The sequence below is a fragment of the Ovis aries genome, chromosome 14 (assembly GCF_016772045.2).
Source record: "Ovis aries strain OAR_USU_Benz2616 breed Rambouillet chromosome 14, ARS-UI_Ramb_v3.0, whole genome shotgun sequence".
Lineage (NCBI taxonomy): Eukaryota > Metazoa > Chordata > Mammalia > Artiodactyla > Bovidae > Ovis > Ovis aries.
In genome coordinates this window covers 62,532,764-62,604,852 of record NC_056067.1, presented here as the reverse complement: position 1 = coordinate 62,604,852, position 72,089 = coordinate 62,532,764, and the positions used below count along the sequence as shown (strand labels likewise).

At 44.1% G+C, this 72,089-nt stretch overlaps 2 protein-coding genes and 2 pseudogenes across 2 annotated transcripts; 1 reads left to right on the top strand and 3 right to left on the bottom strand.

Moving 5' to 3' along the window:
• Positions 1–3,581: 3,581 nt before the first annotated feature.
• On the bottom strand, positions 3,582–4,464 carry LOC132657659 (vomeronasal type-1 receptor 2-like; annotated as a pseudogene).
• A 7,005-nt stretch (positions 4,465–11,469) lies between these two features.
• Positions 11,470–16,664, bottom strand: LOC132657704 (vomeronasal type-1 receptor 4-like). The gene is made up of 3 exons (XM_060398172.1): positions 16,480–16,664; positions 15,810–15,874; positions 11,470–13,190 (listed from the first exon to the last, which is right to left on the bottom strand). Exon 3 carries the CDS (start codon positions 13,035–13,037, stop codon positions 12,132–12,134), a length of 906 nt encoding a protein of 301 aa, XP_060254155.1. The 5' UTR covers positions 13,038–13,190; positions 15,810–15,874; positions 16,480–16,664; the 3' UTR covers positions 11,470–12,131.
• A 4,914-nt stretch (positions 16,665–21,578) lies between these two features.
• On the bottom strand, positions 21,579–22,487 carry LOC132657658 (vomeronasal type-1 receptor 4-like; annotated as a pseudogene).
• Positions 22,488–36,993: 14,506 nt separating this feature from the next.
• Positions 36,994–63,723, top strand: NLRP9 (NLR family pyrin domain containing 9). The gene is made up of 10 exons (XM_042231378.2): positions 36,994–37,023; positions 38,255–38,620; positions 41,686–43,249; positions 48,518–48,679; positions 54,182–54,349; positions 55,726–55,896; positions 58,274–58,444; positions 60,853–61,023; positions 61,807–61,977; positions 63,346–63,723. The coding sequence occupies exons 2-10, from the start codon at positions 38,341–38,343 to the stop codon at positions 63,476–63,478; spliced, it is 2,991 nt and encodes a 996-aa protein (XP_042087312.1). The 5' UTR covers positions 36,994–37,023; positions 38,255–38,340; the 3' UTR covers positions 63,479–63,723.
• The last annotated feature ends 8,366 nt before the right edge of the window (positions 63,724–72,089 follow it).

Here is a 72,089-nt window from a genome sequence, read left to right as displayed (position 1 = left end):
CAGCCTTTGGATGGCATGACTCAGGACTGAAATGAACTCCACCAAAACTAGCTTAGGGGCCGAAGTAGAGTGATCTGTTGAATCCAGTTACAAGAAAACACCAGAGAATTTTTAAAAGCTAGGAAACAACTGTATGTTTTTCCTATGGTGGTTTCCAAGCACGTTCTACCTACACCATTCTTTCTACATTTACTCATTAATATTATATGTATCTATGTTTAAATCCTGACTTTTCCATTCTAAATATAACTGAATTATTTTTTTGTACAGCTGAAGCTAACGCAATATTGCATCTTTTTATTTTTCTCAACACCAAAACATTTTGTATTGGGGTAAATCTGATAGTTTCAGGTGAACAGTGAAGGGATTAAGCCATACATATACATGTGTCCATTCTCCCCCAAACTCCCTTCCCATACAGGCTGCCACGTGACATTGAGCAGAGTTCCATGTGCCATCCAATAGGTTCCCACTGGTTATCCACTCTAAACATAGTAGCTAACACGAGACTGTAAATCAACTATACTTGGATAAAAAAATGTGTATGTGTTGGGTGTAGCTAGGTCTATCTGCATGTGTGAGTATGTTCATGAAACCGAATTATGAGCTGTTTGTGCTGAGGCCCCAGAGCAATGACACAGTCTCGGCAGTGTGCAAAGCCAGTAGTGCACCCTGGTGTCTCAAAACTTCCATTAGAAAGAATCTGCATTCTTCGATGAAAACATTAAAAAATAGCAAAAAGCATTTCTGCAGAATTATAATATTTAAAAGTTTTTACACGTTCTTTGAAAGGGTTGAAAGCAGTCGGGTCAGACTGTACTTTGGGAACCCATATACAATGGCTACCACAAGCAACAGAAGGTACTTACACCTTAACACTATCAAAATACATTTTTTGCCTTAGAAAGGTGAGAAAGATTTCTGTATTAAAGTGGAAAGATATCCCTGATAGACTGCTAAGTGAAAAGGAGGCTTCAGAATGATGAGGCCTGCATGCATGTGCGCACAGCCACGACAGTTGTGTCCGACTCTTGGTGGCCCCACAGACTGTGGCCCGCCAGGCTCCTCTGTCCATGGGATTCTCCAGGCAAGAACACTGGAGTGGGCTGCCATTTCCTCTCCCAGGGGATCTTCCCGACCCAGGGACCGAACCTGAGGCTTTTGCCTTACAGGCGAATTCTTGACCGCTGAGCCACTGGTGAAGCCCTGAATATGGTTTAGTTTCCTCTCATTCACTAACTCAATATGAACTCATTTTTATTATTTTTTCTATTCTTTTTCAAATTCTTTTCCCATTTAGGTTTTTACAGAATATTGAGCAGAGTTCCCTGTGCTATACAGTAGGTCCTATTAGTTATTTATTTTAAATACACCTCTAAAATTAGAGACACAGATATAGAGAACAAGTATATGGACACCAAAGAGGGGAAAGGGGGGTGGGATGAACTGGGAGACTGGGGTTGACGTATATCCGCTGTTATGTGTAAAGTAGATAACTACTGAAAACCTACTGTATAGTTCAGGAAACTCTGTCAGTGCTCTGTGGTGACCTAAATGGGAAGAAAATCTAAAAAAGAGGAGATATATGTACAGCTGATTCACTTCTGTGCAGCAGAGACCAACACGACGTCGTAAAGTAACTAAAGACCAGTTCTAGGACACGGAAGCAACCTAGGTGTCCATCAACAGATGAATGGATAAGGTAGTTATGGTACCTATTCACAGTGGAATATTACTCAGCTATAAAGAGGAATGCATTTGAGTCAGTTCTAATGAGGTGGATGAAGCTTACAGAGTGAAGTAAGTCAGAAAGAGAAAGACAGATATCATATATTAATGTATATATATGGAATATTGGAGAAGGAAATGGCAACCCACTCCAGTATTCTTGCCTCAAGAGTCCCATGGACTGTAGCCTGTCAGGCTCCTCTGTCGGGGTCAAAAGAGTTGGACACAACTTAGCGAGAAAACCACCATCACCGAGGAATCTAGAAAGATGGTACTGATGAACCTACTTGCAGGGCAGCAGTGGAGACACAGACACAGAGAAGAGGCTTATGGACACAGTGGAGGAAGGAGACGGTGGGACGATTTGAGAGAGGAGCAGTGAAACATATACATTACCGTATGTAAAACAGCCAGGGGGAGTTTGATGTAAGACGCAGGGAACCCCAAGCTGGTGCTCTGTGACAACCTAGAGGGGTGGGATGGGAGGCAGGTTTGGGGGGGCCTCAGGAGGAGGGGACATATGTATACCTATGGCCGATTCATGTGGATGTATGGCAAAAAAAATCATAATATTGTTAAGTAGTTATCCTCTAATTTTAAAGCTCAGGGCTGGTGCACTGGGATGACCCAGAGGGATGGTAGGAGGGAGGTGGGAGGGGGGTTCAGGATGGGGAACACATGTACACCCGTGGCGGATTCATGTTGATATATGGCAAAGCCAGTACACTATTGTAATTAGCCTCCAATTAACATAAATATATTTAAATTAAAAAAGAAAATGCTGAGTTATTAAAAACATAAAACATTTAAACAATTTTAATGGTATATTAAAAACAACAGTCTGTCACAAAACAAGGGGGGAAGGAAAAACAGAGTGAAAACCTGAGAGAACAGATAGACAACCGAGACTAGATGAAAACTGCACATTTAAGTGACAAATATAAAAGACGGCAGTTTTTACTCCTTTCACATGACTTCATCCATCCAATCAACCAGGTTACTGAGACTCAACCATGTAAAGAACATGCAGCTTTCAAGGTGAAGCAATCCATTGTGGAACACTGATTTTCTGTGTAAGACTTTAGCTGACTGGAGAAACATGAGTTAAACAAAGATTCAAGGTAATACAGAACAACACCTTCTCCTTTTCCCAGTTTTTAAACAATCTTCTTCACTGAAATAAAGTCTCTGCCCATCCTGGAATAATATTTATCTGGACCAACACTGGATTATGTGCCAGTGTATTTCAGGTATTATTCACAGTAACACTGAGATAAAATTTGTGGAAATACTTTAAATATTTCTTTATAAAGGAGATTTATTCCAGACAGTTGGATGGATTGAAGGAGAAATTGGTTTCCTCAAAAATCTGAAGTATCCTTTTCAAGCTGATATAATTTGATGGGTGGACTATCAAATATACCAGTGCAGCACCTTATTAAACTGATCTTCCATGTTCGTTGGATTTTATGTAAAAATTTGGTACTTACTGTAAACATCAAAAAGTACAAATGTTCAGTTGTAAAATAAGTCACAGGGATATAATATACAATATAGTGACTAGAGATAATAATACTGTATTGCATGGTTTTAAATTTGCTAAGAGAGTAAACCTTAAAAGTCCTCATTACAGGAAAAATAATATTTGTGACTGTGTATGGATACAGCAATTTGTTCTTACAAATTTGAGGTGATATTTCACAACATATACAGGTATAGAATCATTATATTGTACAACTAAAACTACTATAACATTTTATGTTAATTATATCAATAAAAATGGCACTGAGTAAAGAGTCACAGAATAGAGTGATCTCAGCTATTGATGAAGCTATCTTCTACACATTTGCACTTCAGCCGTGACTTCTAACAACATGAGACCAGAGTCTAGGAAATCTAGGATCCCTAAGGATAGGCAGAAAGGGGCTTGAAGTAGGGAAACATGAAACCAAAATATGAGCGGTATCAACCACAGATGAATATTTGAGAAGGAAGCGATGTAAAAAGAAAAAATGGAATCCAGTATGTAAACGATGACAAAGGTGACCACCAGCATCAGGATGGTGTGGGCAGATCTGGTCTCCGGGGGGCATCTGTGGTGTCCAGTGAGGGGTGTGAATATACTGCACGCTCTGGCGGTGCCTGTGCAGAAGCACCACGGAGCCACTGGACTGGACCATGAGGCCAAGAACACACAGCATCAGAGATGAACCACAAGTAGACAGAGCCGTCAGCAGGAGCTGAGGATGAGCAAAACCACATTCCTTGGTTATCAGTATAGTTGTGTGTGTTCTGTGGAGCAGCGGTTTTCAGAGGAACAATGACGTACATTAAGAGACTGAGCATCCAGCAGGTGCAGCAGGAAGGACCAGCGACCCTGGGGGCCCTTCCTCTGAGCACCACCCGCTCCGCTCTCCTGGGGGTGAGCGTGAAGGACTGACAGGTGCTCAGGACGCAGGTGGAGCACAGGGCGGTGCTGAGAGCCGCTCTCCACAAGTAATACAGAGTTTACATCCAAGACTAGATAGGGGTTCTCTGACAAAAAGCTGCCATTGTGTGGAGGACGCCAAGCGCGAGAAGAACCAGGAGACTGGCCACGGCCATGTGGGTGAGAATCACGTATGTGGATACCTTCTTGTGGCCAAGCAAGCCTGGAGAGACGCTGTAGAGGAAAAGGATGACATTGACCAGGGCCCCAACCACCGTCTGTAACTGCAAGAGTGTTTTCAGAACCATGTCCCCTGGGATTGTCAGGGCATCTTTGTGAAAAGACATGGAGAGGACGCCAGAGTGTCCTGGAGCAGAAAAGAGGCTGTGCTAATGAAAACATCAGCAGTCTTCTTACAGAACCTACACTGGAAAAGAATTCTCAAAATAAAATAGAATTCTTACTCTTCTTTCTCCCAAGAAAGCAGATACTTTTATACTCTACAAGGAGGGGCTCAACTCGAAGAACAAGCACGTAACAGCTGTGTTATTCACCATTACTGTTTTGTATTTATATTGGTCTCCCATGACTTGGGAATCATGTCTGTCTTGTTCAGCAACATGGTTGATCTCTGACAGACGTTAAATAATACGTACTGAGTATAGGAATATGCGACGGGAGATAGAGTCAAGGATATAGTCTACCACCTACAGAACTCATGATTATCCCGCCTATTGTAAAAATGTATTAATTTAAGAAAATAAAATGCAAAAATATCACTCAGGTTATAAGACTGTCCAACTAATTTTAATATGGCTGCAACTGAATTAGCTGTCAACATTGGAGAACTCATGTATCATCAGAATTACTCTACCCAATATAACTTAAGAAATCAGTCATGGACTTCTGGTTGCTGGTTTTTCATGCATGGAGCTTGAAAGTCACCACTCTGTTCTAACAACAAGAAAAAACACTGAACAGAGGAAAAATTCTTGGATCTGTAAAAGAGGTGAGAAAACCGGGGGCATCACTGCCTCAAAGACTGAAGACTCGGACAGTGAATAGAGGGGATCAAAGCTTATGGGAGCAGAGACTCACGATGGAAAGAAACACCCTGGGAACAAGACGTGGGGCAGGAAAACATGCACTCTGTCCTTGGGTTGATGGGGGCTCAGTGTGTAGAGTCTGAGGGTAGAAACTCTAGGAAGAACAATTGCATTGGGATCTCCAGTTTTGTGGGTTAAAAACTATTACTGATTAGAAAAAATAGAGAGGGGACATTAGAATACTTTAAATTGATCATAGCAACTATCAATTTATAATTGGTTCTTGGGGACCAGTTCCCTCAGCTGGGAAACAGTCCTGAGTCCATCCTTCTGAAGCCCACAGAGCAGAAGTGGTACAGTTAATCGTCCCCACTGGGCTCCTTCTGCAGTGAGTTGATGCACTATGACCAGCGGACTTGTCCACAGTTCAGGTACATGGGTTTGAGGAGAGAAGGCAGGCAGATAAGACGGCCACTGCCTCTTTAAAGTGTTCAACTGTAGTTCCTGTCTGCAGAAAATATGCATGATAATGATTTAATGTGTTGAATGATTATTCATCCTTGGAACCTGCCCCCACATATTTAAACACTTAGAGTTACTGTGACCCTACTGTGTGCCATCCCTAGTACTAGGTAATGAAGATGCAAGCAGAAATAATACTCATGGTCCTGGCTTGAGATATGAAATGCTGGTTACATGAAGGATGTGGTTCACCACCAGACTTCTAGCAGAGCTGGTGAAAGTTTCCAGATCTGGGCTGTCCAGTGTGGAAGCTCCAGTCCCGTGTGGCTACTGAGCTCCTTAAATGGGCTCATCTGAACTAAGAGGGGCTGTAGGTGTAACACACACATTCAATTTCAAGAAAGTATTAAGACAGAGATTTTAAACCATCTTGTCAAGAACTATTCAGAACTGATTACAACTTGAAATGGTAATAGTTATGATATTAAAATAATTGACACCGTAAAATAATTGACACTTACTTTCATGTGGCTACATGTAAATTTATAATCATAATCAACCTCTATGGACCAACGTCTGTTTCCACTGGGTGCTGCTGGTCAGACTCAGATCTTCTACCTCTCAGCTGAGCCCACCTGGCTGTGGCAGAACACCTGGCCCAGGATGAGGGGCTGGATAAGTCAGCAGGGGAAATGCAGCACCTCATGCTGCCTGCGAAACCTTCTTCAACTTTGAAAAATAACGTGACATTGTTTTGTCACATGAACATTTATACTCTTCATGGCATGCCGGGGTCCAGCCCTGGTGGATCCAGGGTAATTCGAAGGGTGGACGGAGTCGGCAAGGATATTTATTTAATTAGAAATATAAGATTAGATTAGGAAAAAATAGTGTAGTAGGGAAATGAGTGGAGAAAAGAGGCTGATTAACTTGGTTTACATGGAAAACCAATAAAGTTCCAGACAAGGAACTTGCACCGTCTACATTGGGCCACAGGCGCCCGCTTGAATATTGGAGGGTGCCTCGCCTTGGGCTCCCTCTCACGTGGGTCTCAGAAGCCCGGGGAAGTAAGTAGACTCGGTGAGTGCCGGGAGCCAGCGTGAGGAACTCCGCCCTTGGCAAAGGTCATGAGGAAGGAGGCTTGGCATACGCAAAGGCAGGATGGAGCCTCAGGAAAGCCCCTGTTCCCGAGCACCTACCCCCCAAACCAGAGTCTGTTTTATGCTCTCACCTACACCTCTGACTTTACGCGGGGCTCTCCCCTATAACCATTTCTCTTGGAGAAGGAGTTAACTTGCAGCTCCAGTTAATAAAAATTCCTGGGGGTGACAAGAGTGTTTCAACTTACAAACTCCTCTGAAGGTTCTCTACCCTGCCTGAGCGGGTTCGTCCGGCCACATGTGATTGTTTACAGCCTCCCAACCGTGAGAGGTATGAGATGCTTTAAACTTTTTATATGCAGACTCTTGAAAAGTTAGAAAATTATTAGTATAGTATAGTGGATTGATTAGGAATTATATTGGTGAAGGGTTTTTCATTTATTGTGCCAATAATTACTGCTAATTCCCTGCCCTAGGTGTGACAAGGGTGTCTCAGGTCAAACCTCTCTGCTGGCAAACTAGCTTGTGTGATAGGATTATCCATACTCCTGCCAAACACATGATTGTTTACTACCTCTCAACCATAAACAGCACAGAGAGTCTAGAGTATTTTGAAAGTCTTAATTAGCATAGGGCTTTTCTCATTGTTGAGTCAATGATCGCTGCCAGGCCTCCATATCCTTAGGCACCTGGGAATATATTAATCAATGTATTTGGAATATAGAAAAGGAAATATAGTAATTTTTGATGTTAGCAATACTAGACTTTTTGAGTTAATGAATTTTCTCTTTTGTTATAGATCACTGTACTTTGTTATAAATCACTGTGTCCTTGCTATGTAAAAATGCAACTTTATCACTATCTCAAGACTAAATAGATCTTAAGGGGAATACTGGTGAAGGGTTTTCATTTGTTGAGCCAACATCTGCTGCTAAATCTCTGTATTCCTTGCCCTTATAATGAATATAACTAGCATATAGGAGAAATAAGTATTAACCTTTAAGATTAATCATGTTAAACCTTAGACTAAGTAAATTCATTTCTTGATTGTAACCCACTACACCCTCACCCTATAGGAATGCAACTTTATTTGGAGGGTGGTACTTGGTTTAAGAAAACATCACCCCTGGAAAAAATAAGTTTTCTGGTTGACTGACCGTTATCAGAAAGGGCCATAAAATGTCAGCAGGCCTCACGGCCAGAAGATGATGTAATACCCCTAAGACCTTTGTATAATTTTATATGAAGCACCTGATTTTGACAAGGGTCAGGTCTGTTGACCCCTGCATGACTCTGTATTCATCCCTGTGTGTAACAAAAAGTATATAAGCAAACCTGGAAAATAAAGAAATGGGATCAGTTTCTTGAAAGACTGATTTTCCCGTGTCGTTCTCTCCCCTTCTGGCTGAATTCCCATCTGGTACATGGGTACTCACCAAGCCTGCTAATTCTGCCTGGGCTTCTAAGATCTGACCGGGGAGGCCTCAGTGTCTCCTCTCCTTCGGGAGAACGGAAAGACGCCTATGGCCTACGTAGGTGGTGATTGGTATTCCACGTAAACCAAGTTATTCAGCCTCTTTTTCTCCACTAATTTTCCTACTACACTATCCGTTTCTAATCTCTCTATATATCTGTAATTAAATAAGTTTTTTCCTAGGACGCCTACTCTGTCTCCCCTTCGAATTACCCTGGATCCACCGGGGCTGGACCCTGGCAGGTGAGCCTCCGCGTTCCAAGGGATCAGCCTGAAAAAGAGAGGGAGGGAGAGGGAGCAAGAGAAAGAATCAACACGGCTGAGGCCAGGCTTGTGCAAAAACCCCTCCAACTTTATTATTCAAAAGGTGTTTATATACCCTAAATTTTACATAATGGAAGATACAGAGCCATGCAGGGGCAGCAGTCCTGACCCTTTCTGTATATCTTTTTGTATACAAAAGGTCTCAGGTGATTTACATTATCTTCTGGCCAAGAGGCTTGTTAACACTTTTTGGCTCTCTTCCTTAATGAATGCTAATCTCGTTTCCCCTGAAGTGTTTTTCTTTAATCTGCATCTCCTTAAAGCACTAAAGTTACATCTCTATAGAACAAAGGTGCAGTGGGTGATAACAAAGAAGGTACTTAACTCAAAGATCTAACTTGTTTTTTCTATATACCAACTATATCAACAAATAAAAGATATGAAAATTTGGCAGCAAGTATTGGCTCAACAATGAAAGCTTCATCAGTTTTATTCTAATGATCTTGACCCCTCGGAAGCCCCTGCATTCCTAGGATGTTTTAAGCTTCCTGTGCCTCTGGCGGTTGGGAGACTGTAAACAATCACATGTGCAGCTGTAAGAGTCCTGTAGGTAGGCTAGAAAGCCATCAAAGGGGTTTTTGGATTGAAACAGTCGTATTATGTCCAGGAGACTTATTAACTTTTCCCAGAAAAAGGTGGTGGGGGGATAGATCCCCTGTTAATGTTAGAAGAGTGGATGAAAAGCATAATGTAGTACGGCAGGCAGACTCTGGTTTTGGGGGTGGATGCTCAGGAAATTTCAGGGGTTCCCCCTGAAGCCTGATCACGCCCTTGCGTTTTGTCAGGCTTCCTTCCTCATGACCTTTGCCATGATGCTGGCTCCCGGCAATGGCAGATCAGCTGTATAACCAAGAGAAACTCTTATACATATTCACCAGAACACATGTGTAAGCAAGCTCATCACAGCATGTCTCACAATGGTAAAAAGCCAGAAAAAATTCAAATACCCATCACCACTAGAATAAGTAATGAATGGAATATTACAAAGCAGTAATAATGAGTGTTCAACATCACTAGTCATCAGGAAAATGCAAGTCAAAACCACAATAAGATATCACCTCACATTTGTCAGAAAAGCTATTATTAAATAGACAACAAATAACAAGCGTTGGTGAGGATGTGGGGAAAAGGCAACTCGTGTGCACCGTTGGTGGGAATTTAAACCGGTGTGGTCACTGTGAAAAGCAGAACAGAGATTCCTCAAAAAATTAGATATGGAACTGCCATACAATCCAGCAATTCCAATCCTGGATATTTTTCCAAAAAACAAAAACACTAATTCAAAAAGATATGGACAAACACCTTAATGTTCATTGAAGCATTATTTACAATAGCTAAGAAATGGAAACAATCTAAGTATCTATCAACAGATGAATGTATAAGGAAGATGTGGTATACAAAGGAATATGACTTGGCCAGAAAAAGAATGAAAATTTGCCATCTGCAACAACATGGATGAACCTAGACCTATTATGCTAAGTGAAATAAGTCAGATAAAGAAAGACAAATATCGTGACTTCACTTACATGGGGCATTTACAAAAGAAAACAAAATAAACAAGATCAGACTCATAGAGGCAGATACTCTGGTGGTTTTCCAGTGTTAGGACCAAACTAGAGCCAGGACAGGCTCTAAGGGGCAGGCGAGGCCTGAGGTTTAGTCTCTAGGAAAGCTGAGGCACTGGGAACTCCCGCAGGCAGTGTAGCTCGACCAATCAGAAAAGATCCCCGTAGCCTACCCCCCCCCCCCCCCCCCCCCCCCGCCAGACCGGAGCCAATCCGGATAGAGATGTGAGGTTTAAAAGTCCCGCGCGTGCCTACGGTTTAGTCAATCAGCTATGCTGTTACAGGAACAAAGAACCGTCTGTATAAAAGTAGATGTAATTCAGTGCTCAGGGCTCTCGTCAAGACTCCACTGTGCTGGATGAGACCTGAGCCCTAGCTCGAGCTAGCAATAAAACCCCTTTGTGCCTTTGCATTGCTGTGGATGTCTCATTCTCTCAGTTTTGGGGACTCGGACTTAGGGCATAACATCAGGAAGGAGGAAGTTGGAGGTTGGATGAAACAGATGAACAGATGAGACAGATCAAGGCACAAACCTCCAGTTATGACATACATAAGTCACTGAGCTGTAACATAAGGAATACAGTCAGCACTGTGCACAGGGAGGAGTGGTAACGGGAGTTGCGGCGATCAACTCATAACGTAAATAAATGTGGAATCAGTATGCTGCACACCAGAAACAAATATAACATTGCATGTCAACTATAATTAAAAAACAAAATAAAAAAGAGAAAAAAAGAAATCCTCTTGATTCATATCCTTTCAACACTTGGTATTACCAGACTTGTTGCATTAGAGACAACTACCTTATCACAGCAAAAATCATAGCATTAACTGTGGGTAATTCTATGTATAGAGAATAAGCATTTATAAAAGCAGTACCATAAAACATTACAAATGTGTGGAACTGTATAGTCTAAGAAATTCCTATGTATTCTGTAAAATGGTCAACAGTGATTCTAAGCAGAATATAACACTTTAGGAACTCATACAATGGCTACAAAAATCAAACCAATAAAAAAGTAGTCATACCATAACACTATATACTTTTCAAATGGAATGCAAAAAACAAAACACTAGACTATCCAAATAAAAGGCCAAAAAAAAGAGGAAAAACAGGAAAAACTGAAAACTAAGACCCAAGTTTCTGATTTTCAATGATGAATAATAAACACTCAAGTGACAAATATAGACAGTTTTCACTCCCTCCTTCATGTTACTTAATCCATTCAATCAACCAAATTTATTGATGGTCAATCACATAAAGAAAATTCAGGCTGAAAGAAGAAGCAACCCATATGAAACAACATTTATTTTCTGTATTAACACTACAACATACTGGAAAACACAAGTGAAATAAAGGTATACGGTAATACAGAAGAACATCTCCATTTTCTGTATTTATTATCTTCATCCAGGAAATAAAAATTTCTATCCACCCTACAGTAATATTTATCTAGACAAACATTAGATTATGTGTCAATGTATATCAGGTATTAGCTGTAACATATGGAAAAAATAATCTGCAAAAACTCCTGAAGAAAGGTTTCTTTTAGCGAGCTGAACTAGCCATCAAGGAAATGATTTCCTCAAAAAGAGTTTGTATTTTTTTAATGATAAATTTCTTTCTTTTAAAAATTATTTATTTATTTATTTTATTTTTGGCGGCACTGGGTCTCTGTTGCTATGCTTGGGTTTTGTGTAGTTGCTGTGATGGAGGCTACTCTCTAGTTGCCGTGCGCAGGTGTCTCATTGTGGTGGCTTCTCTTGTTGCAGAGCACAGGTTTAGGGTGTGCAGGCTTCCTATCAATTAGACACTGTGGTGATCATCTTGCAATACATATAAATACCCATTTATCATGCTGCACAACTGGAACTGACATTATGTTATATACTAATTATACTGGAGAAACATTATTACTGAGGAAATAGTTACAGAACGGAGTCACTCTCATTATCAAAGCTGTCTACTATACACTTCGCACTTTAACAATACATTTTAATAATTCAGGAGCAGAATCTAGGTGCTCTCGGATCCCTAAGGAGCAAGAGGAAGGGAGAAACAGTGGGAAAACATGAAACTAAGACACTAGAGGTCTGCAGCAACCACAGACGAAAATCATGAAAAGCACTAATACAAAAAGCAAAAACAGAATTCAGCACATAAAAGATGACAAAGGTGACCACCAGCATCAGGATCGTGTGGGTAGCTCTGGTCTCTGGGGGGCATCTGTGGTATCCAGTGCGGGTATGAATATACTTCATTTTCTGGTGGTGTCTGTGCAGAAGAAGCACCATGGAGCCACTGGACCAGATCATGAGGCTAATAAATACGGCATCTGAGACAGACCACAAGAAGGTAAAGCCTGATTTATGACCCAAGGACGTGCAGAACCACCTGCCTTGAGTATCAGAATAGTTGTGCGTGTCCTGTGGACCAGTGATGTTCACAGGTATGTAGATATTCACTAAGGCACTGAATAACCAGCAAATCCAGCAGGAAGAATCTGTGACCCTGCGGGCTCTTCTGAGCAATGACCTCCCTTCACTTCTAGGGATGAGAGTGAAGGACTGATAGGTGCTCAGGACACAGGTGGAGCACAGGGTGGCGCTGCGAGCCACTCTGTGTATGTAATATACAAGTTTACACCCAAGACTGGACAGGGGCTTACTTGAAACAAAAGCTGTCATTGTGTGGGGAATCCCAGAGGAGAGAAGAACCAAGAGATTGGCCAGGGCCATGTGGGTGAGAATCGTGTCTGTGGGTCTCTGCTTGTGTCCAAACAAGACTGGAAAGATGTTTTGGAAGAAAAGGATGACATTGACCAGAGACCCAACTCCCATCTGTAAGAGATAGGTGGTGTTCAGAGCTGCCTGGCTTGCAGTTCTTAGGACATCTTTCCGAAAAGACATGGAGAGGATTTCAGAGTGTCCTGGAGCAGAAAGGAAGCTGTGCAGGTGATGACATCAGCAGTCTTCTTACATAACCAACACTAGGAAGGGATTTTCACTCTTTACTTCTCTTGAGAAAAATGACACTCTCATATGCCAGATAATCAGTTTTACCTGGAGAACATACACTCGACATTAGTTATAAGTTTCACCATTATAATTTTTTATTTACTCCTATTTACTTGTATATCCTGTTTTCCACCTGCATGTAAGGTCCATGAACTCAAGAACCATGTCTGTCTTGTTCAACAACATTTGCTGACCCATCATAAGTGTTAAATGATATGTATCAGGTATATGAGCGACAGAAGACAGAGATAAGGATGTACTCTACCACTTTAGGATTCATGATCATCCCACTTATTGCAAGAATGTGTTGAGTGATTTCACCAAGATGGCAACACAGAAGGCTTGCTCCTCCCATGGACACAGTGAATATATTTACACATGGATCAATTCCTTTGAGAGAACTCCAGGAAATCACTGAATGGCTTGTGCACATTAGATGACTTTGCAAACACCCACGTCAAAACAGGTGGGAAAGTCTGGGACACCTGCTCACCATGAACCCCACCTGTAGCACAGTGCATTCCAATCACAATGAAACACTCAACTACTTGGTTCTCTGAGAAGTAAGGACCTGAACCACATATTAGCTCCCTCAAATCACTTAGCTCTAGTAGCCAATGTGGATGGGCCCTGTGGAGCCTCAAAGGGCTAAGAAAATAAAAAAGTAGCTGTGAAATGACCTGCTAGCATCCACCACAGCCACATCCCCAGAGTCAGTGCAGCGTGAATAGGCTTTAACACCCATTACCCTGCCGAAGTTTGACTGTACTCTCTACCAGCTACTGCCTGAAGATCTGGCATTTAAACACTGCATTGAGTGGCTTGACTGGGACGCTCTCAGGAGACTGAAAGAACAAGTGGCCACTGCTTCCACATTCTCCCTCTGGTTTGATTTGAAAAATAAAACCAAGCCTTCAGCTTGTGCCTGGAAGGAACTTGTCCACACACATCTCATGTCCCAACCTCTGTGGCTGCCCCCGAAGGGGTGGACCCTCTAATCACCCACCCCAACAGTGAAGGGTACTCAGCCTACTGGAGTCCCACAGGACCATGTTATGCAGAATTGAAGTTTTCATAGTCACACACTGACCTACAGAGAAGGGATGGAAAAAGATAGTCCATGCAGGTAGAAACCAAAAGGAAGTAGGGGTAACTGTAGCCATCTCAGACAAAAATAGACTAAAGGGCAAAAACTGTAACAACAGACAAAGGAAGTCATTATATAATAATGAAAGTATCCATTCATTAATAAAGTAGAACAACTGTAAATATTTGTAAGCCCAACATAGGAGCACCTCAATATATTAAGGACTTATTTACATAAATCAAGGGGAAAAATATACAACCACACAGTAATAATATGGACATTAATTTCATAGTCTCAGCAATAGATTAATCATATAGAAAATCAATAAGGAATCACTGAACTCAAACTATACATGAGACCACATGAACTTAACAGACACACCATCTATCAGCAACAGAAAATATATCAAGGGCACATGGTCCATTCTCCATGCGTCTTAACATATTTAAGACTGAAATCATTTCAAGCATCTTTTTTCAGCCACAATGATATGAAACTACAAATTATTAAAGCCAATGGGACAATTCATTAATGCGTGAAGATTAAACTACATTGATGAAATGAAAAATCAAAAATAAAACATCTTCAGAAAATGACAATGGAAATACAAGATAACAAAACTTATGGGAAGCAGATTAAGAGCTAAGTTGATAGCGATAAATGTCTATATGAAAGAGGAAGAAAAGTCTCAAACAAAATAGCTTTACACCTCAAGGAACTATAAAAGAAGAACGAATTAAGCCCAAAGGAAAGAAATTGTGAGGGTCACAGCAGAAATACAGACGTAATTCAGAGGAGCTGTGTTTGGTTCCAAACCATAGCAATAAAGTCAATGTCACAATATGGTGGGTCACACAATTTTTTGTTTTCCCAGTGCATATGAATATTATATTTATACTCTGTTGTAGTCTATTAAGACTGCAATAGTCATCATCATGCTGGTGCACAAGATAAGCCTCCTATATAAGCTCTCACTCACCTCAGAGCATCTAAACAATAAAGCAAACATTATCATATCTAAAGCGGGAAACATAATCATAGTGGGGACTGCAATACTCCCACTGTCATCAGACAAAAAATCACCATGAAAATGTTGGAGTTAGCTACATATTAGAACAGTTGAACTTTATGGACATAACCAGATCAACCTATCCAAGAGCAGAAAAATATACATTCTTCTCAAGACCACAGAACACATCACATGTTAGGACTCAAGCAGGTCTTTTTTTTTTTTTTAAGTCTTTATTGAATGTGTTATAATACTGCTTTTTTTTTTTAAAATGTCTTGATTTTGGCCCTGAGACATGTAAAATGTTAGACCCCTGACCAGGGATGGAACTCCTACACCTTGCTTTGGAAGGTGAGGTCCTAATCACTGGAGTGCCAGGGAAGTCCCCCAAACAAGTCTTAACAGATTTAACACTGAAATCACATGAAGTTTCTTTTCCCACAGTAAGTATATGAAATAAGATGCCAATAACAGCATAAAAGCTGGAAAATTCACAGATACGTGGAGATGAACAACCACTCCAGAACAAACTGTAGTCAAAGAAGAAATCCAAATGGAAATAACATACCTTGAGATGCAAGTGTGAGTGGAAACAGCAAACCGAAGGTCACCGGAGTCAGCACAGGCTTTGTTCTAAGAGGGATGGTTTAACAACAAATGAGATTAAGAAAAAAAGGTTCTAATAATCAACATAACTTTATACCACAAAGAACTAAAAAACAAACAAACAAACAAACAAAAATCACATAAAATACCAAAAAAAAAACCCCCACCCCCAAACCAAACAAAACCAAACCACCCACCCAATACTAAGGCAAAGGTTAGCAGATACATGGAAATAAGGGAAAAAACAGTGAAAACAAAAGAAATAAGGACCAGAAAAGAAGGAGAAACTGCCAAGGAAACTATGAGTTGGTGTTTGAAAGATGAACATTCCCCTTGTCACGGAGCACCTGCGGCAACGTGAGGAGGAAACTGACCTCGGGCACCTCAGGCGTTTCTAACCCCACGGCCGCCCTCGCTCCTTTTCCCACCAGAGCCGCGGCATTCCTTCCCCTCAAAGCGGGAAAGCCGTCCTGGCCTCACCTCCCAGCTCCTAGTCGCCCCTCTTCCCGCCACGTCAACGGTCTCGTGCTTCAGGCTCAGCCTCCCGGCTCCACCTGCTCAGAGTCACCTCAGGAGCGCCCCCAGTCACGACTGACCCACTCACTCTCTTCCCCTCAAGATGAGAGTCATACCTCTTTGTTCGTTTCCTCCTCTCCGCTCTCTCTTCCTGATAAATTGAGAGCTCTTGGAAACAAGAAATACTCTCCCGGCAGATACAGAGGCCGCGACGAGCACCGTGGCTCCCGGCGCTCTTGGCCTCTCGCGGCGGCTCCTCGTGCGGGAGCTGCTGTGCGCCGCGGCCGGGACCAGGCACCACCTCTGCTCTCGCGACAGCTGCCAAGACAGGACTTGGACGTTTACCTCTGTTCTCGCGACAGCTCCCGGCCCGGACCTGGATGCTTGTCCTTCCTCTCGCCTTAGCTCCCTGAACGCGCGCCTGGACACGTGTAGCGTTGGTTTCACGATTGCTTTGGGGTGCGGGCCTGGACACGTGCCGCGACCACTGCGCAGAGAGCTACCTCTTGGCGCGTGGAACTGGACAGTGCTTGGACTGCGCGTCCTCCCCCGCGTGAGCACACAGGACTTCTACCTGCTCTGTATCCCCGTCCAGCCTCCTTCAGGCTGCGGTGGCCCATCCTGGGGGTGCCCTGAGCCTGGCCCTCGTTATGGGGCTGCTCCATGAATCCCATTGAACTTTCTCTATTGGCAGAAGCTCGAACGTGAGTCTCATGCACAGTGAATCCTCATAGGATCCTCCCTGAAACCCCCCTCATTTCTCCCTACATCACGGCTCCTAAGTCACATCACAGTGACTCCTAAGTACATGCGGTTCCCCTCATCCTCCTGCATCTCTCCTCCCACACACATGGTCCAGGATCTCCCTTCTATGGGGCTGAGTATTTACTGGGGTGAGTGATGTGGTCATAGCTACTGTTTGCCATTTTGTGGGACACGCAAAGATCAACCCCACAGAGGAGGTGCCTCCCTGACGCCGTCGTGACCCAGAATTGAAGAAGGACACACCTGCCCCCACACAATCCATGACTCCCGACCCCACACAGGCACACATGGGGCACCACCACCGCCAGAGTCAGAAAAGGAACCCGCAGAAGATGCCCGTGTGCTGTGAGAGGAACACACATCCCAGTGCTTGCCGACCCCAGGGAGCCTCTCTGCTCCCACAGGTGTGGGGGGACCAGTGTGAGCAGGTCACTTTCTATGTAACAGGACAAGCTGGAAGTAACCTTTCTTAGAAGAAAACAGAGAACCCATAAAAGCCTTATTTTCCAGCAGCTTTTCTGATGACACAGCTCTGCTTGCACAAAAAACTATTTAAAGGCAGTTCTGTCTCTCCTTTGGTTCTGAGCACTTTCTCCTACAATAGCTTCCTCATAGTGTCTTGGTTTTCTTTTTTTTTTTACTTCTGTGAATAAAAATGCTTACACTACAGTTGAAGCAGCAGGAATTAATTCTGTTGTGTTGACAGAGGAGTGTGTAACTCATCACAGGTGAGCCCTGAGATCAGAGCTGGTGTGTAGCCCAGTGCTGAGGGAGAGCCGACAATGAGCTGCTTAGAGGCATCGTCATGAGCTGTGGGCAACGGGACTAAAGGAGCCTGGAATAAGGTCCTGGGTGGAGATGATCTGAGAAAGGGGGCAGGGGGACTCCTTCCCCTGCAAGCATAGATCTGTGAGGTCTGCTACAATGAGCAGAGTCCTTGTTAGCAACAGGGAGGAGCTCAGTGACTGAGTCATCCAAGGCTTGGCACACATTCCAGAGACCACATCCCTCCTCTCTCATCTTTAGAGACTCCAGGGCACAGGGCTTTGCGGTGGACCACCCGGCTCTGCTCCCGGCCTGAGACACTCCCTGGCTCACAGCCACCCTCCACCCAGCAGAGCATGGATGAGGATGCTCAAGTGAGGCTGTGTTGCCCCTGTCCTGCCCAGTGTGAGTTAAGTCTTAAGTCCCTCTCCTGCTGGAGGCAACGTCTCTCCCAGCCTTTGCCCTGAGATTGAACAGAAGGAAGCACTCACCTGGCTGGTCTTGGCTTCAGAGCTCTGTGCAGGGACGTGTCACTCAGGATGAGCCCCGAGCACCTGAGATCATGGTTATAGGGACGGTGTTTCTAACCTTGGTCTCTCCACAGAGATTCCATTATCACGTCACCTGCTGAGTGGGTGACACTGACCTCATGGGGAGTCTGGGGCGTTTCCAGTGAGGAGCAAATGTTATCCCCAGTGTAAATCATCTTCCTTCTTGGGTGATTAAGGACAGCTTTTGAGAATCAATGAAAAGATCCAAATGGGCAGTCAAATAGCTGGCAAAAACTATACACCAGCACCCTACTACACAGTAGGTCATTATTGGTTATCTATTTTATATATAGAAGTGTGAAAATGAAGCAGATTTGAAATTACCTCAATTATTTAAAAAATAAAACAATTCATAGGCATTTGATTCCTTAGTGTTTAAGAGGAGGTTGTTGCTAAGTATACCTTTATTATTGATCATGTTTTATTAGCTTTTTATATTCTCTAATAGGGAAAACAGTAAGTAAAATTATGATATTTTTAGATAAACACTGAAACAATCACTCATAGTAAAACTAGCTCCTTAATATTAAAGGAAAATTTTCAAACAGAAGGCAAGTTATAACAAAGAAAAAAACACAGAAAAGAACTACAAACGTTGGAAAAGCCAATCATATTGATACATGTATAAACTATACTTTCTCTTCATTTCTTATTTTATATAAGACACAACTAGTTCATGACAGCTACAATCATAGCACTAATTGTCAGAATTACATATATATATATAGTATTGAAGGATCCATACGTGATGGCCAAAATAACACTGAAAAATAGTTATGCCTTAACACATTAAATTTTTAAATTGGAACTTAAAAAAATAACACAACAGAAATGACCAAAAAAAAAAAAAAACAACCCAGAAAATAAGACAAATAGAAACAATCTCAAGCTTGCAAAACGCAATCCTGAACACTATGTATTCAAGTGACAAATGAAAAAGAAGACAGCTTCTAGTCTGTCTTTCAGATTATGTCATCCATCTTATCTATTAAATTTATTGAGGGTCTACCATGTAAACAGTCCAGTTTTAAAGAAGAAACAAGACACTGAATAACATCAATTTTCTGTGTAACACAATAGCATACTGGAGAAATAGGAGTGAACTAAATTTACAAGGTAATATAGAAGAACACAGTCTCTACTTACCTGTGTGTTATCTTTATCTAAGAAATCAAATCTCCACCCACACAAGAGTAATATTTATGGAGACCACTATTGGATTCTGTGCCAATGTGTGTCAGGCATTAGCCACACACAACACACGGAGATAAAGTTTGTGGAAATTCTTGAAATGTTCTGGAAGAAAGGACTTTCCTTTCAGAGTGCTGCACTGGTCAAGGCAGAAATGGTTTCCTCAATAATGGCCTGTACATTTTTCGAGCTCGTAATTTCATGGATTGACTTTCAAAATCTCCTAAGTGAACCTTCTAAGTTCATTGGAAATTCTGTAAAAATTTGGTATTGAGTACAAACTTTAAAAGCTATCAACATCTAGTTATAAAATAAGCAAGTCAAGGGGATATGGTGGTACCACCTGGTGAATATAGTCAATTATATTCATTGTATACTTGAAAAAAAATAATGACTAAAAAAAAAAATAACATCATGGCATCCAGTCCCATCAGTTCAGTTACTCAGTTATGTCCAATTCCAGCGACCCCATGGGCTACACATGCCAGGCTTCCTTGTTTATCACCAACTCCCAGAGCTTGCTCAAACTCATGTTCATTGAGTTAGTGATGCCATCCAACCATCTCATCCTCTGTTGTCCCCTTCTCATCCTGCCTTCAATATTTCCCAGCATCAGAGTCTTCTCCGATGAATCAGTTCTTCCCATCAGGTGGTCAAAGTATTGGAGCTTCAGCTTCGGCATTGGTCCTTCCAGTGAATATTCAGGACTGGTTTGATCTCCTTGCAGTCCAAGGGACTCTCAAGAGTCTTCTCCAACACCACAGTTCAAAAGCATCAATTCTTCTGTGCCCAGTCACATCACTTCATGGCAAATAGAAGGGGAAAAAGTGGAAGCAGTGACAGTTTTTATTTTCTTACACTCAAAAATCACTGCGGACAGTGACTGCAGCCATGAAATTAAAAGACAATTGCCCCTTGGAAAGAAAGCTATAACAAACCTAGATAGCATATTAAAAAGCAGAGACATCACTTTGCCAACAAAGGTCTGTGTAGTCAAAGCTATGTTTTTTCTAGTCGTCATAAATGGATATGATAGTTGGATCATAAAGAAGGCTGAGCATCGAAGAATTTATGCTTTCAAATTGTGGTGCTGGAGAAGACTCTTGAGAGTCTCTCGGACTGCAAGGAGATCAAACCAGGCAATCCTAAAGGAAGTCAACCCGGAATATTCATTGGAAGGACTGATGCTGAAGCCCCCGTAGTTTGGCCACCTGATGTGAAGAGCTGACTCATCGGGAAAGAGCCTGATGCCGGGAAAGATTGAGGGCAGGAGGAAGGGGGCAACAGAGAATGAGATGGTTGGATGGCATCATCCACACAATGGACATGAACTTGAGCAAACTCTGGGAGAGAGTGAAAGACAGGGAAGCCTAGCATCCTGCAGGCTATGGTGTCTCAAAGATTCAGATACAACTGAGCAATTGAACAACAAGAGAGTCAATCTTCAAAGTTCTTATCACAGGGACTTACTGGTGGTTAAGACTTTGAGCTTCCACCAAGGGGGAGCTGGTTCAATTGACAGTCCAGGAACTATTGCCCCATATGCCATGTGTGTGTGAAGTCGCTCAGTCGTGTCCGACTCTTTGCAACCCCATGGACGGTAGCCTACCAGGCTCCTCTGTCCGTGGGATTTTCCAGGCAAGAGTACATACAGCGAAATGATAACAAACACTAATAAATAAATAAACGTGGCAGTTTGTGTCACAAGAAAAAAATTTGTATCTTCTCTGAAGGTGAGAGGATGCAACCAGCTAGACTTATGGTGATCATTTTGCAACATATACAAATGCATATTCGTCATGTTGTGTATCTGGAACTAATACAATGCTATGTGTTAGTTATATCTCAGTAAAAAATGGAAACCGAGGCCTTACACAATAATTACAGTTACTGTTGAAAGTGTCTACTAGATATTTAGCACTTTATTCATACATTCTAATGACTCAAGAGCAGAACCTAGGCGTTCTAGGATCCCTCAGGAGCAGCAGGAAGGGGAAAATAGTGGGGAAACAAGAAACCAAGATATTAGAGACCTGGAGCAACCACAGACGAAAATCTGAAGAGGCACTGATATGGAAAACTAAACTGTAATTCAGCAGGTAGAAGGTGACGAAGGCGACCATGAGCATCAGGATGGTGTGGGCGGCTCTGGTCTCCGGGGGGCATCTGTGGTGCCCAGCGGGGCTGTGAAGATACTACACCCTCTGGTGGTGTCTGTGCAGGAGAAGCACCGTGGAGCCGCTGGAGCAGACCATGAGGGTAATAAACATGGCATCAGAGATGAACCACAAGTAGCCCAAGCCTGTGACAGTACCTGAGATTGAGCAGAACCACTTGCCTTGGGAATCAGTATTGTTGTATCTATCCCAAGGACCAGTGATTTTCACAGGAACGTAGATGTACATTAAGAGACTGAGCATCCAGCAGGTGCAGCAGGAAGGGCCAGTGACCCTGGGGGCCTTTCCTCTGAGCATCACGCACTCCGCCCTCCTGGGGGTGAGCGTGAAGGACTGATAGGTGCTCAGGACGCAGGTGGAGCACAGGGCGGTGCTGCGAGCCACCCTCTGTACGTAATACACAAACTTACACCCGAGGCTGGAGAGGGGGTTTCCCAAAACAAAAGCTGTCATTATATGGGGAATCCCAGAGGACAGAAGAAACAAAAGATTGGCTAGGGATATGTGGGCAAGAATTGTGGGAGTGGGTCTCTGGTTGTGGCCAAGCAAGATCAGAGAGATGTTGTGAAGGAAAAGGATGATATTGGCCATAGACCCAACTCCTGTCTGTATAAGATACGTGGTTTTCAAGGCTGTCTGGCTTGTGGTTCTCAGGGCATCTTTGTGAAGAGACATGGAGAGGATGTCAGAGTGTCCTGGAGCAGAAAGTAGGCTGTGCTGGTGATGCCATCAGCAGACTTCTTACATAATCACCGTTGGACAAAGATTCCCACATTCTATTTCTCCTGAAAAGGAAGACACTGTCATAGTCCAGAGAATTGACTTTACCTGGATAACATACTCCTGACACCAGTTAAATCATTCACTATTACTATTCTGAATTTTTTCTATTTACTTTTATTCTTTAAAAAATTTAAATTGGAGGTTAATTGCTTTAAAATATGGTGTTAGTTTCTGCTGTACAACAATGTGAATCAGATATGAATACACCTATATTTCCTTCCTCGAGAGCCTCCCTCCCATCCCCTCATCCCACCCCTCTAGGTCATGACAGGGCACTGAGCTGAGCTCCCTATGTTATACAACAGCTTTCTATTTACTTGTATAACCTGACCTTCTATCTTCTTGTAAGATCTATAAACTTAGAAAACAGGTCTGCCGTGTTCAGCAACATGTTGGCTCAGTTCAATTATTTTCAATGTTAGTATTCACAGAAACAGAGAAAAAAATTCCCAAATTTGTATACAACCAAAAAATACCCCAAATAGTCAAAGCATCACGTGAAAGATGAACAAAACATCAAACTTCCTCATTTCAAACTATATGTCAAATTTATGGCAACATAAATTTGCATAAAATATGCATAAAACAGACAGACTGATAGGACAGAAAGTGCAGAAATTAACCCATGCACTTCTGGTTAATTAATTTTTGATGAAGGCACTAAGGGTATACAATGGAATAATGATAGTCCCCTCAATAAGTGGTGTTTGAAAACTGGAAATCCACATCTAACGATTAAAAGAGAGAGAGTAAACCCTATAGATTCTGGTCGAATTTAAAAATATAACTACATGTATAACAGATGTAAACTAGACTGTCTGTGATCAACTGGCAATGTTTAGAAATACAATTATTTTGTACCCTTGAAACAGACATAATGTTGTATCAATTATATCCAAATTTAAAATTCCAAAAAAAAAAAAAAATTCTGGACACTATCTTACACCACACACAACAATGTTCTAAACTGGATTAAACTAGGATATAAGATCTGGAACCATCAAACTCCTAGAGGAAAGAAGCTCCTTGAATTGATCTTGGTCATAATGGTTTGGATTAGACAACGAAAGCAAAGCAACAAAAGCAAAAAAGTGAGAGTTTATCGTATAAAAGCCTCTTCAGGGCAAAGGAACTATGCAATAGGAGACAATATTTGCAATCCACATATCCAGGAATGAATGAATATCCAAATGTATAAAATAATTTTGTGCAAAACCCCAAATAATCCAGTTTAAAATGGGCAAAGGATCTGAACAGATTTTTTTTTTTTTCAAAGAAGACATACAAAGAGCCTAAAGGTACATGGACAGGCGCTCAACATCTCTAGTCATCAGGTCAAAATTACAATGAGATAGCATCTCTCGCCTGTTAGGGTGTCTAGTCTCCAAAAGAGAAGAGATAACACATTGGCGAGGATCTTTACAAAAAGGAACACTTCACACGCTGTTGGTGGGAATATTAACGGGTACAGCCTCTGTGGAGAACGTTATGGAAGTTCCTGAGAAGTTAAAACCAGAACTCCCATATGACCCAGCAATTCTGTTTCTAGTATATATACAAGGAGATGAAATCAGATCTCGAAGTAATATCTGTGAAGATGAATATCTGTAAATGGACCCCGGTGTTCATTGCTGCATTGTTGCAACAGCCAAGACATGGACACAGCCCAAGGGTCTACTAATAGCTAAGCCGATTAGGAAGCTGTGGAATATTACACAGTGAAATATTACTCAGGTTAAAAAGGTGGAAATCTTTCCTTTTGCAACAACATGGGTAAAACTCGAGGACACTTTGGTATGTGAAAAATTCATGCACAGACAAACACTGCCTTCTATCACTTATAGGTAAGAGTTTGAAAAAAATCAATTTCCTAGAAAGAGAGTTGGATGGTGGTCACTTGGGAACCGGGATTGGGGGAAAGGGGAGACGAGGGTAAAGGGGTACAATCTCTCAGGTATAAGATGAACAAGGTCTGAGGATTAATGGAGAACCTGGTGACTACAGGTGATGACACCTACTATGTGAGGTGATGGATGCATCAGTTCAGTCGACTGTGGACTCCTTCACAATGTGTACGTATATTAAATCATGATGTACATTTCAGATACACTGCAATTTCAGCAACCAGTTACGGTCCATGGCCTCTTTCCCATAGGGCTGAGCATTTACTGGGGTCAGGGATGTGGTCAGACCTCCTGCCTGGACATTTCCAGGATACAGAGACCAACCCCACAGGGGAGGTGCCTCCTTGACACCAGCGGTCATGACTCAGGTTGCAGGACATATTTGCCCCTACATAACCCCAGCCCCACACAGTCACATACGGGGCACCCCCACAGCCAGAGTCAGAAATGAACCTGGAGCAGGTCCCTTGTGCTGAGACAGGACACACATCCCAGAGCTTGCAGCCCCCCAGGAGCCTCTCTGCACCCACAGGTGTCAGGGCGGGGGTGGGGGGAGTCCAGTGCAGGCAGGTCAGTTTCCATGAGTTTTGACAAGGTAGGAATTCTGTTCACGAATGCCCACCCACTTAATATGAGCGCTTCCAAAGGCTCCATCTTCCAACACCATTATCTTTAAGGTTTAGGTTTTCAACATGTATGCAGATACACACATCAGATGATAGCTGTATTTCCAAGTATAATGTTGAATTACCGTAGGGGAAACTGCTTTACTTCCTACTTCTAATCTTTTCAAAAAACTTTACTTTGCAACCTTTATACTCATTTGACACACTGGAGGTTAACTGGATTCTGTTACGCTGTTGCTGTAAGTCGCTTCAGTCCTGTCCAACTCTGTGCAACCCATAGATGGCAGCCCACCAGGCTCCCCCATCCCTGGGATTCTCCAGGCAAGAACACTGGAGTGGGCTGCCATTTCCTTCTCCAATGCATCAAAGTGAAAAGTGAAATTGAAGTCGCTCAGTCGTGTCTGACTCTTAGCAACCCCATGGACTGTAGCCTACCAGACTCCTCTGTCCATGGGATTTCCAGGCAAGAGTACTGGAGTGGGATGCCATTGCCTTCTCCGAAACTGGATTCTATCTCAGTGCAAATTTTTTTTTTTCTGTTTCCCCTGCTCCTCATGTTAAGGAGGCTGAGCGCATTTTGTCAATCAATTAGAGAGAGAAAAACATGAGCAACATTGATATACGTAATACAGAACACAGAGAGACTCGAGACAGGATACTACGGCAGAAATTACTGAGCCAACTGCATCCCGTGAAGGAAAATGTGAGGATTGTTACAGGGCACCCTTTCTCTTTGTATTTCTGTTTGTGTGTGTATGTGTCTATCACTGGATCTTATTTCAGGACTTTCAGGTTCTAACCCAAACTCTGCACATCATTATTCCACCTTATTCACACCCAACCCTAATCTATTAGGTCTGAGGAGGTTTCTAGATCATTTTTTTTGTGGTTGAATCATCCAGGGCTCTGGCCATACAGGACTTGGCACAGATTCCACAGTGACCCCCTCCCTCTTCCCCTCATTGTCAGGGACCCCAGGACACAGGATTTGCAGTGAACTCCCAGCTCTGGTCCCACTCAGGTACACACCCCAGCACATTCCCCCCTTCCACCTGCCAGCCAGGGCATGGATGGGGCAGCTCAGGACAAGGCAGGGGGCACCTGTCCTGCCCAAGGTGCTGACAACGCAGCTCTGAGCTCCTCTCCTGCTGAGAGCCGGCTCTCCTGTTTCCTGCCCTGAGACTGAACACAAGGGAGCACTCACCTGCCTGCACTCGGCGCCACACTCTGTGCAGGGAAGTGGCAGTTGGGATGGGCCCCAGTTATAGGGACAGGGCCCCTGGGCCTGCTCTCCCCACAGAGGAGCCATTATCATGTCGTCTGGAGGGGAGGTGACACTGTCTGCATGGAGAGTCTGGGGCGTCTCCAGTGAGGGCCAGGTCTTACCCCCAGGGCTCGTCACCCTCACCCACGCCTGGGGACTAGGGACAATCCTGGCAGTTACTGAGAAGGTCCACGCGAGCAGCTGAGCAGAGGGCAGGAGCGTTTTCTGTGTTCCCTGTGGGAGAGCCCAAGTTCACAGTGACAGTCATAGCCGGGGGAGGGACACTCACAGAGCACCCGGGCTCCCTTCACTGCCTCCTGGTGGGCATTTTCCTTCATGGCCTCACTCTTCCAAACTGTTTTCTCACTGATCATCGCATGGGATCTGGAGGCTGGGCTTTCTCCTGAGTTGAAGTTCCATAGCCCTTTCTATTTATGGCCTCAGGTCTGTTTAATCTGGAAAACGCCCCCTTTGAAGCCAGAGTTTCCCTTCTCAGAATCCTCAGGTCTCCCTCACGTCCATGTGGCTCTGCAAGGACCTTGTCATTGGTTCCAAGTCACCCATGGAGCCCCCTCCTTAAGTCTCTCATTGAACCTCCAGCATGTCACCACATTCTGGGCCATTAGTACTGGAAAAAAGTATTCCTGGACATATAGAAAGGGATTTTTAAAAGCATTGAAAAAAAAATTGAAAAAAAAAATAAAAAGCATTGATAGGAAATATAGAGAGATAACATTAGAATGCATGAAATTGATCATTGAAACGATCAACTGAACCTTTAGATCATGAAATTTTTACACCTTGCTTTATGTCCCTGGATATGTTCCAGTGTCTCCTGTTTTGTAATCTATGGGAACTTGACTAGAATTTGTATCCTGCTGTTGTGTGAAAATTGTATAAATCTTACTTATGTTGAATTGGTTTATAGTGCTCTTCAGGCCTACTCTATCTTTCTACCTGTCTGTATGTTCATTCTATTAAGTTTTGACAATTTGATATTGAAACTCCAACTAAAACTCATAATTTATCTACTTAAAAAAATCATAATGTATAGTAGAACTATATGTAACTTGGTTCTGTATTTTCCAAATCTCCTGTAAATGTGTTACCATTCTTTCATAATTCAAAAAACGAAAAGGAAAGAGAGAAAAGAGAGAAATGATCAACTGATAGTTGTGAATATTCTCTGGGAGGTGAACCTGATGTCTCCATCCCGAGAGATCACAGAGCAGAAAGGACATATGTGTGTGTGCTCAGTCGCTGAGTCGTGTCTGACTCTTTGCAACTCCATGGACTGTAGCCCGCCAGGCTCCTCTGTCCTTGGGATTTTTCAGGCAAGAATACTGGAGTGGGTTGCCCTCCTCCAGGGGATCTTCCTGACCCAGGGATCGAACCCATGTCATTTATATCTCCTGCATTGGCAGTTTTTTTTTTTTTTTTTTTTCCTTACCACTAGCGCCAAAAGGACATGTAAACCTCCCCCCAGTGGGCTCCTCCTGCAGTGCACCGATGCTTTCTGGGCAGTGAACAAGTCTACGTTTTATAGGCATGGGCTTGTCAAGAGAAGCCAGGCAAGCAGGACAGCTACTGCTTCTGTGAAGTGTACGACCTTGCCCCCTGTCTGGGGAAAAAGTGTATGAGAATGTTAATAATGTGTTGAAAATGATTCATAGTGAGGTTCTGTCCCCATGAATCCCAACCCATAGAGATACTGCGGACCTAGTTCATTACCATCACTAGTACTAAGTCGCAAAGACACCAACAGAAATACTAACACTCCTGGTTCTGATATTTCAACCTGGGCCTCCCGCTTTACTATCTGAGCCACCAGGGAAGCCCAAGAATACTGGAGTGGGTAGCCTATCTCTTTCTCCAGGGGATCTCCTGACCCAGGAATCAAACTGGGGTCCCCTGCTTTGCAGGCAGATTCTTTGCCAGCTGAGCTACCAGGGAAGCCTGATTTAACATAGAGGGAATGTAAACTACATTGTGAAGATCTTTCCAGAACCGATTATAGCTTGAACAGACAAAGTTTAAGATGTTAAAATAATTGACACAGTTTCTTTTTTACTTTCTTTAGTGTGGCTACAGTAATTATATTGCTACAGCCATGAGACTTGTTCTATTGCTTTTGAAAACATGTTTGCTTATTTATCTTCGGTGGCTTGGGTCTTTGTTGCGGCGTTCTCTTTAGCTGTGGTGCCCAAGATCAGTAGTTGCAGTGCCCCTGCTTAGTCTCCCTGGGGCATGTGGGATCTTTGTTCCTCGACCAGGGAGGGAACCTGTGTCTCTTGCACTGCAAAGTGGATTCTTAACCACTGGACCACCAGGGAAGTCCCCAGAGTTTCAGTCTTGCAAAACAAAACGTTCTAGGCATGGATCATAGCGATGATTACAGTATAAATGCTCTCTAATTCCACTCAATGGTATACTTAAAATGTACCTTAAAATTTCCTTGGTGTGTGTACTTTACTACAATTTAAAATGTTTTAAAAGATGGAATAAAAATTAAAAATGTCTGTGGGGAGGGAAAAGTGTCTGTAGGATAATATCAAGTATTATCAACATCAATGACATACATGTCATTGGAGTCACGGACGGTGTCAAGAGAGGAAAATGGCCAGAAATTAACTGGAGAACTAACAACTGAAAACTTCCAAATTTTGGTTAAAAAATAGTAGAAACTCAACCAACTTTTCTAAGTACAAAAGCAAAGAAGGGCTTCCCTGGTGGTCCAGTGGTTAAGAATCCACCTGGCAATCAAGGGACACAGGTTCGATCCCTGGTCCTGGAAGATCTTCCATGCAGAGCAACTAAGCCCGTTCCCTACAATGACTGACACCCATGTGCCCTAGAGCTCGTGCTCCCCAACAAAAGAGGCCACCACAGCGAGAAGTCCACACACCACAGCTAGAGGGTAGCCAGTGAGGGGCAACGAAGACTCAGCACGGCCAAAACTAACTAAATACTAAAGAAAATCAAAGAGAAGCATTTGTGGACGTTACCATAGTCAAATTAATAAAGGGCATTGGTAAAATAAAATCTTAAAAGTTGCAATAGAAAAGAAACATATTCATAAGTTTTGGTTTTGGGCAAACCCCCACCCCCCACCCCCGCACTCCCCAGCCCTGCCCCAGATTTGACATTCTGGGCAGGAAAGCTTTTTGTTGTGGTTGGCTTTCCTGCACCTTTTATGTTATTTTGGAAATTTTCTGGGCTCCACCCTCTTATTTGCTCTATTCTCTTGTTAACATCCGTAGAGTCTCTCAGTCATGTCCACTCTTTGTAGCCCCATGGACTGTAGCCCACCAGGCTCCTCCATCCATAGGATTCTCCAGGCAAGAATACTGGAGTGGGTTGCCCTTTTCTTCTTCAAGGGATCTTCCTGACGCAGGGATTGAATCTGTGTCTCTTGCGTTGGCAGGGGAGTTCTTTACCACTGAGCCGCTGGGAATCCCTGATGATGCCATTCTGAGTGGTTCCTCATTGTAGTTTTGATCTGCATTTCTCTAATAATGAGCAATGTTGAGCATCTTTCCATGTGCTTGTTGGCTGTCTGTATGTCTTCTTTGGAGAGATGTCTGTTTTAGGTCTCCTGCCCATATTTTTTATTTTCTTTCTTCTTTTTTTTCTATTGTTTGGTGCAGGGCCAGGAGGGCTGACTTAGGGCTGGGCCAGGAGAAGGGCAGGAGATTTCTGGACCTGGTCCCCAGGTGGCTCTAACCATCCTTATTTATGGACATCTACTTGATTTGGGGGCCTTCCTGGTGGCTCAGACAGTAAAGAATCTGCATGCAATGTGGGAGACCTGGGTTTGATCCCTGGGTTGGGAAGATCTCCCTGAGAAGGGAACGGGCAACCCACTCCAGTATTCTGGCCTGGAGAATCCCATGGACAGAGGAGCCAGGCAGGCCACAGTCCATGGGGTCGCAAAGAGTGGGACACGACTGAGCGACTTTCTTCACTTTCACTTTTCACCTGACTTACGGTCTCTGGTCCTCTTACGGAGGTTTGCATTTCCCAGCGGGCGAGTTCTCCAACTCAGGGCTGATGCTCCGTCACTGGCTCCCCCTGGTTTCCAGGTCTCTTGTTGCCAGGCAACCTCCTTCCCATCCATCCAGGTGACTCTCTGTAGGCAAGACCCTCGAGACCCTTCAGAGGTGGGGGGCGGGGCTGCCTTGGCTGGGTCGAGGTCAGTGGGGCCCAGCTCCCCTGGACCTGACAACCTTCTGCCCAGTCAGCAGAGTTCTCCCTGCTTCTACTTCCTGGGCCCCTTGCCCGTGGGAGAGGCTGGTGTGTGTCACCTGGCCTGCACGCCCCCCACCCCAAACTTGGTCCTTGCTCTTCTTGTCCCAGATTTGTCACCATGGGTGAACAGACCCAGAGGACAGTTAAACCTCAGATATTACTCCCGAAGAGGACCAGGCCAGGATCAGAGAGGGCGCTGCCAGGGTCCGGTCCCTGCCCACCGAGGAGCCCTCTCTGGCCAACCTATGTGCCCAGGTGGACCGGTGTCTTGGCCGCTCAGACTGCACTGGAGTCACAGTGACAGCAGCCACATGCCGCACAGGGTGGAACACAGCTGCCCCAGCGAGATCCTGCTGGCCCTCTTCAAGGGCACCACCCAGGGCAAGGTCTGGCCAGGGTGGACCGCCTGCACACCTTCCTGAGGGACAGGTGCTACAAGGTCTGTGGCTCTACGGTCTGGGCTGGGCTGCCAGTGCCGCCACAAAGAGTGCCCCTCTGTTGGAGCCTTGAGGAGCAGCTGGTCTGGAGGGGAGGGCTGGGAGGTGAGGGAGGAGGGCTGGGAGGTGAGGGGGAGGGCTGCTTGGCAGAGGGGCGGGCTGCTGGGGTGGACTGAGGCCTCCACCGACTCCATTGGCTCCTCCTGTGCACCCGTAGGCTCTGGACCCACTTGCTGGACTCTGAGGCAGGGGGGAGCCTGCAGAGATGGGAGGGCATGTTTCCTGAAGACCCTGAGGGCGCTCAGGACAACAAGGGAGCGCTTTCTCCTGCCCTCTTCTGCCGCTGCCTCAGCTGACCCCTCAGCGGAATGCCATGTGCCCTCAGGTGTCACTACCGGCTGCCCCCCAGCCCCACTGCTCCTGCCTGGTTGAGCAGGGCGGGGGCGGGAGCTGGGGGCGCCGCTCAGTAACCACCATCTTGAGTCTTCTCTTGTCTAGGGTGTGGAGCAGGCCAGGCCTGCAGGCCTGGGAAAGACGAGAAAGGGTCTGGAGATCCCCGTGCTGGCCGCTGAGCCGCTGTGTGTGGGACATTCGGTGACAAGGGGAGGGGGCAGCTCCAGGGTGGGGGTGGTCCTGAACTGGTGGTCCCTGGGAGCTAAGGGGTCCGGAAGGGCACCCTGGTGGGATGGCTGTTTGGGGCATAAGCCAATCGCCAGTGTCTTTCACTTTTCACTTTCATGCATTGGAGAAGGAAATGGCAACCCACTCCAGTATTCTTGCCTGGAGAATCCCAGGGATGGGGGAGCCTGGTGGGCTGCCGTCTATGGGGTCGCACAGAGTCGGACACGACTGAAGCGACTTAGCAGCAGCAGTACTTTCACAGTGCTTTCCTAATACACACTAGATTAACTGGTCATCTGTTAAGCACACAGTTGCTCTTTTATAGCTAGGTTTTCATATTCAATAAGCTTATTAACACCTTGCTTGTTCTGTTTTGTTGACTACACGAAGTAGGACTGTGCTGATAAGGAAACAGATATTGAAGAGTCTTTTGGGATTATTTATTCAAGTCCCCCCCTTCTTCATGCAGGTACTACCTTCGTAGCTCATAGTTTCATCAAGTTAGACAAGGCTGTGGTCCATGTGGTCAGTTTGATTAGTTTTCTGTGACTGTGGTTTTCATTCTGTCTGCCCTCTGAAGGATAAGGAAGCCTATGGAAGCTTCCTGATGGGAGAGACTGACTGTGGGGGAAACTGGGTCTTCTTCTGATGGGCTGGGCCATACTCAATAAATCTTTAATCCAATTTTCTGCTTACTCCTTGGAAGGAAAGTTATGACCAATCTAGATAGCATATTGAAAAGCAGAGACAGGACTTTGCCAACAAAGGTCCGTCAAGTCAGCTCAGTTCAGTTCAGTTCTGTCGCTCAGTCGTGTCCGACTCTTTGCAACCCCATGAATTGCAGTACGCCAGGCCTCCCTGTCCATCACCAACTCCCGGAGTTCACTCAGACTCACGTCCATCGAGTCCATGATGCCATCCAGCCATCTCATCCTCGGTCGTCCCCTTCTCCTCCTGCCCTCAATCCCTCCCAGCATCAGAGTCTTTTCCAATGAGTCAATTCTTCGCATGAGGGGGCCAAAGTACTGGAGCTTCAGCTTCAGCATCATTCCTTCCAAAGAAATCCCAGGGTTGATCTCCTTCAGAATGGACTGGTTGGATCTCCTTGCAGTCCAAGGGACTCTCAAGAGTCTTCTCTAACACCACAGTTCAAAAGCATCAATTCTTCGGTGCTCAGCCTTCTTCACAGTCCAACTCTCACATTCATACATGACCACAGGAAAAACCATAGCCTTGACTAGACAGACCTTAGTTGGTAAAGTAATGTCTCTGCTTTTGAATATACCATCTCGGTTGGTCATAACTTTTCTTCCAAGGAGTAAGCGTCTTTTAATTTCATGACTGCAACCACCATCTGCAGTGATTTTGGAACCCCCCAAAATAAAGTCAACTTTTTCACTCTCCTCTTTCACTTTCACCAAGAGGCTTTTTAGCTCCTCTTCACTTTCTGCCATAAGGGTGGTGTCATCTGCATATCTGAGGTTATTGATATTTCTCCTGGCAGTCTTGATTCCAGCTTGTGTTTCTTCCAGTCCAACGTTTCTCTTGATGTACTCTGCATATAAGTTAAATAAGCAGGGTGACAATATACAGCCTTGACATACTCCGTCAAGTCAAGGCTATGGTTTTTCCAGTGGTCATGTATGGATGTTAGAGTTGGACTGTGAAGAAAGCTGAGTGCCGAAGAATTGATGCTTTTGAACTGTGGTGTTGGAGAAGACTCTTGAGAGTCCCTTGGACTGCAAGAAGATCCAACCAGTCCATTCTAAAAGAGATCAGTCCTAGGTGATGCTAAAGCTGCATGGCATCACCGACTCGATGGACATGAGTTTGAGTGAACTTTGGGAGTTGGTGATGGACAGGGAGGCCTGGCGTGCTGCGGTTCATGGGGTTGCAAAGAGTCGGACATGATTGAGCGACTGAATTGAACTGAATTTTCTGTTAATGGGTGGGGCTGTGTTCCCTCCCTGTTGTTTGACCCGAGACAAAACTATGGGCTTCCCTGGTGGCTCAGAGGTTAAAGCATCTGCCTCCAATACAGGAGACCTGGGTTCGATCCCTGGGTCAGGAAGATCCCCTGGAGAAGGAAATGGTAACCCACTACAGTATTCTTGCCTGCAGAATCCCATGGATGGAGAAGCCTGATCGGCTACAGTCCATGGGGTCACAAAGAGTCGGACACGACTGAGCGACTTCACTTTCACTTTCAGTGAAGACAATGGTGACCTCCTTCAAAAGGTCCTATGCACACACGGCCACGCAGAGTGCCCCCAACCCTGCAGCAGGCCACCGCTGACCCATGCCTCTGCCAGAGATTCCTGGACACTCACAGACAAATCTGGGTCAGTCTCTTGTGGGGTTACTGCTCCTTTCTCTTGGGTCCTGGTGCGTGCAAGGTTTTGTTTGTGCAACAGTATGTGAACCATGAACTTCCAGATGTTCAAGCTGGTTTTAGAAAAGGCAGAGGAACCAGAGATCAAATTGCCAACATCTGTTGGATCATTGAAAAAGCAAGAGAATTTCAGAAAAAGATCTGCTTCTGCTTTATTGGCTACACCAAAGCCTTTGACTGTGTGGATCATAACAAACTGGAAAATTCTTCAAGAGGTGGGAATAATACCAGACCATCTTACCTGGCTTACTGAGAAATCTGGATGCAGGTCAAGAAGCAACAGTTAGAACCAGACATGGAACAACAGACTGGTTCCAAATTGGGAAAAGAGTACATCAAGGCTGTATATTGTCACCCTGCTTATTTGACTTATATGCAGAGTACATAATGCAAAATGCCGGGCTGGAAGAAGCACAAGCTGGAATCAAGACTGCTGGGAGAAATATCAATAACCTCAGATATGCAGACGACACCAACTTTATGGCAGAAAGCAAAGAAGAACTAAAGAGCCTTTTGATGAAAGTGAAAGAGGAGAGTGAAAAAGTTGGCTTCAAACTCAACATTCAAAAAACTAAGATCATGGCATCCAGTCCAATCACTTCATGGCAAACAGATAGGGAAATAATGGAAACAGTGAGAGACTTTATTTTCTGGGCTCCAAAATCACTGCAGATGGTGACTGCTGCTGCTGCTGCTGCTGCTAAGTCGCTTCAGTTGTGTCCGACTCTGTGCGACCCCATAGACGGCAGCCCACCAAGCTTCCCCATCCCTGGGATTCTCCAGGCAAGAACTGGACTGGAGTGGGTTGCCATTTCCTTCTCCAATGCATGACAGTGAAAAGTGAAAGTGAAGTCGCTCAGTCGTGTCCAACTCTTACCGACCCCATGGACTGCAGCCTACTAGGCTCCTCCGTCCGTGGATTTTCCAGGCAAGAGCACTGGAGTGGGGTGCCATCACATCGCCTTCTCCCATGGTGACTGCAGCCATGAAATTAGATTCTTGTTCCTTGCAAGAAAACCTATGATCAACCTAGATGGCATATTAAATAGCAGAGACATAACTTTGTCAACAAAGGTCTGTCTAGTCAAAGCTATAGTCTTTCCAGTAGTCATGTATGGATGTGAGAGTTGGACCATAAAGAAAGCTGAGCGCTGAATAATTGGTGCTTTTGAACTGTGGTGTTGGAGAGGACTCTTGAGAGTCCCTTGGACTGCAAGGAGATCCAACCAGTCTATCCTAAAGGAGAGCAGTCCTGAGTGTTCATTCGAAGGGCTGATGCTGAAGCTGAAACTGCAATCCTTTGGCCACCTGATGTGAAGAGCTGACTCACTGGAAAAGACCCTGATGCTGGGAAAGATTGAGGGCAGGAGGAGAAGGGGACGACAGAGGATAAGATGGTTGGATGGCATCACCAACTCAATGGACACGAGTTTGAGCAAGCTTCAGGAGTTGGTGATCGACAGGGAGGCCTGGCATGCTGCAGTCCATGGGGTCGTAAAGAGTCGGACATGACTGAGCGACTGAACTGAACTGAAGCCACACCTGCCCACTGATCCAGCCTCACTCTCTCTAAACTCCCAGTGGGATTGATGTTGCCTGGGAGGCTGCTCAGAAGAAAGGTTAAAATTAAGGCTAACCAAGTAGGGATGTTCTAAACTCTGGCCTCCACCTGATGGCCTCACATATCTTTGAAAAGCGGAGAGGGTGTAAATGATACCACCTGCTTCAGAGGGCTGAAGATGATCAGATCTTGCCGGAAATGCTCTTACCTGGAGGGCTTTTGCATTATTAGCATCCGGTGAATGTTAAATCTGGTGGAGACTCGTTGTCAATGGCGGGTGATGGTGATAAGAGTGATGCTGGGGCAAAGTCCCCACAAGTCTCAATGATGACTGTAATGGGGTATCAAGAGACACCTGTGGTGGAACCGTCACCTTTGAAAAAGAAGGAAATTCTGCCATATGGGCCTGGAAGATGTGGTGCTTAGGGAAATAAACCAGCCACAGAAGGAAAAATACTGCATGATTCCACTCCTATGAAGTATCTAAAATAGTCAGACTCATAGAACCAGTATAGCATGGGCATTTCCAAGGGCTGGGGCAGAGGGAGGAGGAAGTTGGGGGTAAATGTTCAGTGGGTATAAACTCTTGGTTATGTGAGATGAGTTCCAGTGTTCTGCTATTCAAAACATGCCTATAGTTAACCATACTGTGTCAGACACTTAAATATTTAAGAGTGGGACTTCCCTGTTGGTCTAGTGGTTCTGATGCATAGGTTGTGGGTTCTATCCCTGGTCAGGGAACTAAGATCCCACATGCTAAGGGGTGTGGCCGAAAATTCAACAAGTAATAGATAAATTAAAAAAAAAAAACATTTAAGATTGTAAGTCTCACGTGAAGTGTTCTTATCACAATAGAAAAAGACGTTTGCTCATTCTAATTTCTGCCCTTTCCATCTAGAGCTAGTTTACTTGGGAATATTCACTGATTTCCTAATATATGAATGCTTCATCTAGGTGCTGCTCTGAAAGTTGGGAGGACACACACAATAGGCTCCCTTGGGAAGCACACAGCATCTGAGAAGGTAGACACTCAGAGGATGAGCGGAAGGTTCCCGACCCCAGTCTCCACACTTTGCATCAGCGGTACTGAGAGAAGGCTGTTCAGTTCAGCCCAGTGATGAGATGGTAGAAAGAGCTGTGAACAGCTTCATGGGAGTGAATATCCAGGAGCCAGCAACTCCCGAAGCAAGATCATTCACACCTGAGGTGGGAAAACAAGCCCGGTTTTCCATCACCTTCTGAGACTCGTTGATCAAGAGCCTCGCCAGCCGATGGGAAGAGAGAGACTTTGTGACCAATCAGGAGCAGGCACAGCTGTTACATCTCAAGCGGCTCCCTGACGGGTGCCAGTCAGGAGGACCAGGGACCAGACTGGGTGAGGAGGCCTTATCGCTGATCTTTCTTTTCCTTCATTTTCCGCTCTCAGAGCTTACTGTAGGTCGGGGGGTGCTTAAAGGACCAGAGAGAGGGGTACCAGAAATGGCCAGGTCTCCTCCGCTTTGTTTTGGCAAGGGTGTACTAAAGTGAAAAGCATTTAAATTCACAGAGAGGTTGTGTATCCAGCCCGTTCCCTCTTTAAATCTCCATGTTTCTCGACTTTGTTTTTTTTTGCTGGTCAACCAGTCCATTCTGAAGGAGATCAGCCCTGGGATTTCTTTGGAAGGAATGATGCTAAAGCTGAAACTCCAGTACTTTGGCCACCTCATGCGAACAGTTGACTCATTGGAAAAGACTCTGATGCTGGGAGGGATTGGGGGCAGGAGGAGAAGGGGACGACAGAGGATGAGATGGCTGGATGGCATCACTGACTCGATGGACGTGAATCTGAGTGAACTCAGGGAGTTGGTGATGGACAGGGAGGCCTGGCATGCTGCGATTCATGGGGTCGCAAAGAGTCGGACATGACTGAGCAACTGAACTGAACTGAACTGAACCTGTTCCCCGCCCCCGCCCCCCAGGTAGTTCTGATTTTTATTTTAACAATACATCTTGAGGCTGACCCTTGCCTGCATGAAACAAACAATGCTAACAAAGCAACAGACTTCCATTTGTATTCTTATTTCTATTTTTAATTTGAGGATAATTACTTTACAATGTTGTGTTGGCTTCTGCCATACAACAATCCTCTCTCCCACGGACTGCAGCACACTAGGCTTCCCTGTCTTTCGCTATCTCCCGGAGTTTGCTCTAATTCATGTCCATTAAGTCGGTGATGCTGTCCAACCATCTCATCCTCTGTCACCCCATTTTCCTCCTGCCCTTGATCTTTCCCAGCGTCAAGGTCTTTTACAATGAGTTGGCTATTTGAGTCAGGTGGCCAAAGTATTGGAGCTTCAGCATCAGTCCTTCAGTGAATACTCAGGGTTGATTTCCTTTAGGACTGACAGGTTTGGTCTCCTTGCAGTCCAAGGAATTTGGTTTAGTATCAGCCACATTTTCAGTTGCTAGCACTGAATTCACATATGTGATTTTGGAATGTTGAGAAAGGATGGGGGTACCTCCCCCCTGCTAAGTGAAGCTGGGAAGATAGATTTTAAACAAGAAATGCATGATATGATATCCACATCTGTTGAGATTTAACTTCGTCATGACACCCTTCTTCCCAGGTATCATATCACCTATTGCTTCTTTTTGAGAGTTTCCCCCTCCCCCCACTGGTTGGAGAAGTCCAGCTCCGCAATCCCATGACAAGATGGCCGATTCTTTTTTTTCTGACTTTGGCTTGTTGTGGTACCTGGAGGAGCTCAAAAAGGAAGAGTTCTGGAAATTTAAGGAGCTCCTCAAGCAAGAATCTCTGAAATTCAAACTCAAGCCCATCCCGTGGACTGAACTAAAGAAGGCTTCACGAGAAAATGTGTCAAAGCTGTTGAGCAAGCATTACCCAGGAAAACTGGCCTGGGACGTGACCCTGAGTCTGTTTCTTCAGATCAGTCGGGATGATCTCTGGAGGAAGGCTCGGAACGAGATCCGACGTAAGTGTCCTAGAAGGAATAGGGGGCAGGGACCCACGGGGGTGGCTGGTTTACTGGGAGCTTCTAATGAAGTTCACATTGTTACTGAGTTAGCGGCCACGTCTCCATCTGTTGAGAATGTGTTAGGGGTCAGTAGGATCCTTGGAAATAGTAGAATTGCAAGCCAGCTCTGGTCACTCATGAGCCAGAGTGGATGAATAATGTCCTCAGACCATTCATCTAAGTGTCTTCTCATTTTTCTGTTCCAAGTTGAGTCAATGCTAGTTTAAAAGATCCCCTGGAGAAGGAAATAGTAACCCACTCCAGTATTCTTGCCTGGAGAATCCCATGGACAGAGGAGCCTGGTGGGCTATAGTTCATGGTGTTGCAGAGAGTTGGACACGACTGAGAGACTGAGCACCTGGGGCTTAGTGTCTGTGTCACCAGGACTGCTGAGATGGAATTCCACGATGCTTCTGATCCACTTCTTTTAAAAAATAATTTAAAAAAAATTTATTTTTTTAAATTGAAGGATAATTGCTTGACAGTAGTGTTGGTTTCTGCCATACATCAACACGCATCAGCCATAGGTATACACATGTCCCCTTCTTCTTGAGCCTCCCTACCACCTCCCACCGCATCCACCCCTCTAGGTTGTTACACAGACCCAGTTTGAGTTCCCTGCGTCGCACAGCAAATTCCCACTGGCTATCTGTTTTACACCTGTAGTGTATGTCTTCATACTACTCTCTTCATTTGTTCCACCCTCTCCACCCTTCTTTCGATTAAATGTTTTTTCTATTGGAGTAGAGTTGACTTGCGGAGTTATGTTATCGTCTGCTGCACAGCAAAGTGACTCAGTTATACATGTACACGTGTCCACTCTTTTTAAGGTTCTTTTCCCATAGAGGTCACGTCTTTTTCACCAGACTTGCACAAGAAACTAGGCAGAATCCTAAGATGAGGAAATAGCAGATGCCCCCGCTCCCACAGGAAGCACTTTTCATGTGTGACGTCATTCCAATTTTACTACGACTCTGAGGTTTGCAAATGAGAAAAATGCAGACCTAACAGTGTCCCCGCGTGTTAGATGATGTTTCTAAAAGGGACACATCTGATTCAGGACCAGTTATTTTTGACTCACTGAAGGGCTTTACATCCTCCTCTGGGAGAGTACGCTATTTTTTTTTTCCCTCAGAGAATAAGATCAGTTGAGTTGTAAATCCTGGCAAACAGTGACAAAATACCAGACAAAATCACCCATTAATTTTTTTCTCTTTACATATATATATATATGCACATATATTTAAATTTAGTTTTGAGTGAGTGTTTGATCTTAAATTGGAGTTCATGAACATGGAAACTCTTCCAATATTTCTTTATATTTTATTTTTCTGCTCTCAAGGATCTCTTTTATCTGTTTTCATGGTTTATTATGATTTCTTAAAAGGAGTTATTGCTAATTTATGTTATAATGTTGTGTTAGTTTCAGATGTATAGCCAAGTGATATATAATTTATATTATACATCAAATATATTAGTAATAATTTGTTGTTGTTTAGTCGCCAAATTGTGTCCGATTCTTTGCAACCCCGTAGACTGTAGCCCTTCAGGCTCCTCTGAACATGGGATTTCCCAGCCAAGAAAAACTGGAGTAGGTTGCCATTTCTTTCTCCAGGGGACCTTTCTGACATATAATTTATATATTATGTATTATAATGCACAATATACATAAATATATGGGACATAAACTATATAAGGTATATATATTTCATATTCTTTTCCCTTATAAGTTATTACAAAATAATGAGTAAAGTTTCCTGCGCTATGCAGTCGGTCCTTGCGGGTTATCTGTTTTATACATGCGTACATGTTCGGCTGTGTCTGACTCTTAGTGACCCCATGGACCATAGCCTACCAGGCTCCTCTGCCCGTGGAATTCTCCAGGCAGGAGCACTGAAGTGGGCTGCCATTTCCTTCTCCAGAATGTCTTTCTGACCCGACCATGTCTCCTGCATTGGCAGGTGGGTTCTTTGCTGCTAAGCCATCAGGGAATCCCTAAATAAATAGCGGTGCTTATGAATTCTTGACAGGGCAGATAGTGTTCTTCCAGTTTGAAATGTAATTCCCCAGGTGGTCATATTCTGTGTAAAATCTGGGGTAGGTTTTTTTTTTGGGGGGGGGGTTATGTTTTTCTCTAGGTCTATGCCCAGCAGTGGGATTTCTGGGTCATGTGATAGTTTTATTCCTAGGTTCTTAGGACACACTGGGAGAAGGAGAGGGTGGGATGAGTTGAAAAAGTAGTACTGACATATACACACTACTGTGTGTATAACAGATAGCTAGTGGGAAGCTGCTGTGTGGCACGAGGAGCTCAGCTTGATGCTCTGTGATGACCCGGATATTTAGGGATTCCATGATGGCTCAGCAGCAAAGAACCCACCTGCCAGTGCAGGAGACATGGTCAGTCCCTGGGTCAGAAAGATCCTCTGGAGAAGGAACTGGCAACCCACTCCAGTATTCTTGCCTGGAGAATTCCATGGACAGAGGAGCCTGGTAGGCTATGGTCCACGGGGTCACTGAGAGTCAGACACGACTGAACATGTATAAAACAGATAACCAGCAAGGACCTACTGCGTAGCACAGGGAACTTGACTCATTATTTTGAGTGATGAGAGGTAAGACGAGAGGAGTGGGAAGGAGGCTCAAGAGGGAGGGGATATATGTATACATATAACTAATTCACATTGTTGTACATCAGAAAATAACACAACATTATAAAGTAATTACCCTCTAATTTTAAAAAATCCTATAAGCCATAGTAGAAAAGAATATTAAAAAAGAATGAATATATAAGTATAACCAAATTAGTTTGCTGTACAGTAGGAATTAACAACATTGTACATCAACTATACTTCAATAAAAATAAATAAGAAAAAAAGCCCTTAAGTTTATGAGCCTGGTCCCCCATGGGCATACGTCAGTCTTTGCGTGTGTGTTTGAGTAAATCCACAGGGTTTGTTCTCAGTACCAAATATGGGGTGTATTTTTTTTTATTGTCTTCTCTTCTGTCCCTGTTAATTCAGAGACGATAAACCCATATAGAAGCCACATGAAACAGAAATTCCAAGTCCTATGGGAGAAGGAGGCCTGCCTTCTGGTTCCTGAAGATTTCTACAGAGAGACCACAAAGAGCGAATACGAATACCTGAACGCTGTCTTCCTTGCCGCCCTCCAGCCTGGAGAGTCCTCACCCACTGTGATCTTGCACGGTCCTGAAGGGATTGGAAAAACAACGCTTCTGAGAAAAGTGATGCTGGAGTGGGCCAAGGGAAACCTGTGGAGGGACAGGTTCTCGTTTGTCTTCCTCCTCACGGGCCGTGAAATGAATGGTGTGACGGACATGAGCCTGGTGGAGCTGCTCTCCAGGGACTGGCCTGAGTCTTCAGAGCCCATTGAAGACATCTTTTCCCAACCAGAGAGAATTCTCTTTATCTTGGATGGCGTGGAGGAACTGAAGTTTGACTTGGATTGCGACACTGACCTCTGTGAAGACTGGGAGGAGCCACACTCCATGCAGGTTGTCCTGAGGAGCCTGCTACAGAAACAGATGCTCCCAGAATGCTCTCTGCTCCTCGCACTCAGCAAGACAGGGATGAGAAAAAACCACTCCTTGTTGAAGCACATTAAATGCATCTTTCTCTTGGGGTTCTCTGAGCACCAAAGGAAGCTGTATTTCTCCCATTACTTCCAGGAGAATGATGCATCCTCGAGAGCCTTCAGTTTTGTGAGGGAGAAGAGGTCACTCTTCTTCTTGTGCCAGAGCCCCTTTCTCTGTTGGCTGGTCTGTACCGGCTTGAAGTGTCAGCTGGATAAAGGAGAAGACCTGGAGCTAGACTCTGAAACCATCACTGGTTTGTATGTGTCTTTCTTCACGGAAGTATTCAAATCAGGAAGTGAGACCTGTCCACTGAAGCAGAGAAGAGCTTGTCTGAAAAGCCTGTGTACCTTGGCTGCCGAGGGTATGTGGACTCGAACGTTCCTGTTTTGCCCAGAGGACCTCAGGAGGAACGGGGTGTCCGAATCGGACACCTTGATGTGGTTAGATATGAAACTTCTTCACAGGAGTGGTGACTGCCTTGCCTTCATCCATGCCTGTATCCAAGAATTTTGTGCCGCCATGTTCTACATGTTCAAACGACCCAAAGACCCACCTCACTCGGTCATTGGAAATGTGACCCAGCTCATCACCAGGGCCGTGAGCGAACACTACTCCCACTTGTCCTGGACAGCAGTATTCCTGTTTGTGTTCTCAACTGAAAGGATGACCAACAGGCTGGAGACATCCTTTGGTTTTCCACTGTCCAAAGAGATAAAGCAGGAAATAACACAAAGTCTTGACACTTTAAGTCAGTATGACCCCAATAATGTCACGGTGAGTTTCCAGGCTTTGTTCAATTGTTTGTTTGAGACCCAGGACCCAGAATTTGTAGCCCAAGTGGTGAATTTCTTCAAAGACATTGACATTTATATTGGAACCAAAGAGGAACTGATCATATGTGCAGCCTGTCTGAGACATTGCCATAGTCTCCAGAAATTTCACCTGTGTATGGAACGTGTCTTCCCAGATGAGTCTGGATGCATCTCAAAGTAAGTCCATGTATTAAATCCCTCTCTCCTATGTGCCATATTTTTGCCAGTCCCAGATGAGCTTCCCTGGTAGCTCAGATGGTAAAGAATCCACCCGGGTAGTGCAGGAGACCCGGGTTTGATCCCTGGGTGGGAAAATCCCCTGGAGAAGGGAATGGCAACCAACTGCAGTATTCTTGCCTGGGAAATTCCATGGACAGAGGAGCCTGGCAGGCTACAGTCCATGGGGTGGCAAAGAGTCAGACACAACTGAGCAACTAACAGTCTCACTTTTTACTTTCTTTCCAGCCCCCAATGGGTATTTCATAAAACATTGTACTTCTGTACTTAAAAACATGACTTTTGTGGTCAAAGAGACATTGGTTAGAGTCTGCTAGTGTTGTGACCGTGAACTGTGAGTCTTCAGTTTTCCCATCTGTATAAACAGGGGTCAGCATCTTGCTTCATAGGGCCAATGTCAGGTTGAAAGCTAAGCAGTTTTTATTGTTGCCAGAACAATGTTTTCCCCGTCCCTTCCCCCCATAGCATTTTAGCATATCCTGATAATTCCACTGGGAAGGCACACTTAGAAGATTGTGCCTGATTTCCTCCAGATTTTGCCAATGTGTCTTTTCTCTTTGCTGATTTTATTTTTTTTTAATTTATTTATTTATTTTAATTGGAGGCTAATTACTTTACAATATTGTAGTGGTTTTTGCCATACATTGGCATGAATCAGCCATGGATTTGCGTGTGTTCCCCATCCAGAACCCCCCTCCTACCTCCCTCCCCATCCATCCCTCAGGGTCATCCCAGTGCACCAGTGCTGAGCACCCTGTCTCATGCATCGAACCTGGACTGGCAATCTATTTCACATATGATAATATACATGTTTCAGTGCTATTCTCTCATCACCTCACCCTCGCCTTCTCCCACAGAGTCCAAAAGTCTGTTCTTTACATCTGTGTCTCTTTTGCTGTCTTGCATACAGGGTCATCATTACCATCTTTCTAAATTCCTTATATATGTGTTAATACACTGTATTGGTGTTTTTCTTTCTGACTTACTTCACTCTGTATAATAGGCTCCAGTTTCATCCACCTCATTAGAACTGATTCGAATACATTCTTTTTAATAGCTGAGTAATATTCCATTGTATATATGTATCACAGCTTTCTTGTCCATTCATCTGCTGATGGACATCTAGGTTGCTTCCATGTCCTGGCTCTTGTAAACAGCACTGCAATGAACATTGGGGTACACGTGTCTCTTTCAATTCTGGTTTCCTTGGTGTATATGCCCAGCAGTGGGATTGCTGGGTCATATGGGAGTTCTATTTCCAGTTTTTTAAGGAATCTCCACACTGTTCTCCATAGTGGCTGTACTAGCTTGTATTCCCACCAATAGTGTAAGAGGGCTTCCTTTTCTCTGCACCCTCTCCAGCATTTATTGTTTGTAGACTTTTTGATAGCAGCCATTCTGACCAGCATGAGATGGTACATCATTGTGGTTTTGATTTGCATTTCTCTGATAATGAGTGATGTTAAGCATCTTTTCATGTGTGTGTTAGCCATCTGTATGTCTTCTTTGGAGAACTGTCTGTTTAGTTCTTTGGCCCATTTTTTGATTGGGTCATTTATTTTTCTGGAATTGAGCTGCAGGAGCTGCTTGTATATTTTTGAGATTAATTCTTTGTCAGCTGCTTCATTTGCTGCTATTTTCTCCCATTCTGAAGGCTGTCTTTTCACCTTGCTTATAGTGTCCTTCGTTGTGCAAACGCTTTTAAGTTTAATTAGGTCCCATTTGTTTATTTTTGCTTTTATTGCCATTACTTTAGGAGGTGAGTCATAGATTTATGTCAGAGAGCGTTTTGCCTATGTTTTCCTATAGGAATTTTATAGTTTCTGGTCTTACATTTAGATCTTTAATCCATTTTGAGTTTATTTTTGTGTATGGTGTTAGAAAGTGTTCTAGTATCATTCTTTTACAGTGGTTGACCAGTTTTCCCAGCACCACTTGTTAAAGAGATTGTATCTCTGGGCTTTCTATTTTGTTCCATTGATTTATATTTCTGTCTTTGTGCCAGTACCATACTGTCTTGATGACTGTAGCTTTGTAGTAGAGCCTGAAGTCAGGCAGGTTGGTTGCTCCAGTTCCATTCTTCTTTCTCAAGATTGTTTTGGCTATTCGAGGTTTTTTATATTTTCATACAAATTGTGAAATTATTTGTTCTAGTTCTGTGAAAAATACTGTTGGTAGCTTGATAGGGATTGCATTGAATCTATAGATTGCTTTGGGTAGTATACTCCCTTTCACTATATTGATTCTTCTGGCCCAAGAACATGGTTTATTTCTCCATCTATTTGTATCATCTTTGATTTCTTTTATCAGTGTTTTATGGTTTTCTATATATAGGTCTTTTGTTTCTTTAGGTAGATATATTCCTAAGTATTTTATTCTTTTCATTGCAATGGTGAAAGGAATTGTTTCCTTAATTTCTCTTTTTGTTTACTCATTGTTAGTGTATAGGAATGCAAGGAATTTCTGTGTATTAATTTTATACCCTGCAACTTCACTATATTCATTGATTAGCTCTAGTAATTTTCTGGTGGTGTCCTTAGGGTTTTCAATGTAGAGGATCATGTCATCTGAAAACAGTGAGAGTTTTACTCCTTCTTTTCCAATCTGGGTTCCTTTTATTTCTTTTTCTTCTTTGATTGCTGTGGATAAAACTTCCAAAACTATGTTGAATAGTAGTGGTGAGAGTGGGCACCCTTGTCTTTTTCCTGACTTTAGGGGAAATGCTTTCAGTTTTTCACCATTGAGGATAATGTTTGCTGTGGGCTTATCATATATGGCTTTTATTATGTTGAGGTATGCTCCTTCTATGCCTGCTTTCTGGAGGTTTGTATCATAAATGGATGTTGAATTTTGTCAAAGGCTTTCTCTGCATCTATTGAGATAATCATATGGTTTTTCTCTTTCAATTTGTTAATGTAGTGTATCACATTGATTGATTTGCGAATATTGAAGAATCCTTGCATCCCTGGGCTGATTTTAACTTGCATTCTTTCATTAGGCTCAGGCTCCCAGCTCACACTTTAGGTGTCTAACACATACCCTCTTTCATTGTCATTTAAAAAAAATTAAATGTATAATTGAGGGACTTCCCTAGTGGTCTGGTGGTTAAGATTCCATGCTTCCATTGCAGAGGACATGGGTTTGATCCCTGACTGGGGAACTAAGATGCCATGTGCTGTGTGGCACGGCCAAAAATATATATAATTGACATGCAATATTATATTGGATTCAGGTGTGCAGCATAATTTTCAATATTTGTATATACTGTGAAATGGTCACCACAGAAAGTCTAGTTAATATCTTTCACCATACATGAAAAGTGAAAGTGTTAGTCGCTCAGTTTTGTCTAGTTCTTTGCAATCCCATGGACTGCAGCATGCCAGGGGCCCATGGAATTTTCCAAGCCAAAATACTGGGGTGGGTTGCCATTCCCTTCTCTGGGGGAACTTCCTGACCCATGGATTGAACCCAGGTCTCCTGCCTTGCAGACAGATTCTTTACCATCTGAGGACCAGTTAACATCTGTCATCATACACAGTTACAGGTTATTTTGCCCATAATGAGGACTTTTGTATCTACCCTAATGTTTGTAGCAGCCTTATTAAGGTATGGAAAGAACTTAGGTGTCCATCAACAGATGAATGAATAAAGAAGATATGATATATATACATATGTATCAGATCAGTCACTCAGTCGTGTCCGACACTTTGCGACCCCATGAATCACAGCACGCCAGGCCACCCTGTCCATCACCAACTCCCGGAGTTCACTCAGGCTCGCGACCATCGAGTCAGTGATGCCACCCAGAATACTGGCACATATATATGGAATCTAGAAAGATAGTACCAAAGAATTTATTTGCAAGACAGCAATGGAGAAACAGACAATATAAGGGACAGGCTTATGGACACAGGGCTGGGGAGGAGAGGGTGAGATGTATGGAGAGTTACATGGAAACTTATATTACCATATGTAAAATAGATAGCCAATTTGTGAATTTGCTGTAGGTCTCAGGGAACTCAAATAGGGTCTCTGTACCAACCTAGAGGGGTGAGATGGGGAGGGAGATGGGACGGAGGTTCAAGAGGGAGGGGACCTATGGCTGATTCATGTTGAGGTTTGACAGAAAACAACCAAATTCTGTAATGCAATTATCTTTTACTTTAAAAATAAATTTAAAAAGATGTGATATAGATAGATTATTACTCCGCCATAAAAATCGATATCTTGCCAATTATGATGGCATGCATGGATCTGTAGGATATTATGCTTGGTGAAATAAATCAGAGAAAGATAAGTACTGTACAATTTCACTTATATGTGGAATCAAAAAGATAAATGAACAAACATATATAGTAGAGTATATGTGTCAATCCCAAATTCCTTATTTATCTCTCCCCCTACCTTTCCCCTTTGGTAGGAGTAAGTTTGTTTTTGAAGTCTGTTTCTGTTTTGTAAATAAGTTCATTTGTATTATTTTAGATTCTGCATACAAGCAATATCCCATGATATTTGCCTTCCTCTTGCCTGACTTACTTCACTTACTTTGGTAATCTCCATGTATGTCCATGTTGCTGCAAATGGCATTATTTCATTCTTTTTTAATGGCTGAGTAATAGTCCATTGTGTGTACCTGTGTGTATGTATATACACTACATCTTTGTCCATTCATCTGTTGATGGACATTTTTGTTGCTTCCATGTCTTGGCTATTGTAAGCAATGCTGCAGTGAGCATAGGAGTGCGTGTATCCTTTTGAATATATCTGGTTTCCTCCAGATATGTCCCCAGGAGTGAAATTGCTGGATTGTATGGCAACTCTATTTTTGGCTTTATCAAAAAATTCATTTATTTGTTTTTGGCTTTGCTGAGTCCTTGTTTGCTGCCTGCAGGCTTCCTCCATTGTAGTAAGCAGCGGCTCCTCTCTAGTTGCAGTGTGCGGGCTTCTCACTGCGGGGGCTTCTCTTGTTGCAGAGCACCGGCTCTAGAGCACGTGGACTCAGTAGCTCAGACTTGGTAGTCATGGCACATGGGCTTAGTTGCCCCAAGGCACGTGATCTTCCCAGATCTGGGATCAAACTTGTGTCTCTTGCATCGGCAGGTGGATTCTTTACCACTGAGCCATCAGGGATGGAAGCCCTATTTTTAGCGGTTTAAGGAGTGAGTCGAGTGGAGCCACGGGAGAATCATGGTATTTGTCTTCCCACAGCACCATCGAGAAACTTACCCTCTGGCGGGATGTGTGCTCAGCATTCACCGCCAGCGAGGACTTCGAGATGCTAAATCTGGAGAACTGTCAGTTCGATGAGGCCTCTCTAGCTGTTCTCTGCAGGATGCTGTCTCAACCCGTCTGTAAACTCCGCAAGTTCGTGTAAGTCAGATTTTCACCTGTTCTTTAAGTCAATAGCAGGGTGTCGTTTTTTCCCACTCTGGTTTCTTTTGAAAACCTGAGCTACAATCCCATGGATCAAAAGCAAATTCTGAGCGCTTTCCTTGATTTAAGATGTTTCACTGAGTGAGACACAAACTGGGCAAACGGGGAGACTTGAAGACGGAATGTGCTCAAGAAGCTTGGTTGCCAGGTTACAGAGCCTGGGTGAGAAAGGACAAATTTTCCTTTTTTCTGCTGTGAGTGGTCCCTAGAACCAGACCTTCCACGGCATCAGCTCACTTGTGTGCAGACGATTAGCTGAAAAATCTCATTGTTCTTGCTCTTTAGTCTCTCAGTTGTGGCTGACTCTTTGCGAGCCCATGGACTGTAGCCCGCCAGGCTCCTCTGTCCATGGGATTCTCCAGGCAAGAATATTGGAGTGGAGTGCCTTCCTTCAGGGGATCTTCCCGACCCAGGGATTGAACCTGCATCTCCTGCATTGGCAGGCAGGTTCTTTACCACTGAGCCACCTGGGAAGCCCAGAGAAATCTTATTTTGTTTCAGAAGCAGAATTGGCATTTTGGGGAACTTGGTGTTACCTTTGGGTGACACAACTGTGTGTTTTGGTCTAGCAATGTGTTTGCACTGAGCTCCCCATTTCAGTTTCTCTGTCACAGATGTTTTACCTGTGACATAAAACTTGCTTGGGGAGCCCAAGAGCAGATAGTCCTGGTAGTTGGTGATGTTTGCTTGGATGCCGATGGATTGAGAATAGATGTTTCCCAGGAAATGGTGGAGGAAGGTGCTGAGGACAGGTGATAAAAGAGCCTTAAGTTCGTAAAAGAGAGAAATAATAAGAATAGCGTGGAATGGGTAGTGTGTATAGAACAGTTCTTAGGCCCTGAGCTGGTTGCTTTATATGCACCATCTCCTCTGTCTTGTAATCCTTATAGCAATTTCATCATGACCTTTTTACAAAACAAATACCAGAAGCATAGTGAAGATCACAGTAATTCTCTGATGCTTTTCTTTCTATGGTGAAAGACTGCTTTTTATGACAGCTAAGAAGTCAAGGAGAGGAGATGTTTCTCTAATGGAGAGACTGCCTTTAAGTACAGAAATGTACTTTTTTCCGTGTAATTTTTAAAAATTAACTTTTATACTATATTGAACTGTAGTTGATTCACAATGTTGTATTAGTTTCAGGCGCACAGCACAATTAGTTAAATATATATATACACACACACACAAATACACATACATGCACACACGCATACGCATACATGTGTCTTGGCTTCCCAGGTGGTGCTAGTGGTAAAGGACCTGTGTGCCAGTGCAGGAGACGTAAGAGACTCGGGTTCGACCCCTGGGTCGGGAAGATCCTTTGAGGAGGGCATGGCACCCCACTCCAGTATTCTTGCCTGGAGAATCCCATGGACAGAGGAGCCTGGCGGGCTACAGTCCATGGGGCCACAAGGAGTTGGACAGGAATGAAGCAACTTAGCGCACAGGCACACATACATATGTCCACTCTTTTTCAGACTCTTCTCCCGTACAGATCATCACAGAGTACTGAGTCAAGTTCCCTGTGCTACACAGTGGGTCCTTGTTGGTTATCTGTTTTATAAGCAGGAGTGTGTATGTGTTAATCTCAAACTCCTAATTTATTCCTCCCCCCAACCTTTCCCCTTTGGTAACCATAAGTTTGTTTTTGAAGTCTGTGAGCCTGTTTCTGTTTTGTTAATAAGTCTCTTTGTATCATTTTTTTTTAAGATTCCGCATATGAGTGATGTCCCATGGTATTTGTCTTTCTCTGTCTCGCTTCACTTAGTGTGATCATCCCTAGGTCCATCCATGTTGCTGCAAAGGCATGATTTCATTCTTTTTATGGCTGAGTAATATTCCACTGTATATATGGACCGTGTCTTCTTTATCCATTCAGCTGTCGATGGACATTTATGTTGCTTTCATGTCTTGGCTATTGTGAATACTGCTGCTATGAACATTGGGGTACGTGTGCCTTTTCAAATTATGGTTTTCTGTGGATACATACCCAGGAGTGGAATTGCTGGATCATATGGTAGCTCTGTTTTTAGGTTAAAACCTAAAATCTCCATTCTGTTCGCCTTTGCTCAGTTCAGTCGCTCAGTCATGTCCGACTCTTTGAGTCGGACCCCATGACCCCATGAATCGCAGCACGCCAGGCCTCCCTGTCCAACACCAACTCCCGGAGTTCACTCAAACTCACGTCCATCGAGTTGGTGATGCCATCCAGCCATCTCATCCTCTGTCGCCCCCTTCTCCTCCTGCCCCCAATCCCTCCCAGCATCAGAGTCTTTTCCAATGAGTCAACTCTTCGCATGAGGTGGCCGAGAACTCCCTTCTCTCCCCAGCCTCTCCAGCATTGATTATTTGCAGATTTTTTGATGATGGCCTTCTTTGATACTTTGAGTAACTTGGTTTGCCCTAGGCCATCCTGTTTTCTTCAATTCTGCAAGCTTATCACTCTCAAGCTAAATTTTAACTCCTTCTTCAGCTTAAGTGTCGCTTGCCATATACCAAAACTTGTGAGCCTAGGAACCCACCACAGCTGGGGGTGGTCTTGAGACACAGTGTTTCTCTGACTAATTCACCATGAAGAGAGAAAAGATCTCTCTCTTGTTTACCCTGATGTCTCCAGCAGCCAGAAAAATACAGAGTTTTCCAGGCGCTCTTTAAACTGAGGTCGAGTGAATGTATGGATCCTTGCATTCTGGAAGTGGTTTATTCACTTCACAGAAGGAAACGGACTCATAAACGAATTGCTCTAGATCCTGCATGGATAGTGAAAGATGGACCTCGTCGCAGTGTTGTTGTTGCTTTATTTCTTCTGGAAGCTCTGTCAAAAATAAAGTAGAGGACTGACTTGCTCATACATCAGTTCAGTTGTTGTTGTTCAGTCACAAAGTCATGTCCAACTCTTTGAGACCCCATGGGCTGCAGCACGCCAGGCTCCTCTGTCTTTCACATCTCCTGGAGTTTGCTCAAACTCATGTCCATTGAGTCGATGATGCCATCCAACCATCTCATCCTCTGTCGCCCCCTTTTCCTCCTGCCTTCCATCTTTCCCCGCATCAAGATATTTTCCAGCGAGTCGGCTCTTCATATCAGGTGGCCAAAGTATTGGAGCTTCAGCATCAGTCCTTCCCATGAATATTCAGGGTTGATTTCCTTTAGGACTGACTGGTTTGATCTCCTTGGACTCTCAAGAGTCTTCTCCAGTCTATACAGTTTATTGAAACATGAGGACTAGCGGTCTTATAATTGAGAGATTGGTTGTTGATTTTAAACGGGGCAGATGACTCTGTAAAGGAGGAGACCAGGTATCTGAAACCACCTGAGTGAAGATGTGAATGAAAATGTACATATCCTTCCAAGGACCCTGGGGTTCCAAACTGAGGAAAACAGTTCCTCTTCACAGTGTACACAGAAATGAATCATCGTCATACCTAGAGGTTTGGTTTTTTTTTTTTAAGAACTTTTTATTTTGTACTGGGGTAGAGCCAATTAACCAGAGAAGGCAATGGCACCCCACTCCAGTCCTCTTGCCTGGAATATCCAATGGACGGAGGAGCCTGGTGGGCTGCAGTCCATGGGGTCTCTAAGAGTTGGACACAACTGAGCGACTTCACTTTCACTTTTCACTTTCATGCACTGGAGAAGGAAATGGCAACCCACTCCAGTGTGCTTGCCTGGAGAATCCCAGGGATGGGGCAGCCTGGTGGGCTGCCGTCTATGGGGTCACACAGAGTCGGACAGGACTGAAGCGACTTAGCAGCAGCAGCAGCAGAGCCGATTAACAATGTTGAGGTAGTTTTAGGTGAACAGCAAAGGGACTCAGCTATACAGATACAGGTATCCATTCTCCCCCAAGTCCCTTCCCCTCCAGGCTCCCATGTAACACTGAACAGAGTTCCCTGTGCTCTACAGTAGGTCCTTGTTGGTTATCCATTTTAAATATAGCAGTGTGTACCTGTCCATCCCAATGTCCCTAACTATCCCTTCCCCTCTGGCAACCATAAGTCCATTCTCTTAAGTCTGTGGCTCTCTTTCTATTTTGTAAGCAAGTTCATTTGTATCATTTCTTTCTAGATTTCACATATAAGGCATGTCATACAGTATTTCTCATTCTCTGTCTGACTTACTCATTATGACATTCTCTGGGTCCAACCATGTTGCTGCAAATGGCATTATTTCATTTCTTTTAAAAAAATTTATTCTTTTTTTTTTTTTTTTACTTTACAATATTGTATTGGTTTTGCCACACATCAGCATGAATCCGCCATGGGTGTACACATGTTCCCAATCCCGAACCCCCCTCCCACCTCCCCTCCGCCCCCCACACCATCCCTCTGGGTCAATGGCTGAGTAATATTCCATTGTATATATGGAATGTAACACATCTTCTTTATCCATTCCTCTATGGGGGGGCAATAAATGGTAATTTCTGAACCATCATGATCTATTTGCTTTGTGATGAACCTCCACCATTAAGTTAATTTACCCAACCTTCAGAATATCCAGGGGAAAAGCAAATATTTGAATCCAGTTTTCTCAACCTCAGGAGCCTGGGTCTCCAACCAGGGCATATTCCATCTCCTTTTAATTTGTTTTATTTTTTTAAAGAAAACTTAAAAAAATTGTTGCCTTAAAAAAAAATTAAAAATTTTAGACCGAAATGATCCTTTCCTTGGGGAAGACAATCTTGTTTGGACATGGGAGGTATTGCCAGATATAGGAGTGCAAGGAGGCACAAACCTGGTGCCAAGAATTTAACATGGGCTCAGTCTGGTTTCCTTATAATATCTGTGGTGGAATGCAGAAGTAGAGGGACTAGGCAGAAACAGGAGACCTCTAAGCACCTGGTGTCCAAAGATCTCAGAGAGAATTCATAGGTGGAAATAACCAGAAGAGGGCTTCCCAGATGGCGTGACTGGTAAAGAACCCAACTGCCAGTGCAGGAGACGTAAGAGACACGGGTTCAATCCCGGGGACAGGAAGGTCATGGCAACCCACTCCAGTATTTTTGCCTGGAGAATTCCATGGACAGAGGAGCCTGGTGGGCTACAGTCCATGGAGTCGCAAAGAGTCAGACACACTGAAGTGACTTAACACACACACACACACGTATACAACCAGAAGAGCCAAATTATTGGAAAAAATTCTGAAGACAAAAGGAGAAGAGGGTGGCAGAGGATGAGATGGTTAGATAGCATCACCTACTCAATGGACATGAATTTGAGCAAACTCTGGGAGATAGTAAAGGACAGGGGAACCTGGCGTGCTGCATTCCATGGGGTTGCAAAGGGTTGGACATGACTTAGTGACTGAACAATAACAAACCAGATATTAAAAATATATATATATTAGGAGCCTAAGCATGAAAAGTCGGAAGAATTGTGTAAGAGGGATCTTGCTTTGGACTTCATTGCATGAGTTACCGTATCTCTTCCTCTTTTGTAGGTGTAACTTTGCATCGAATCTGGCAAATAGCCTAGAATTATTTAAAGCCATTCTTCATAACCCTCATTTGAAGCACCTGAACCTCTATGGCAGCAGCCTCTCCCATATGGATGCCAAGCAGCTGTGTGAGGCGCTGAAACACCCAATGTGCAACATAGAAGAGCTCATGTGAGTCTCGGGGTTGTCCTCCGTGATGTAGATTTTTCCCTGTGTGAACTCGGCAGATCGAACACGCCTATCTCCTTTCCTGCCGTGGTCTCTCACGTTTCACCACGTCCGTCTCAGTATCAGTAGACCTCCTACTAAGATGAGGAAGGATGGGTTCTCAAGGGCAAGGCTTCCTCTCAGAAGGTCTGTCCCATCTTTTCTTTTGTGCTCACTTGAATGACCTCACAGATGCCTTATCTGATTCTCCTTGACTCTCCTCTCAACCAATCCTACCAAAGCCATAACTCCACTTTCTTTTCCCTTGAAAAAACTTAAAATGAGAGAGACTTATATGAGACTTAAACAGAGACTTAAAATGAGAAAGGTTATGGATGATCACAAATGTCATCTTGGAATCTGGCAGATAACAGAGGATAGAGGGAAAGTAATTTTCCCCAAATCACTGCTGCCGCTAAGTCGCTTCAGTTGTGTCCGACTCTGTGCGACCCCATAGACAGCAGCCCACCAGGCTCCTCTGTCTCTGGGATTCTCTAGGCAAGAATACTGGAGTGGGTCAAATCATTGCTTTCTCTTGAAAATTATCTGGGATGCCTTTAGTCTCGTTGGGGTATTTCTAAACAGACTCAGTCTTTTTTTCAGCAGGAAGAACAAAGAGAAGTAGCAGAAATAGCAATAAACAAAAGCAATTTGTTAAACCCACCAAGAAGACATACTCTTCTCTCCACCAGTAATATGACTGACAGATCACATGCACGTGGTTAATTTCACCTATCAAGATTCGTCAGAAGGGAGAGGAAGGGTCCATGCATGAGCTGTTTGAACATACAGGCTTGCTTTGTTGTTGTTGTTCAGGCTAACTCGTGTCCGACTCTTTGCAACCCCATGAACTGCAGCACACCAAGCTTCCCTGTCCTTCACTATCTCCCAGAGTTTACTCAAACTCATGTCCATTGGGTCGGTGATGCCATCCAACCATCTCATCCTCTGTCGCCCCCTTCTCCTCCTGCCTTCCATCTTTCCCAGCATCAGGGTCTTTTCCAATGAGTCTGCTCTTAGCATCAGGTGGCCAAAGTATTGGAGCTTCAGCATCAGTCCTTCCAATAAATATTCAGGATTGATTTCCTTTAGGACTGACTGGTTTGATCTTGCTGTCCAAGGGACTCTCCGGAGTCTTCTCCAGAACCACATTTGAAAGCATTTCTAATTTGAGTGGAAAGCAACAGAGACTCATGCGGAGAATCGCATAATTACCTCTGCTTTTGAAAGAGTCTGGAGTCGGCAGGTGCTGGATTGGAGGCCCTGAGGTGGTCCAGGGCCCGTTGGGCAGACACCCTGTAAACATTCCGGCCGCCCCCCACCACCCGTCTCTCCTGCAGGCTGGGGAAGTGTGACATCACGGGTGAAGCCTGCGAAGACATCGCCTCTGTTATCATCCACAACAAGAAGCTGAAGCTTCTCTCCATGTGCGAGAATGCCCTGAAGGACGATGGGGTGCAGGTGCTGTGTGAGGCCCTGAAGAGCCCAGACTGTGCCCTGGAGGCGCTGCTGTGAGTCAGTGTCGGGGAGGGGAGCCCGGGGGGACGGCCGCGGACCGCCTCCACACCACACACGGTCCAGCAAAGCGGGCTTGCCCCGCAGGGGTGCCTGAGGTTGAATTGATGAATTCTAGAGACACAAGGCGAGCCCTTAGCATCCAGCTTGGTGCCCTGGTTATCATAAAGACTGTTGGTGCTTCTGTAGGTATCCTGGGTGCTTGGTGGCAGGGGGTGGGGGGGGGATTCATCTGATTGCTTGCAGGTGTGGGGCTTCACACGTCCCTGGTTATCACTGGACCCCTCCCCCACCTCCAGTGTCCCCACCTCTTTCTTGCCTGGAGTTACTATAAACCAAACTGATTCTTTGTCGGTGGCAATAGAAAGGGTTGTCTATTTACCCAGGGGGGCCACAGGAGAAACTTAGTGTTAATTTCAAAAGAATACCTTAAAGTGGGGGAAGGGAGCAAGCAAGCCCGAGTGTATGGAAGTGAATAGGTAGTCTAGAAACAAAGCTTTTGTGTGTGTGCGTGTCCACAGGTGTGTGTATAGACATAAGTATTACATGCACACCCAAAGTGGCATTTACAATAGAAGAAGGCTAGAATATTATTACTGAGATGATTTTTTAAATTATAAAAAAGTCAATACTAAAGTTCCAGGAACATTAAACATTAAAACCAAACTATTAAAAAAAATAAGAGAAAACTCTGAACTATAACGATTTAGACCAAGAAATATTTAGAGGCACAAAAGAAATTACATATTGGAAGATGAAAGGACTTGGCTATTAAATCTTGCCTGATATTATTCAGTAAATAAAATTAAAGCATATTCAATAGCTGGTAATTTAAGTGGGATCTATTTATCTAAGAGTTCTTTAAAATACATCATTTAACTTTTTTTTTGTTTTTAAACTTGAATCTTTATTCCTTAAAAATGAAAGACTACTGAAGATGCAAGAAAGTCACTAGTAACTTTAAAAGAAAAAATGTTCAATCTATTTCTATAGTTTTTATTTTGAACTAGTTTTAGGCTTGGAACAAAGTTGGAAAAATAGCACAAAAATTCTCTTATAACCCTTACCCCATTCCTCTAATGTTCAACCTTTTTTTTTCCTTCAAATAGTTAATATTTTTAGTATTTAAATGTTTAATACCATTTTAAACAAATGCGCAGATTTAAAAAATATGTTCCACTAGGTCAGAATTCTGCAAAATGGGCAAATTTATAGTATAATAGAAAGCATTAAGTTTTTTGTAAAGTCAATTGGCTAATAAATTTTAAAAAATATGAAAAGTCTATTTATAACAAACCTTAGAACTTAAAATTTTTGATGCAAGGTATTAATTCAGTGTAACGTAAAATGGCAGAAAGTGGAGCTATTTAGGGAAGGCATAATTGTAGAGTCATGGAAAATTTGGAGATTATATTAAGTGACCGTTAAAGTCTTACGTTTTCTTTTTTTAACATTTTATTTTGAACTGGATTATTGTTGATTAGCAATGTTCTGATAGTTTCAGGTGGACAGCAAAGGGACTCAGCCATATATATATACATGTATCCATTCTCCCCCCAAACGCCCCTCCCGCCCAGGCTGCCATAGAGTTCCCTGTGCGCTACAGCAGGTCCTTGCTGGTTCTCCATTGTAAATACAGCAGTGTGTACATGTTTGTCCGGAACTCCCTGATCATCCCTTCCCACCTGACTATAGTTCATTCTCTAAGTCTGTGAGTCTCTTTCTGTTTTGTACCTAAGTTCATTTGTATCATTTCTTTTTAGATTCCCTTTGCTACACATTAAAAAATTTATTTTAATTTAGTTTTGGTCACGCTGGGTCTTCACGGCTGCACACAGACTTTCTCTAGTGACGGTAAGCAGTGGATTCTCTTGTTGCGAGCATAGGCTCAGAAGTTGTGGCTCACAGGCTTCATTGCTCCGAGGCATGTGGGATCTTCCCAGACCAGGGATCGAACCTCTGTCTCCTTCATTGGCAGGTGGATTCCTATCCACTGTACCCTCAGGGAAGTCACCTCTGCTCCACATTTTAATCCTCTTATTTTTCTAAATGACCACAGGGTACAAGAAAGTTTTTCCATGTAGTTTCATGAAAAGATTACCCTATGGAGCTTATGTGGGGCTCCCAGGTGGCACAGTGGTGAAGAATCCACTGGCCAATGCAGGAGACTCGGTTTCCATCCCTGGGTCAGGAAGACCCCCCTGGAGGAGGAAATGCCAACCCACTCCAGTATTCTTGCCTGGGAAACCCCATGGACAGAGGAACCTGAAGGGCTAGAGTCCATGGAGGTTGCAAAGAGTAGGACGTGACTGAGCGACTGAGCGAGAACACAGGACTTGCGTAGGCTGACGGATGATGTGTGTGTCTTTGCAGATTGTCGCACTGTTGCTTCACCTCTGCAGCCTGCGACTACCTCTCCCAGGTCCTTCTGGGCAACAGATCCCTGACGGTTCTCGACCTGGGCTCAAACGTCCTGAAAGATGAGGGAGTGACAACTTTGTGTGAATCACTGAGGCACCCAAGCTGCAACCTACAGGAGTTATGGTACGCCTGGCTGGGGTTTGTTTGAATGTCAGTGTTTGGTTTGGTTTTTGGCTCTTGGCAGCCCAGGAAAGGAACAGGAAGAGAGGAAAAGCATGGAGTCTTCTGAAAAAGAAAAAAAAGCAAGGCTCAGTGGTTACCCCACCTGCTACTTCTGGGGCTTCCTGGCAGATGCGTGTCTGGTTTTTTTTTACTCTACCTCTTCAAGTTGATTTTTTTTATTGGAGGATAATTGCTTTACAGTATTGTGGTGGTCTCTGCCATACATCAGTGTGAATCAGTCACAATTACATATATAATCTCCTTGCTCTTTAGCCTCCTCCCCTCATCCCACTCCCCTTGGTCATCACAGAGCGCCAGGCTGAGCTCCCTGGACTATACAGCAGCTTCCAACTAGCTGTCTGGTTTATATATGTTGTTCTTGCTCAGTCGCTCAGTCGTGTCCAGCTCTTTGCAACCCCATGGACTGTAGCCCGCCAGGCTTCTCTGTCCATGGGGCTTCTCCAGACAAGAATACTGGAGTGGGTTGCCATTGCCTCCTCCAGGGGCTCTTCCCGACCCAGCGATGGAACCCAGGTCTTCCGCAGTGCAGGCGGATTCTTTCCCGTCTGAGCCACCAGGGAGGCCCGTTTTATACGTGGCAGGGTATATGTGTCTGTGCTTCTTTGTCAGTTTGCGCTACCGTCGTCTCCTTCCCCTCTGTGCCCACCAGGCCGTTCTCTCCGTCTCCATTTCTTCTCTGGAAATAGGCTCATCAGTGCTGTTTTTTCTAGATTCCAAAAATGTGCGTATATTATTCGATACTTGTTTTTCTCTTTCTGACTTACTTTACTCTGTATATCAGGCTCTAGGTTGTGGCTGAGGAATTTTCCATTGTATATATGTACCGCAACTTCTTTATCCACTCATCTGTTTTTTTAAAAAATTTTTATTACAGTATATTTGCTTTACAAATATACTGTGTTAATTCCTATTGTAAGCAAAATGAGTCAGCTATGTGTGTGCATATATCCCCTCTTAGATTTCCTTCCCACTCAGGTCACCATGGAGAAGGCCATGGCACCCCACTCCAGTACTCTTGCCTGGAAAATCCCATGGACGGAGGAGCCTGGTGGGCTGCAGTCCATGGGGTCACGAAGAGTCGGACACGACTGAGCGACTTCACTTCCACTTTTCACTTTCATGCATTGGAGAAGGAAATGGCAACCCACTCCAGTGTTCTTGCCTGGAGAATCCCGGGGACAGGGGAGCCTGGTGGGCTGCCGTCTATGGGGTCGCACAGAGTCGGCCACGACTGAAGCGACTTAGCAGCAGCAGCAGCAGGTTAGCACAGAGCACTGATTGGTTCCCTGTGCTGCAGAGTAGGTCTTTGTTAGTTATCTCTTTTACATATGGTAGTGGGTACATGTCAACAGTTGCACACTCTGGGAGATAATGAAGGACAGGGAAGCTTGGTGTGCTGCAGCCCACGGGGACACAAAGAATCAGACACAACTTTGCAACTAAACAACAAGATCAACAGCATGTTAGCTATTGACGTGCTGAGATGGTTTTTTCCTGGAGAGGCCGACTGTCCAGTGCACTGTGGGATGGTGGTAGCAGCCTGTCCCTGTGTGGCAAGCCAAACAATGTCCCCAGGCACTGCCCAGTGTTGCCTGGGGGCAGGAAGCAAAAATCATTCCTGCTTGAGAACATAGACACACATATACACCCTCTATACGTATTCCAGATATGTACATAGCAGACATATATGTGTGTATAAATGTGTCTATACATGTGTCCACATGCTTGCACACACAGATACACGTTCATCAGGCTTACACACATGTGCATGTACGTATGTATGTTCTGTATACGCGCTTGCATACTGCGTGAGTGGGGCACCATACTGTGAGGAGCCATGAGCTTGGAGACAGGAGATACACAGGAGATACCAAATTATGTGAGATATTCAGTAAAGTCCTTCCCAAAACATGCTGTGTATACAGAGACTTGAAGGAAGTAGGGGGGTAACTCAGCATATACTTGGATAAAGAGCATTAGAACCAGCAGGAACAGAGGTCCCTGAGGGGAGAGACTGGGCAGGAAGGAGAGTGCAGGGAGCCCAGGGTTGGGCAGAGGGCGGAAAGGGGAGGAACTGCATTGTGTCGTCTCTATCATCACTTCTGTCATCGTCCCCATCATCTCGGTCATTATCATTGCAATCTCTATCCTCTTTCTCATCTGTCATCATCATCATCGTCGTCTCCTCTATCATCTCATCGTCGTCTCTGGTATCATCTCCATCACCATCGTCAGCATCTCAGGAACACTTGAGTATTTCTTCCTTTACAGGAATAAGTGAACATAAGTGAAGCCATTACAGGTTGGACCTCAGGATCAGATCCACTTGTATTTTTCTTTTCCTCCAGGTTGATGAATTGCTACTTCACTTCTGTTTGCTGTGTGGACATCGCTACTGTTCTTGTTCACAGTGAAAAACTGACGACCCTGAAACTAGGGAACAATAAGATATACGATGCTGGCGCCAAACAGTTATGCAAAGCTCTGAAGCACCCTAAGTGTAAATTAGAGCACCTCGGGTGAGTGTCCATGGATGATGGGGAAGCTTACCTATTTCAAGAAGAAAAGCTGGAGAGTGAAAGGGACGAGTGGGATGCAAGTTTAAAAACAAGTGCAGTGAAGCAATCTGTTAAGTAAAATGCCAGCCATGAACCCAGGGTTTGCTCCAGCTTGCCACGGGCTGACATGTGGGACTTGGTGGTTTTTTTATATATAGTTTTATCTGTTTATTTGGCTGCTCTGGGTCTTCGTTGCTATGCACGGGCGCTCTCTGACGGCAGCCAGTGGGGGCGAGCGGGTCCCACTCTCTAGCTGCGGTGCACGGGCTTCTCTTTGCAGTGGCTTCTCTCGTGGAGCACAGGCTGCCGGGCACACAGGCTTCAGAAGTTGCGGATTCCGGGCTTGATAGCACAGGCTCAGTAGTTGTGGCTCACAGACTTGGTTGCTCCGTGGCATGTGGGATCTTCCTGGACCAGGGATTGAACCCGTGTCTCCTGCATTGGCAGGCGTATTCTTCACCACTGAGCTACCAGGGAAGCCCTGGGCCTGGGTGGTTTCTTGCTGGAGTGGGAAAGTGAGCTGTCCTGTGCATTGAGGGAGGTTTAGCTGTAACTCTGGCCTCCCTCCACCCACGGGAGGCTAGCAGGACTCCTTGCACGTGTCAGATGTCTGCAGACACACTGTGTGCCCCAGTTGAGACCCACTTGTCCAGATTGCAGCGTCTCTTCTCAGAGGCGTGGCCTTGGCACCTCGAGGTGGTGTCTATGCCAGCCCACCTTATGCTGGTGTGTCCCCCTGTGCAGGCTGGAGGCCTGCGAGCTCAGCCCTGCCTCTTGTGAGGACCTAGCCTCGGCTCTCACCACCTGCAAATCGCTGACTTGCGTGAACCTGGAATGGATCACCCTGGACTATGATGGGGCGGCGGTGCTGTGTGAAGCCTTGGTCAGTCTGGAGTGCAGCCTGCAAGTGCTTGGGTGAGTGGGTGCTGTTCCCTCAGTGGTGAGTGACCCCCGAGGGAGGTGGGACCACTGTAGGTTTGTGCAGTCTTGGCACCATTGACATTTGGGCTGGAGACTTCTTTGCAGGGGGTGGCTATCCTGTGCATCGCAGGATGTTGGTCGAGCGTCTCTGGTCTCAACCCACTCGTTCCGTTCCCTGGGGCACCGCCTTTGAGAGATGATGACCAGAAATACAAACTTCAGGCACTCCCACGGTGGTCTGGTGGTTAGGCTTCTGCGCTTTCGTTGCCGTGGCCCAGCTTCAATCCCTGGTCGGGGAACTGAGATCCTGTAAGCCACATGCCCCCCGCCACCAAGGGAAAAAAAAAAAACCAAAAACCTTCAAAATTGCTGAGACAAGATTTTAATTGTTCTCACCACCAAAAGAGAGAGATTGTGTGATCTGGTAGAGATGTTAGCTAACGTTCTGATGGTAATCACTTTGCAGTATATAAACATATCAAACCAATGTGTTTCAACCTTAACCTTATACAATGTTGCATGTCAGGTATATCTCAATAAAATTTTAATTAACTTTTAAAAAGAATGCCCATCGTATCTATCCCTGAAAAAAATTTTTTTAAAGGTTCCTGATGTTGTCAAATGTCCCCTGACAAGCAGAATCACCCCAGGCAAGAATGACTCCTTTACTAAAAACACCATCTCCTACTTAATTTGCCTGAAAAAGTGCAACCGCAGCTCAGAGCCAGGAGGGTTTCCATCAAGGACAGAGCAGGGTCTTGACACAGAAGTACATTTCTTGAAGAGAAGGAGTCAATATTGTTTGGAACATTGTGGTTTTTTTTTTAACTTTGTATTTTGTATTGGGGTACAGCCGACTAACAAATGTGATAGTTTCAGGTGAACAGTGAAGGGACTCAGCCATACAGATATGCGTACCCATTCACCCCCAAACTCCCCTCCCATCCAGACTGCCACATAACACTGAGCAGGGTTCCCTGCGCTCTACAGTAGGTCCTTGTTGGTTCTCCATTTCAAATGTAGCAGTGTGTACATATCCATCCCAAACTATCCCTTCCCTCCATCCTTCCCCTCTGGCAACCATAAATTTGAGAAACATTATGTTTGCATTTAGAGTGTGTAGCTGACTTCCATAGAATGAACATTTGAGCGCCTTCCGTGTGCCAAGACCCTGGTGACCTGCAGGGGAGGGGCAAATGGCTCACACCCCTCTTGCTCACTTTCCTAGTCTCTAGGAAGGATTTTATGCGTCCTTTGCACAACTCTCCCAGGAAAGAGTGAAGGGGAACTAGCCATTGGGGTGTAGAGCGGGCAGAAATCATGTATCGAGTCAACACAGCTTCTCTTTTTGTATTTTCCCAGCCTGAACAAATCTTCATATGATGAGGAGATTAAGATGATGCTGACGCAGGTGGAAGAGATGAACCCCAACCTCATCATTTCACACCATCTCTGGACTCACAATGAGGGCAGACTCAGGGGTGTACTTGTCTGACAAGGGCACGTCCTGAAGTAATCTTCTCGCAAAGGTGTCCCCCTCGGTCATCTTGGCATCTCCCCTCCTGACGCACCCTGTCCTGTAAATGGTTCATCAGGGCCAGTTGATGATTTTGGAGCTCTTCCTTCATAGTATTCTAGTGATGTGATTGTGGGGTTGACTGTCTGCGCCTAAATCCTCTACCTCCCATTAAAGTTCCTATCCTGTCTTGCAATGTGTAGAAGAAAAGAAATACATGTAAACACTTGGGAAAGCATGACTTTATTTTCTTACCAGATTTCTCTGGATGTAGGACTTGGGGTTGAAGGAACCATGATCTTCTGACATAGAACTGCTGCTAGGATGTGTCTCTAGATTTTAGAATTTATTCCCTACATCTAACATCCCACTCATACACACCTTTCACTTTGAGTTTGTCCAAATTTAGTGTTTTTGTTTTTATTTATTTTAACTGGAGGATAATTACTTGACAGTCCATGGGGTCGTAAAGAGTCGGACATGACTGAGCAACTTCCCTTTCACTTTTCACTTTCATGCATTGGAGAAGGAAATGGCAACCCACTCCAGTGTTCTTGCCTGGAGAGTCCCAGGGACAGGGGAGCCTGGTGGGCTGCCGTCTATGGGGTTACACAGAGTCAGACACGACTGAAGTGACTTAGCAGCATTGTGATGGTTTCCACCATACATCAGTTTGAATCGGCCACAGGTATATATGTGTCCCTCTCATCCTGAACCCCCTCCTACCTGCCTCCTCACCCCCCATCCCTCAAGGTTGTCACACAGCACCGGCTTGGGTGCCCTGTGTCATACCCCAAACTCCCACTGGTTATTCTGTTTTACGTATGGTAATGTACGTGTTTCAATGCTATTCACTCAAATCATCCCACCCTCGCCTTCTCCCACTGAGTCCAAGTCTCCTTTGAGTTTTCTGATTTAGTTTAAAAAGAAAAGTGTATTTCCATATCTCACTATCTATTAGTACATGCCACTCCATGTACTAATTTTTTAATTCAATATTTTTCAAATGTATCTACACAGTTTAATATTTCTTTTTCAAATATACATCAATACCTCACTGACATCATTAAACATTGTCTAGTTCTCTATTGCCAGTGCCAGGAATTATTAATGCCTTCAGTTCAGTTCAGTTCAGTTCAGTTCAGTCACTCAGTCGTGTCCGACTCTTTGCGACCCCATGAATTGCAGCACACCAGGCCTCCCTGTCCATCACCAACTCCTGGAGTTCACTTAGGTCCGTCGAGTCCGTGATGCCATCCAGCCGTCTCATCCTCTGTCATCCCCTTCTCCTCCTGCCCCCAATCCCTCCCAGCATCAGAGTCTTTTCCAGTGAGTTAACTATTCGCATGAGGTGGCCAAAGTACTGGAGTTTCAGCTTTAACCTCATTCCTTCCAAAGAAATCCCAGGGCCGATCTTTACAATGGACTGATTGGATCTCCTTGCAGTCCAAGGGACTCTCAAGAGTCTTCTCCAACATGACAGTTCAAACGCATCAATTCTTCGGTGCTCAACCTTCTTCACAGTCCAACTCTCACATCCATACATGACCACTGGAAAAACCATAGCCTTGACTAGAAGGACCTTTGTTGGTAAAGTAATGTCTCTGCTTTTGAATATACTATCTAGGTTGGTCATAACTTTTCTGCCAAGGAGTAAGCGTCTTTTAATTTCATGGCTGCAACCACCATCTGCAGTGATTTTGGAGCCCAAAAAAATAGTCTGACACTGTTTCCACTGTTTCCCCATCTATTTCCCATGAAGTGATGGGACCAGATGCCATGATCTTAGTTTTCTGAATGTTGAGCTTTAAGCCAACTTTCTCACTCTCCTCTTTCACTTTCATCAAGAGGCTTTTAGGTCCTCTTCACTTTCTGCCATAAGGATGGTTTCATCTGCATATCTGAGGTTATTGATATTTCTCCCAGCAATCCTGATTCCAGCTTGTGCTTCTTCCAGCCCGGCGTTTCTCATGTAATGCTGAAGAAGCTGAAGTTGAACAGTTGAAGACCTACAAGACCTTTTAGAACTAACACCCAAAAAAGATGTCCTTTTCATTATAGGGGACTGGAATGCAAAAGTAGGAAGTCAAGAAACACCTGGAATAACAGGCAAATTTGGCCTTGGAATACGGAATGAAGCAGGGCAAAGACTAATAGAGTTTTGCCAAGAAAATGCACTGGTCATAGCAAACACCCTCTTCCAACAACACAAGAGAAGATTCTACACATGGACATCACCAGATGGTCAACACTGAAATGAGATTGATTATATTCTTTGCAGCCAAAGATGGAGAAGCTCTATACAGTCAACAAAAACAAGACCAGGAGCTGACTGTGGCTCAGATCATGAACTCCTTATTACCGAATTCAGACTCAAATTGAAGAAAGTAGGGAAAACCACTAGACCATTCAGGTATGACCTAAATCAAATCCCTTATGATTATACAGTGGAAGTGAGAAATAGATTTAAGGGCCTAGATCTGATAGATAGAGTGCCTGATGAACTATGGATGGAGGTTTGTGACATTGTACAGGAGACAGGGATCAAGACCATCCCCATGGAAAAGTAATGCAAAAAAGCAAAATGGCTGCCTGAGGAGGCCTTACAAATTAATGTCTTACTGGCCCTATATAGAATTTTATTTTTGTTGAGTATAATACATTTTTAAAATTAATTTACTGAAGTAGAGTTGATTTACAAAGCTGTTTTAATTTGTTCCGTACAGCAAAGTGACTGAGTTATACATACATATATATATATATTTCATAGTTCTTTCCATTAAGCTTTATCACAGGATATTAAATATAGTTCCCTGTGCTATATAATAGGACCTTGTTGTTTATATATCTTATATATACTAGTTTGCATCTGCTAATCCTAAACTCCCAATCCATCCCTCCTCCATTTTTCATAAATTTTTAGAGAAGTTTCATATTCACAGCAAAACTGAAGGAAGGCACAGAGGTTTCCCATATGCCCCCTGAACCTATGCACTCTTAGTTGATCTAAAGAATTGGCAGATCCCAAAGACAACCCAGTCCTGCTTGTGGTGTTTTTATTTTGCTGCCATTGTTTGAATTGGCAAGCTTATTCTAAGATAGAAAACTGTAAAAAATATAGAATACCCAAAGCCATCTTGAAAAATTGAATGACTTGTTATAATTAACACATGATTCAGGGTCAGTCTTCTCATCTATGTTGTGAAGTTTCTCTCTCTCTCTCTCTCTTTTTTTTTTTTTTTTTGCCCAATTCGCCACTGGTTTGGGGCCTTTTTCTCATTTTTAAATAATTCGGATGCTATCCTTCTGTTGTCGTTGTTCAGTCCCTAAGTCCTGTCTGACTCTCTGAGACCCCATGGACTACAGCACACCAGGCTTCTCTGCACATTATCTCCTGGAGTTTGCTCAAACTCATGTCTGTTGAGTCCATGATGCTATCCAACCATCTCATCCTCTGTTGCCTCCTTCTCTTCCTGCCTTCATTCCTTTCCAGCATCAGGGTCTTTTCCAATGAGTTGGCCCTTTGCACCTGTATCTATATATTACTTTTTGCTGAATCCTGTCTGTAAGTCCAGAAATATCACTTGTGGAGATAAGTCCTCAAAATAAAGAAGGAAAGTCTGGTTGTCCCACAGGAACCAAGGAGCAGTCTGTCCTCCACCACGGATCCATGCCATCATACCCCGTGAGCCTTGTGTACGTCCGGGATGCTCACAGATGCTGAGGTGGGATGGACTAGCTTTAAACGGGACACCCTCCAGGTTTAAGAGAACTCGAGGCTACATGAAGCAACAACTGTGGCGCTTAAGCCCTTTTGACTAACATCAAGTGTAGTATGGGGGCTTCCCAGGTGGCACAGTGGTTAAGAATCTGCCTGCCAATGAAGCAGACACAAGAGATGCAGGTTCAATCCCTGGGTCAGGAAGATCCCCTGGAGAAGGAAATGGCAACCCACTCCAGTGTTCTTGCCTGGGAAATCCCATGGACGGAGGAGCCTTGTGGGCTATAGTCCATGGGGTTGCAGAGAGTCAGACATGACTGAGCAACTGAGCACACAGACACAGAGCATAGGTCAAAGGAGAAGCCGGTTCCAGATGAAATGAAATGAAGCTGATCACAGGTGTCAGCTTGACTCTGGAAACATCAGAGAGTCGACAGAAAGGGCCAATAGGAGTTACAGTCACAGTATTCGCAGTAGCCATGACATGGAGCAACCTACACGCTGCACTGACGGTGGAGAGGGTAAAGAAGATATGGTGCATATATACATACGATACAGCGAAACACTACTCAGGCATCAAAAAGAATGAAGGCATGCCACTTGCAGCAACATGGATGGACCTAGAGATTGTCATACTAAGTGAAGGAAGCCAAAGACAAATATCATGATAGTCAATCAAGTTCAAGAGGCACAAAGAGTTCCATATAGGATAAGCCCAAGAGGAAACCTGCGAAGACACATACTAATCAGACTAACAAAGACTAAACACAAAGAAAGACTATTAAAAGCAGCAAGGGAAAAGCAACAAGTAACATACAAGGGAAACCCCATACAGCTAATCTTTCAGCAGAAACTCTGCAGGCCACAAGGGAATGGTAGGATATATTTAAAGTACTGAAAGGGAAAACCTACAACCAAGATTACTGTACCCAGCAAGGATCTCATTTAAAATTGATGGGGAAATCAAAGGCCTTTCAGACAAGCAAAAGTTAAGAGAATCCAGTACCACCAAATAAGCTTTACAACAAATGTTAAAGGGACTTATGTAGTCAAGAAATACAAGAGAAGAAAAAGATCTACAAAATCAAACCCCAAACAATTAAGAAAATGGCAAAGAACATATATATCAATAATTACTTTAAATGTAAATGGATTAAATGCTCCAACCAAAAGGCACAGACTGGCTGAATGAAATACAGAAACAAGACCCATATATATGCTGTCTACAAGAAACCCACTTCAGACCTGAAGACACATACAGACTGAAAGTGAGAGGATGGAAAAATATATTCCATGCAAATGGGAAGCAAAAGAAAGCTGGAGCAGAAATCCCCATATCACAAAATATACCTTAAGGAAGATTACAAGAGGTAAGGAAGGACACTACATATGATCAAGAGATCAATCCAAGAGGAAGACATAACAATTGCAAATATCTATGCACCCAACAGAGGAGCACCTCAATACATAAGACAAACACTAACAGACATAAAAGGAGAAATTGACAGTAACACAATAATAGTAGGAGACTTTAATGCCCCACTCACACCAATGGACAGATCATCAAAACAGAAAATTAATAAGGAAACACAAGTCTTAAATGATGCATTAGATGAGATGGAGCTCATTGGTATCTTCAGGACGTTCCCTCCAAATGCAGAAGAATACACCTTCTTCTCAAGTGCACATGGAACATTCTCCAGGATAGACCACATCTTGGGTCACAAGTCAAACCTCAGTAAATTTAAGAAAACTGAAATCGTTATCAAGCATTTTTTCCAATCACAATGCTATGAGACTAGACATCAATTACAAGAAAAAACTAGAAAACACGAACATGTGGAGATCAAGCAATATATTTCTAAATAACCAACAGGTTACCGAATAAATCAAAAAGGAAATAAACAAATTTCTAGAAACAAATGACAATGAAAACACGACAACTCAAAACCTGTGGGATGCAGCAAAAGCAGGCCTAAGAGGGAAGTTTATAGCAATACAACCCGACCTCAAGAAACAAGAGGAACGTCGAATAGACAGCCAACTTTACACCTGAAGCAACTGGAGAAAGAAGAGCAAAAAACCCTGAAAGTTAGCAGAAGGAAAGAAATTATAAAGATCCAAGCAGAAATAAATGGAAAAGAAATGAAAGAAATAATGGTAAAAATTACTAAAACTAAAAGATGGTTCTTTGAGAAGATAAACAAAATTGACAAGCCTTTGGCCAGACTTATCAAGAAAAAAAGAGAGAAGAATCAAATCAACAAAATTAGAAGTGGAAAAGGAGAGGTTGTAACAGACAATGCAGAAATACAAAGAATTATGAGACTGTTATGAACACCTGTATGGCAATACGTGAACTGTGAACTTCCAGATGTTCAAGCTGGTGTTAGAGGCAGAGGAACCAGAGATCAAATTGCCAACATATGCTGGATCATCAAAAAAGCAAGAGAGTTCCAGAAAACATCTATTTCTGCTTTATTGACTATGCCAAAGCCTTTGACTGTGTGGATCACAATAAATTGTGGAAAATTCTGAAAGAGATGGGAATACCAGACCACCTGACCTGCCTCTTGAGACACCTGTATGCAGGTCAAGGAAGCAACAGTTAGAACTGGACATGGAACAAGAGACTGGTTCCAAATAGGAAAAGGAGTACGTCAAGGCTGTATATTGTCACTCTGCTTATTTAATTTATATCCAGAGTACATTATGAGAAACACTGGGCTGGAGGAAGCACAAGCTGGAATCAAGATTGCCAGGAGAAATATCAATAACCTCAGATATGCAGATGACACCACCCTTATGGCAGAAAGTGAAGAGGAACTAAAAAGCCTCTTGATGAAAGTGAAAGAGGAGAGTGAAAAAGTTGGCTTAAAGCTCAACATTCAGAAAACGAAGATCATGGCATATGGTCCCATCACTTCATGGGAAATAGATAGGGAAACAGTGGAAACAGTGTCAGACTTTATTTTTCTGGGCTCCAAAATCACTGCAGATGGTGATTGCAGCCATGAAATTAAAAGACGTTTACTCCTTGGAAGGAAAGTTATGACCAACCTAGATAGTATATTAAAAAGCAGAGACATTACTTTGTCAATAAAGGTCTATCTAGTCAAGGCTGTGGTTTTTCCATTAGTCATGTATGGATGGGAGAGTTGGAGTATAAAGAAAGCTGAGTGCAGAAGAATTGATGCTTTTGAACTGTGGTGTTGGAGAAGACTCTTGAGAGTCCCCTGGACTGCAAGGAGATCAGCCCTGGGTGTTCTTTGGAAGGACTGATGCTAAAGCTGAAACTCCAATACTTTGGCCACCTCCTGTGAAGAACTGACACATTTGAAAAGACTCTGATGCTGAGAAGGATTGGGGGCAGGAGGAGAAGGGGACGACAGAGGATAAGATGGCTGGATGGCATCACTGACTCGGTGGACATGAGTCTGAGTGAACTCTGGGAGTTGGTGATGGACAGGGAGGCCTGGCGTGCTGCGATTCATGGGGTCACAAAGAGTCAGACACGACTGAGCGACTGAACTGAACTGAATACACACACAGAGACACGTGGGGATTCTCAGGTGGCAGTAGTGGTAAAGAACTCACCTGCCACTTCAGGAGACATAAGAGATGCCAGTTCAGTCCCTGGGTTGGGAAGATCCGCGGGAGGAAGGCATGGCAACCCACTGCAGTAATATTTTGCAGTAACCTATAAGAAAAAAGAATCCGGAGAAGAATATATGTATATAAATATATAGAGAGAGAGGGAGAGAGAGAGAGAGGAGCTGAGTCACTGTGCCATACACCAGAGACTCACAACCTTGTAAATTAACTATATTTCAATTTAAAAAAAAGAAAAACAATGCCCGTTGGGAAATATCATACAATTGCATACAAATATAATAGGAATCCTAGACTCAATCTTAAGTTCCAGCTCCACCGCAGATGACAACTCTGACTCTGAACTTCCACAGGGAACATGGAAAACTCTCCCTGCCCTCTGCTCAGCTGCTCGCGTGGACCTTCTCAGTAACTGCCAGGATTGTCCCTAGTCCCCAGGGGTGGGTGAGGGTGATGAGCACTGAGGGTAAGATCCGGCCCTCACTGAAGATGCCCCAGACTCTCCAAGCAGACATGTCACCTCCGCTCCAGATGACATGATAATGGCTCCTCTGTGGGGAGAGCGGGCCCAGGGGCCCTGTCCCTATAACTGGGGCCCATCCTGACGGACACTTCCCTGCACAGAGTGTGGCGCCAAGTGCAGGCAGGTGAGTGCTCCCTTGTGTTCAGTCTCAGGGCAGGAATCAGGAGAGCCGGCTCTCAGCGGGAGAGGAGCTCAGAGCTGGGCAGGTGGAAGGTGGGAATGTGGTGGGGTGTGTATCTGAGCGGGATCACAATGGTGAGATTTACTGCAGATTGTTGGGTCTTTGTGTACCCGACAATGAGGGAAGTAAGTGTGGGGGTCTCTTTGGAATCTGAGCCAATCTTGGGTGACCTGCCCCACTGAGCAACCCAGCCATGGACAAAAGTGTCTGCTTATTTCCTCAAACCTAACATACTGTTTAGGCTTGAGTGGGGATACACAAGGGCAATTGATGTGCAGAGTCTGGATTATAACTTCAAACTCCTGACACATCAGATAAGGTCTATTGATGTATAGTTACTTACATCAACATCAGGGCAGACTGGTGTGTGTGTGTGTGTGTGTGTGTGTGTGTGTTTGCATGGATTCAGGTGCTTAGTCATATCTGACACTTTGGGATCCCATGGGCTGGAGCACGCTGGGCTCCTCTGTCCTTCACTGTCTCCCGGAGTTGGCTCAAACTCATGTCCATTGAGTCGGTGATGCCATCCAGCCATCTCATCCTCTGCTGTCCT

What these genes read in the sequence shown, in the direction of transcription:
- LOC132657704 (XM_060398172.1), bottom strand. Translation starts at nt 13,037, where the DNA reads ATGTCTTTTCGGAAAGATGTCCTAAGAACTGCAAGCCAGGCAGCTCTG.
- NLRP9 (XM_042231378.2), top strand. Translation starts at nt 38,341, where the DNA reads ATGGCCGATTCTTTTTTTTCTGACTTTGGCTTGTTGTGGTACCTGGAG. An exon ending in TGTAAACTCCGCAAGTTCGT is followed by an intron (nt 48,680 to 54,181) that starts GTAAGTCAGATT and finishes CCTCTTTTGTAG; the next exon opens with GTGTAACTTTGCATCGAATC. An exon ending in TGCAGCCTGCAAGTGCTTGG is followed by an intron (nt 61,978 to 63,345) that starts GTGAGTGGGTGC and finishes GTATTTTCCCAG; the next exon opens with CCTGAACAAATCTTCATATG.